Consider the following 72,089-nt stretch of genomic DNA (forward strand, 5'->3'; position numbering starts at 1 on the left):
TCCAACAATGCTCAACAGATTACACATCCTCCTTATAGTGCCACCTCTCATTTATCACATATTACACTCACCCTAATAGCGACACCTCTTAACTTTTGTTACATAATTATACTTGGGTCCCAAGTAAGAGACTATTTACATTATCCTCTCTTGATAATCATACCATAATTCCTAATTAAGTTATATTGTAGGTACACATAACTATTAAATATTATTTTGTTTCTATATTTATTTTACTATTATTACCACCACTATTACTACTGTTGTTGTTATTATTATTATTATTATTATTATTATTATTATTATTATTATTTATTTATTTATTTGTATTAACGTGGCGTTAATTAAATATTTGGGGTGTCACACTTTCTGGCAAACTAGATAGAAGAATCAAAGCCCTAACCTCATCATCAAATTCGATAGATACAGAACTTAATTATGTTATCATAATGTTGAATTTGTTTAGATGCTCAGCAACCAAAGCACCTTCTGTCATCCTCAGATTAAACAGTCTACGCATCAAATAAACTTTATTTGAGACAGAGGGTTTTTCGTACATGTTTAAGAGTGCCTCCATGATACCCGCTGTAGTCTTTTCCTTCACTATGTTAAACGTAACGTTATGAGACAACGTTAGCCGAATAACACCTAGCGCTTGGCGATCAAGAAGAGTCCACTCATTATCCTTCATCTTTTCTGGTTTCATCCCTGAAAGGGGCTTATACAGTTTTTTCTGATATAGATAGTTTTCAATCTGCATCTTCCAAAAGCTGAAACCTGTGCCATTAAATTTATCAATTCTAACCTTTTTGTTTGTAGCCATCGCTTCCATTCGAACCAATGCTCTGATACCAGTTGTTAGGAATTGACCCTTCCTAACCAAGATCAGTAAGACATGAAATAACAAGCAAGGAACAAATTAACGAATCCAACAAATCACACACACAAGAACACAAGGATTTATGTGGTTCACCCCAGAATAGGGTTACGTCCACGGCCACTACGGTTTTCACTATGATCGGAAAAATGCAACTCTCTCTTAACCTAAAAAAGGCGCTCCCTCATCTACTTATAAGTATAGAATCAGGGTTACACGGAAGCACATGGAAATTATGAAAGTACCCAATCCACCTTGAGGGGAGGCCCCCCCAAACCCCCCATTAGACCTAGTGTTTGAGTGAATAGTAGGGTTGAGTGAACAGTACTTATCAGGGTCTACTGACCCAACATGTCTATCTTATTTGTGTTGGAAGCCTTATGTTCATTTGTTTTATAGTTGGAAACAAAGAGTTAGAAGTTAGAAGAAGCGAGAGAGAGAACCGAGAGAGAGAGAGAGAGAGAGAGAGAGAGAGAGAGAGAGAGAGAGAGAGATCAAAGAATGTGTTGGAAACCCAATTCAAGAGTCCAAGAAGAAGAACTAAGGAAGGAAAAAGGTACGAAAGTGAAGGATTGAAGACAAGTTCAAGAAATTATCAAGGATTTATCAAATTGAAGATTTTAGATAAAAAAATCACTTAAAAGCAGAAATTAAGAAGTAGTTGAGTTCAATCTCATGTAATTACAAAGAAATTAGCAAGAAGATGAAGAAATTATGATTATGAAAATTAATTATTTTGGGTTTGATTTTTATAGTCTTACATGAAATTAAATTATATTGTTACATGCATGAGTGAATTCTATGAGTATTTGAGTTTATATTTACATGCATCATGGATTTTGAAGAATTTGAGCCATTCAAGTTCATATTTTGAAGAGAAAAGGGAAAAGTTTTATAAAAATCAAGTTTATGGAAATTTGGAATTAACCCTAAAGTTAGATACGGTTTTGATTTTATAATGAAGATTAGAAGTTGATTTGATTTTGATATTTAATCCATGCATGTAATATAATTTAAGAGTTTTACTCAAATTAAACATATTTTGAAACATCTACGATCATAAATTAAGTTTTTGGTTAAAAATTGAGTTAAGTTCAATTTCTAAGAGATTGGTTTTGTAATTCATCATTTAATTTTGATTTTAGTTATTTTTCATGAAATTGGATTCCATCTTTACATGCATCATAGGTTTTTAAGGGTTTTGAAGATTTAATTTAAGTTCTAAAGGAAGAAGAACAAAGTTTTGAAAATTATGAGTCTATGAACATTTTAACTTTAATTTTGAAATTAAAGGAGTTTTATTATAAATGGTTTGAAATTGATTAAATATTTAGATTTTCTAAAGTGTTTTCATGTTTATAATTAAGCCATGGAAAGACCCCAAGTTTTAAAAGTGTTTGGAAACTATTTTTGTTGATTTTCAAAACCAAGAATTTCACAGACCGCTCGAGCAGTATAGTCACCGTTCGAGCGGTATAGTCATCGCTCAAGTGCATGTAATAGGCATCTAGTATTTTTGTAGACAACACAATCCGCTCGAGCAATCAGACCTTTTCAACATGTTTTAAAAAATTACATCTTTTTCATATTTTCATTCTTGACTCTTCCTAAGCATTCTTAGGAATAAATTATGACTCGTTGAGGATTAATAAGTTAAGAACTAACCAAAATTAATTGGTTAAAGAATGAGTCATTGATTAAGTAATTGATCAAGAAAGAATAAGTAAAGTAAGCATACGTGAAATAAGAATTCGGTTTAATTAGGAAGAAAAGAATAAGAGAAGTTAAATATGATCAAGAGAATAACATTGTGTTTCGATACGTTTGGTTATGTGCTTTGTGTAGGTCGGACATCTAAGGAGTTACATTCGAGTCACGCCCATTGTGAAAAGTATCTTTGTAAAGATATGTTGAAATGTATTTTTGAATTACTGCAAGAATGTCATTTTGAAATGCTATTTTGATACAAATGAATGATTGTCACTTTTGAAATGTAATTGTGGCATCCTCAGTGTTGCCCTTATTTGGGGATACTAATACCATGGCCCTTCATTATAAGACCCTCGCCCGGGAAAAACAATACCGTGGCCCTTTGCTATGTGGCTCTCGCCTAGGGGTAACAATATCATGGCCCTTCGTTATATGTGCACAGAGATATCTGATGTTGACCCAAGTAATCCTTTTTCTTGGCCTATATGGTCCTTTCGTTAGACCCATGTGGTTCCTTTGTTATGCCTTTGGGCCCTTTGTCACACTATTGGATGTACTACATATGGATATAATTTGTGAACTTTGATACGACAAGTACTCACTTATGAATTGTTTCAAACTCATGTGATATGATTTTGTACTATGATAGATATCATTCATTTAACCTCTTTATACTAGTATTACTCACTGGGCTTTAGCTCACCCATTCCCCTTATATATATGCAGGTGAGCAATTGGAGGATCAACATTAGAGTTTGCCCCGGAGTCCACCCCTTTGTCAAGCCACCCAAGTGTGCCTCTGTGCCGAGGGTCTAGCTTTTGCTTTTGTCTAGCTCGCTAAGTTTTGTATTTTGTTAAAAGGTTTACGTGTGTGTGAGATATGTATAAGATATGTCTTTGCATATGTAATATGATTGTTTTAATTATTTCAGTCTACCATTTACACATAGCTCAATGGACATTCTTATTTTTGTTTTGTTTCCGCTTCAGGCCTCGATACAATTAATATTTTTGAAATTTTGTCTTTGAGGCCTAAGCAAGCCAGTCATGATCCTTAACCTCTAGGGGCGGGTTGGGGCCATGACACTTCAGTTCTTGAATTTTTTTTCCACTTTGACCCATATTGTTTCAACTTTTTTTCAATTTATTCCTAAAATTAATTTTGGTTCAAAATTGACATAAAATATCACGTTAGCTACCACATAACATAAAAAATATATTACTATATTGAAATTTAGATTTATGTTACATGTGTGAATTATATATAATAACGTATTTTTATTTGTTAATATGTTATTTTCTATTTGATTTTTAATATAAGTTAATTTTTTTTAAGTAAATTAAAAAAAATTTAAAATATGAAGGATCAAAATGAGAAAAAACCTTTATGAGTCAAAACGAATAAGTGGCCAAATATAAAGGACGTTATTTACTTATTTTTTATTTATATGTGGTCACTTTTGGGAAAATTAGAATACATCCCACTTTTTATTTTTGTGAGTTCTACTCTACTTGAAGTTTGCTCGCTAATTGACAACTGTGAGATTTCAAATTAGAATAATAAGGACAAAATTTGATTTAATAGTCAAAAGTAACTTAGAACCTAAAGACCCGCTGTGTTTGGTGTGGAGTTCTAATCATGACTCAACACCTATATTTGAGTGTGGTATTTGAATACAACTTTTAAAAATTAATTTTACACTCACTTTTGAAAACTTGTTCTAGGCGGGGTTTTGAATTTTGAAATTTGGCCTACCCGGTCGTCTACCCAAACGTCCGACTGATCGTCTAGAACAGTGTTTTTTTTTTTTTTTTTGTGCAATTAGCACCTGCTATTTTTTATATTTTAAATAAAAAATATTTTCAAAATTTTTAAATTTTTTTTATAAGCTTTGAATAGAATTTTGGGTTGTGTGTTTGGTTATGAGTTGTAAGTTTTTGAATCAAATATCATATGTCACATCAAAAATTCCAAATTCAATTCCAAACTCTTTTCAAAACTCATAACCAAACAAATTTTCCACACTCAAATCATAATTCCAAAACTTAGGCTCCGTTTGGTAGAGCTTTGTAACTATGATTTGAGAATATGAGTCGTATTTTGAGTTTGTGTGTTTTAGAATTATGATTTGAGTGTAGAAAATTTGTTTGGTTATGGTTTTTGAATAAAGTGTTGAATTGAGTGTGGAATTGAGTTTTGAATTGAGTGTAGAATTGAGTTTTGAAAGTTTGATTTGACATGTGAAGTAAGAAAATTTGTTTGGTTATGAGTTTTGAAAAGAATTTTCAAAACTTAATTCAAATTGCTATAACTCATAACAAAACACATTACTTTCATATTATTGAAAATTTTAATCAACACTCATAACCAAACTCTTTTTAAAATTCAATTAAAAAAATTTATTATTAACAAAAAATAACATTAATCAATTTTTTAATTGAAAATACTACAAAGGAAATAATTGTTTTTCAAAATAAATATTCAAAATATTTAAATCATAAATATTTAAATAATTTAAATAATCTAAAAAATTTAATAAGTAAAAAATTAAAATAAATATTCAAAAATTTTAAATCGTAAAAATTTAAATAATTTAAATATTCAAAAAATTAAAATAATTTAAAATTTTAATATTTTAAATTTAAAAACAACTCTACACTCAAATCGTAACCAAACACACAAAACAAAACTCAATTAAAAAATTATTTTTAAAACTCATAACCAAATACATAACTCGAAACTCCATGCTACTTTCACAACTCTACACTCAAATCGTAACCAAATACATAACAAAAAAATTAAAATATTTAAAAATATTTTTATAAAATAGAGTTTGAATTTATTTTTATAAAATATTTTAAAATTTAAAAAATTAAAATCGTAATATTTAAAAATTAAAATATTTAAAAATATTCAAAAAATTAAAAAAAATTTAAAAATTTAAAAAATCGTAACATATTTAAATATTAAAATATTTAAAATCTTAACAAAATTAAAATATTTTTAAAATATTGATTTGAATGGAGTTTTGAAAAGAGTTTTGAATTATGTGTTTGGTTATGAATTTTGAAAAGTAATGATTATGTTTTGAATTGAGTTTTGAGAAATGAGTGTAGAATTATGATTTGAAAACCCTAAACAAACACTATACTCAAAAGTGAGTGTGGAACTAGATTTTGAAAACTCCACCAAACGGAGCCTTACAAACTCAAAATACAATTCTATTCTCAAATCATAATTCTAAAACTCTACCAAACGCTACCCTTATTTCTCCACAATTCTCTTATAGGTTTTCTCTTAGTCACTTCTATTCTCTCTCTATACCATAGAACTAGATGCAATCTTTATTGTCTACTATCGCCACTATCGCTCAAGGGCGTTCAACACCGACAGTGCCATTGTTATCATTTTGTTACTGTCTCTCCTCATTGATTGTCATTTGCATCTTTATTAGGTTCATTTATTGCTTGACGTTAGTCTCGCATAGTTCCATCATTTTCTAGATCCATTATTTTGTCATTATTACCAACATCATTTTATTGCTTTTTTATCGATCTATGATCCAGATTTATCTTCTTTTTTTTCTCTTTCTCTTTCTTTGTTTTTTTATTTATTTTTCCACTATTTATCTTTACCTTTTATCTTTTGTTCCTCTCTATTAAAAAATGTGTAAATTCACAATCACACAATGAAATTTCACATTTCACATAGATAAATTTTACCGTGCTTATAAAGTGAAGTATATGGTGAAAAATTACAAATTTTACACAGAATTTTTACATAGTGAAATTCCATATAGAGAAATCTCACCATGTTTACACAATCAAATTTGACTTTCCTTTGTTGCATTCCACTCTTTGTAAAGAGGGTGATATTTCACTATGCAACCTAATGAAATTTCATCGTGGCATGGTGATAGTAAAATTTTAATTGATGGCTATAAATTGAAAAATTGTGAGTAAAATGAAAAAAATGAATACGTAATTTCAAATTTATGATTATAACTTCCAATCGAAGGCTATATAAAAAGGAAAACTTTTGAATATTTATTTGTTTTAAAACAAAATTTTACTTTTCTATAAAAGTCATTAGATAATTGCAAGAAACATTGTTGCAGAGTCTCCAAAAAAAATATTGATGCCTAGTGACCCAAAAAACCTTGGTAGTGACCGAAGATGGCTACGGCTAATATATAGGGGACAGTGCCCTTAAACTAACAAATCTTGCTTAGTTGTCCTTAAACTAGAAAAATTTAGGGAGATTGACCAATAAGTCCCGTATTTTCCCTAAATTTTCGATTTGTAATCTATATAGTCCCATATTTTTTCTTGTAATCTATTTAGTCCTTTTGGATGTGTAATGACTCATTTGCCTGTCATATTGGAGTGTTACATTTGGAAAAAGTACACTAAGGAATTTTTTAGTGTCACATCATTCCCATTACATTGGAGTGTCATATTTGGAAAAAGTACACTAAAGAGTTTTTAATTTTTTTAGAGTGTCACATCATAGCACCACGTTTGTCATGACCCAAACTCGCCCCTAAAAGTTTGGGTTATAACCGGCCAGTAATCTGTAGATTACCAAAGGCCTCAAACGATCATATAGAATATTTATGCTAATTGGACCATAAACAAAAGCATATAATAATGAGAAGTCTATTAAGCTGTGCCAATCATGAGCAAAATTATAGAATTAACCACGTAACACAATAATACATATACATGCCCATCAAAAATATAAGAGCCATAGGAAAATTATACATAGTGTTTACAACCCAAGAACATGGAAGCAAAAACAAAATAAGGTCAAGGTACGGTGTGAGTCAAGACAAAACTCCGTCTAGGAGGCATGACTTGATAGGGTCACAAAAAGGCTCTTGATGCTGACTCTAGGGATGTGCTCCATACTGCTGATCACCTACACGTGCATACATAAAATTGGGTGAGCGAAGCTCAATGAGTAATAATACAACAAAGCAGTGTAAGTAGATGATGATAAGGTTCTGACAAAATCCATAATCATATAAATCAAGCGACCTTAGGCCCAAGCATGTAACAAGCGACCTCATGCCCAAACATATAACAAGCAGCCTCGGGCCCAATCATGCATTAAGCGGCCTCGAGCCCAATCATATAACAAGCGGCCTCGGGCCCAAACACATAACAAACGACCTCGAGCCCAAACACATAACAAGCGGCCTTGAGCCCAATCATATAACAAGCGGCCTCGGGTCCAATCATATATCAAGCGGCTTCAGGCCCAATCATATATCAAGCAGCCTCGGGTCCAATCATATAGAAAGCGGCCTTGGGCCTAATCATATAGCACATGTTATATAATATTAATGAAGGTTCTCATTTCAATCAAATCGCAATGTCGGCATCAATCACCATTCATGGTTCGAGGTACACAATAAAGAATATATATGTATGATATTATCACTCACAGTGTTTGGTCGGATGATACTCCTTAATGACTCAGCTTGCAGAAACATAACCAAGCATAACATTTCAAAACACATTGCCTTCAATTCACTCAGTCGATTTATTCGTTACATATGCGTTCAATCGTTCCCCATTATTTAATTTCTCTCAAGTGTTTACATAATTCCTACCATAATTCCATATGTTTTTCATTGAAAATATCAAGTTTACATATTTAAGGTTTAAGGAAAAAGCAAGAAGTGAAAAGAAACTAAGTTAAGGTAGGGAATGGCATGCAATGATTAAAAGAAAATAAATAGCCTACACTAATTTGAGCATATCTATTTGTGTACTTAGAATTTGGATGTGAGATCACCACCATTAGAAACTAGACTTCTAGGGCTTGAATTTAGGCTTAAGAATCATTTAAAACGGAGTTCGGATGAGAGAGATATACTTATTTGAAGTTACCAGGTATAAGCTGAAATAGGGCTAGTCAGATGTACGTCCACTTTGACCGCTCATGCGGTGACTGGGCCGCTCGAGCGATGGTCTAAGCAGAATGCAATTTCTTGTTTTTGTTCATATTTCGCTTGTGCGGCCTGGGCAAAATCAGACAGTCCGAAAATTCATCAAAGATTGAGTTTTCAAACCCAATTTCAAGCCAAGATTTCATGTAATCTCCTTTAAAACATGAAATACTAACCTTATACAAGTGTAATTCCACATTAAACATATCAATCTTGCATCAAAAATAAATTCATAGACTCATCTCTTTCTCATATTCATACATTACATAAATAAGTTCAAAATACATAATCCATGAATAATCTTCTAACAAATCTTGTTTTCATAAATCATCTAGGGTTTGTTTCATGGGTCAATCATAAAAGTGAACTTAAATCAAACAAAGATGGAGAGATTAGGGTTCAATTTCATGTCTTTAGCTTAAGCCACCATACAACTCAAAACCCTAGCTCAAATTCCTAATTTCTTCTTGATTTCAAGGCAAAGATGAGTTAAAGACAAAGATTGTAAGTAGTTTAACATACCTTAACTTAATTCTAAGGTTTGTCCCTTGATTTTCTTCAAATCCCTAGCTTTCTCTTTTTCTTCTCTCTTTCTCTCTCTCTCTCTCTCTCTCTCTCTAACTCACTCTCTAGAGCTCTCAAGCAACAATAAAGAACAATAGGCTAAACATACTCTCTAGAGCTCTCAAGCAACAATAAAGAACAATAGGCTAAACATACATATATGACCCAACTCACAAAATATGATTTAATGATTACGAATCGTAATTTTTCAAAACTTCACCGTAAGATCTATAAATCATGCTAATCATAGATATGAAGTTGGTTTTTGTTTATCACGCCTCTAAGGCCTTCAATTTCAGTTCAAAGTTTCAATTGCAACAGATATTCCTACTTTCAACAGATATTTTTTCTAAATTTACATATTTCCCATACTTAAACTTGCAATTCATATTTAACGCATAATCACATGCATAATTAAGTATAGTACGGGTTGGGTTATCACAACGTTAGAGTGTCACGTGTCATATTTGGAAAAAATACACTAATGCTGTGTTTGGTTGGAGGATTTGGAGAGAGATTTGGAAAGGGAAACGAAAAGGTAGATGAAATGTGAATAAAACATGCTTATATTTTACCTAGTTTCACACACATTTTCCCTTTTCCTTTCCAAATCACTCTTCGAATCTCCCAACCAAATACAGCATAAAGAGTTTTTATTTTTTTTGGAGGGTCACATCATATCTGCCACGTTGTCACATTTGGAAAAAATACACTAAGGAGTTTTTATTTTTTTAGAGTGCCACATCATACTTTTCACGTTGTCACATTTGGGAAAAGTACACTAAGGAGTTTTTATTTTTTTAGATTGTCACATCATACCCGCCACGTTGTCACATTTGAAAAAAGTACAGAGTGTCACATTATATTCGCTACATTGTCATATTTGAGGAAAGCACACTAAGTAGTTTTTAGTGTTTTTGAAGTGTCACATCGTACTTGCCACACTGTCACATTTGGAGAAAAAAAAAATACACTTAGGAGTTTTTAGTTTTTTTGAAATAAAAGTCTTGGAGTGTCACATCATATCCGCCACGTTGTCATATTTAGAAAAAGTACACTAAGGAGTTTTTAGTTTTTTGGAGTGTCACATTAATACATGTCACATTGGAGTATCACATCATACCTGTCACATTAATAAAAGGGTATAGTTGTCTATCAAAACACTACCAAAATAAAAAAATAGGACTACATGGAAAGAAACTCTCCACTAATAGGACTTAATAGATCAATAGAAAAAAACTTGGGACTAATTGGAGTACTTGTTTGTGAGATGAGATTTATTGGTAAATATCCCTAAAATTTATTGACTAGGGATCTTCAAAAAAAAAAACCCTACTTATTTTATTTATTTTTTAAATGTTAAGACTTAATTTGATAAAAAAATTTAAAAATTACTCTCATTTTCATTTTTTTTTTGATTAAAAGTATCTTTTAATTTTAAAAAAAAATTGTATTTATTTTCTTCAAACTAATTTTTAATATTTTTTTAAAAACAAACTCTAAAAAAAATGCGTGAAATTTATTTTCCAAACCTATACACCTTATTCATTAATCATTATGCATGTTTTATGCAACTTATCTATTCTATTACATAGAGAAAATCCTTGGTGGATGTGTGGAAGGCTATCAAAAGCATTAAAGCCTTTAAAGCCCCGAGGAGTGCTGGTATCTAGTCTTTTTTTTATCATATCCATTGGGATATTGTTGGTCCCTCTGTTTGCGAGTTCATCCAAACTTGTTTTGTTAATCGATCTATTCCTTAAAATTTTAAAGACACTCTTATCACCATTATTCCTAAGATTGATAATCTTGAATCAATTAACCATTTCAGACCTATTAGTTTTTGCAATGTTCTTTATAAGACACTTATTAAAGTGTTGGTGAGTAGACTCAGGCCTTTGTTGCTCTCCATTGTTGATCCTTTCCAAAACAACTTTATCCCTAGAAGGACTACTTGTGATAATATCATCATCGTCCAAGAGATTATTCACACTATTAGAGGTAAGAAGGGTAAAACAAGGGACATGATCCTAAAAATTGATTTAGAGAAAGCTTATGATAATGTGTTTTGGAATTTTCTTCATCATACTCTAGTTGAACTTATTTTAAATGATCATCGGATTGACCTTATTATGAATTGTGTTACTAATATCAAAGCTTCTATCCTTTGGAATGGTGAAAAGTTGACTGCTTTTAACATGGAGAAGGGGTTGAGATAGGGAGATCCCCTTTCTTCCTATCTCTTTGTTCTATGTATGGAAAGATTGTCGAACATGATCATTGATAAAGTTGCTTGTAAGGGGTGGAGAGGGGTTAAGGCTTCTACTAATGACCATGTCATATCCCATCTTTCTTTCTTTTTTTTTTGCTGATGATTTTCTCTTATTTGGTAAAGTTGATGAGAGAAATCGTGAGAATACCATGGGGGTTTTGAATGAGTTCAGTTTGTAGTTTGGTCTCAAGATTAATCTTCTGAAATCTAAGCTTTTTATTTCTCCAAATGTTAAGAATTTGAAGGCCAGGTCCTTGAGCAATTTGTGTGGTATTTCCCTTACCCAAGATTTGAGGAAGTATTTAGGCATTCCATTGCTTCATAAGAAGTGTAGCAGGAGGCACTTTCAATTTATTCTTGATAAAATTCAAAACAGACTCACTGGGTCGAAAGCTAGTTTGCTTTCTCTGGCTGTGAGTGCTACTTTAATTCAGTTGGTGACCTCAGCTCTCCCTACTTATACTATGCAAACTCTTGATGTTCCTATGAATATTTGCAAAGAGATTGATAAACTAAACATGAACTTCTTATGGGGTGACATTGAGAGAAAATGGGAAGCCTTGGCCTTGAGAGGCTAAACCACATAATTTGGCTCTTATGTCTAGGATGGGGTGGAAATTGTTGTGTAAGGACAATTGTTTGTGGGTGAAAGTGTTGAAAAGAAAATATTTGAGGAATGATAATCTCCTCTCTTATTTTGGTAAGCAAAGCTCCTTTCATATCCGGAGGGGAGTTCTTAAAACTAAATATATATTGAGAAAATACATTAAATGGGGCATTGGTGATGGTACTAAAGTGAGAACATGGCATGATGATGCCACGCTCTACTTTTTATTACCCGAATAACATTACCATGTCCCTTAACATAAATTCATTTCCATTAAGAACAAGCAGAATTATACATACATTACCTCCATAAACAAATGAAAGTCCTCTCCATCGTACATATATGGAATGCAACAAAAAAACCACATTTAAACAAAATGCCTGTAGGCTTACATCTTTACATTAAATGTAAAGGTTTAACCCTTTTACACTAATGGTGTTCTGCCAACAAGTATAGGCCCCGTGGCCAACAATTAAGAAAGATCGCCGATCTTGAATCATCTTTCAACTTACACCTGAAAAAATGATTAGTAATGTGGGATGAACATAAACTCTAGTAGAGATTCAAACATGATCACAAATAATAACAATATACAGATATCTATGATCATGAATGCACCATGACGTACAATATAAATAATGTGACAGTTTAATATTCAAAATATACTCGTATATTTTCTTCAAAAACATCCATTTGAACACTACAAGGTGTAAAACCATTTGTTTTCTTTCCAATTTTCCAGTTTAATTCCAAAAATATTTCTTTAACACATACAACCTTGGTTATTTAAACCTCCACATTAATATAAAAAAAAATCGTCTCCATATTTGTTTTGAAGCATTATCACATATACAAGTCACAACCCAAACCCATAATTCAACCCATTATACACACTTATGCAACAACACATCTATTATCTTCCTTGGCCATAGGCCTAAGCGCAAGGAACACCTATAACCGAGAGACATGTATTTCTAAATATAATTAACCAAATGTAATACATACTTTCATTTCCACCGGTCCACAGCACGGATGGAAAATGATACAACTCACATAACACATAACGCTTTACCGGCCTCACCCGAAGGGCAACGACCCCAAGGTCACACTTTATCGGGCGCAAACCGGAAGGAAGAGGAGCCTATCACAAGGCGCCACACTTTATCGGCTCAATATGGAGAGAAATTGACCTCCTTTCACATTTTATCGGGCGCAAACCAAAAGGAAGAGAAACCTATCATAAGGCATTACACTTTACCGACTCAATATGGAGATTAATGAACCACTTTTCACACTTTATTGGGCATAAATCGGAAGGAACGAAAAACCTCTGTCAAGGTGCCACGCTTTACTGACCTCACCCGGAGGGAAACAGACCCCCAAACAATAACACAACAATAGCACAACATGCTAAATGACATAATAGTGTACAAGTGTAATACGTACACATCAATCTCCATCGCTAACCCCAGACAAAACCTCTAAACTGATAAATAGATACATGACTCATACAATATAAATCATTCCACTTTCTCATTTCATTTCATAAAAGAGTTACACAAGTCATTTTATTTCCAAAACCAAATCCGTTGCTGCAAAACCATCAACTACGTCCACCTTTAGCCAAAACTTCATCTTTTTCCTTAAACTAATCCAATTCATAAAATATAACTACAATACAAAGTTAATCAAAACCACTACTAAATTGTCACGACCTAAACCCGCCCCTATAGGTTTAGCGTCGTAACCGGCGAGCAATCTTGGAATTATCAAAGGCCTCTGAACAGAATAACAAAATATAAGGGGCTACGGAAGCAAATATACAAAATACAATATCCATGAAGCTGTGTAGACATACATGGGACATAAGTTTAAAACTTATATCTATATAATGTCAAACTTCCATACGTTATGTATCACCACACAGATAGTATCATAAGGGACTTAGCCCAATATACAGATGAACAAAAATAAAATGGCAAAACATCCATGGCATGGTTCACTGAACTTGACTTTCAAAAGGGAACCTCCCTGGGAGGCACGATGGCTAGCTGACCCAAAACTCTCCAAGCAACAACTTAGGCCTGGTCACGCGCCTACTCACCTACATACATAATATAAATAGTGAGTGGAAGCCCAATGACTAATAACAGAGTAAAGGTTTTACTGAATGATGTCCATAATGTCTGTACAGAATCAGAGTCTTGTACATAATTAGATGTCAAAGCAGAAATAGATTCATATACATAACCATATTCGTATCCGAAGTTCATACATTTCACATGATAGTACGTGGTACATCCATTAGCGTTAACAAATTCGATGACCCATGTTTGGGACGGCCATAAAGGCATTCCGATGACCCATAAAAGGACAGCCATAAGGCATTCTGATGACTCATATGCGCAAAGATGTTTCCGATGACCTATAAAGGGACAACCATGAAGGCATTTCGATGATCCATAAAGGAATGCATATCATATGATGCTAAGGATGCCACGAATACATTTAAGAAACTTGGACAATTATTCATTCATACAAAACAGAGCATTTCAAAAAACTAATCATTTCATATCATCAGACAATAATTAAAGTCAAACATAATTTTACGGAGTTATTACTCACAGATGGCTCCGGATGCAGACAGAGAGAGCAGACTAATCAAATGGCTTATGGCACGTGACCTACATAAATATAACGGATACATGTATTAAAACACACGCTTGGATCGTATTTAACTTATTTTATTTCGTTCTTAGTGTGTTTCTACATTTTATCCTCATTATTGTATCTTATTCGTGGCCTAAGAATGCCTAAGATGCAATAATGATGCCAAAATAAGTTTCAAAACACTTAGGCAAATATACTGAAAATAGGGGCATCGCTCAAGCGTAACTTCCTTCGGTCGAGTGGACGCCCAAATATGAGAGTGGTCGCTCGAGCGCAACTTACTTCTCTCGAGTGGTTTGCAAACTCTGTTAAAGTACTAGTTGTGTGATTTTTTCACTTGACGCACGCTCGACGGTCGCTCGAGCGTGAGACTGAGGTCTTCACTCGAGCGCAACTCTTGTCGCTCAAGCGGTTTGCAAAAACGGTAAACTTCTAGGAGCATAAATTTTACGCTCAAGCCAACTATTTGTCGCTTGAGCGGGGGGTCAAAGAAAGAGTGGTCGCTCGAGCGCGAGTACTGTTGCTCGAGCGGATAGCAGAATTTTGGAATTTCTAGATTGCACTTCCAAGTTCAAAACTCGAATTCAAAGCTATAAAACATGTTCCTTTGGGCAAAAAACTTAAGAAATCACTTGTAAACTTACAAAACATCATGAATGAAGAATTAATACTCAAAATCAAGGCTCAAAAGCAAGTGGTTTCTTCAAACTTAACTTGAATTATGTGTATACATACCATACATGTATTGACTTGGGTTCAAAGCTTTCAAAACATAATCAAATGAGGTCCAAAGGTGAGAAATGTCATGAATTCTTAAAAGCATGCTAGAATTACCACATGCATGAGAGGAAATCTTTGGAAACAACCCCAAAACTCTATGGAATGCACATGCATGCATGGGATGCTCTTCTTTACTACTTCCTTAGTTCAATTCATTCATCTTATGGCCTAATTTCTTTGAATGCAAATACTAACCAATTAAATTACAAGACTTGAGGCTTGAATGCTAGTTGGCTAATTGTGTGAGCATCCAAGTCAAATCCTCCAAATCTTTACAAGACTTAAGCTTTGAACTCAACTTCTCCTAGGTCTCTCTCTCTCTCTCCCACGTTTGGTGGGTACAAAGATAATCAAAAATGGCTTCTAGAGGCTATTTTGGCCTTATATAGGCCCACTTAGTTTAGTTTAATTAAACTTGGCTTAAGCTAATCAAATGGGCATTATTTATTCTAATTTAATCATTCTGAATCGAATTTTAATTAAACCTACCATAAAATTCTAAAAATTCCATACAACACATATACTAAGTCAATTTCATGATCAGATGCCGATAAGGCTTTCAATTCGCAAAATATAATAGAATCTCAAATAGATATTCCCATGATAAATAGATGGAAACATAAATAATGCAACACACATGCAATTAATTTAGAATTTCATCTTAATTACCCATTAGGCATAATTAATTATGGTTTATCGGCTAATCATAGGTCGAGGTTGTTACATAAACCCACTTAAGTTTCATTTTAATAACTAAACCACTATCTTTAACACATAACTCGGTTATTACACATCTTTACCCCTTTAGGATTAATTAAGACCATAATGACAAATTAGGATTTTTCCCTACTCTCAACACGAACATGCCCAGCTACCTCTCAATTAACTGAAACACTTTCAACTCATTTAATACCAACTCCCAAAATCCAAATCCCAAACCCCTATTATGCTTTTTGTAAAATTTCTTAACAAACTTGTTTTTAAATGCTATAAAAACTACCACTTGTATATCTATAGCGAGGTATTGAAAAGGAGCAAAGAAATCCCTACCACTTGAAGCGATGAGGAGACAACCCAAAAATTACCGATGATGAAACGACGATCTGCTCAGTTTATATGGAAGCCCTCGCTGAGCTTTATGTTTTACTCCAAAGCACTATGGTGGTGAAATCAATGGATTAGAGTGTATGGAAGGGTTTTAAGCAAAAACTAAAGAGAAAGAGTGAAGAAATTAGATTTAGAAATGTTTTAGAAAGAGAGAGGAGATGAAAATGTGACAAAAAAAACCCTTCACCTCGATCTGATATACGCACAGACCGCTCAAGTGACCAAAACACCCCTCGAGTGTCAGACAGAAAAAAGTGAGATTGCTTAAGCGACCAAAACACAGCTCAAATGCACAATGACCCCCTTCTACAAACTGCAAAAGACCACTCGAGCGCAGGAAAGAGCGTTTGAGCTAATCGAAAGAAAACATGCATGATTTCCTTTGAAAAACAAATTACTAATCTATTTCTAACACAACCAATAACTCCAAACTCAACAATAACAAGACAAGAAGGAGTATAGACAACGATAAAAAGTATCGGATCCCAATTCCAAGAACATAAAAGGGTTAGGTCTAACCCAAGCAATTATAATTGGTTGTGTGGGTAGGCTACTTTAGCTTCTCAATACCAGAATTAGGATTCTACTAACATGGCGATTGTTGATAATCTTATGACTGATGATGGTAAAGGGAATGTAAACTCTATCAAATCCCATCTTCTTGATGGAGCAATGGATAGTGAGCTGAAAGTTAAACTTCCCAGGTTTGTTATCTTCCTGGATACTCCTCATTGAAAGGGTTCAACAAGTGGGGAGTTCTTTACTGCTGCTGCTGCTTATAAAATTATTTCAAACCAAGGGGAAAACCTTTTTGATATGGATTGGGTTTGGAAATTGAAAATTCCACAAAAGTTCAAAAGCTTCTTGTGGTTGGTTTTCAATGGGAAACTAATGACAAATACTATGAGATTGAAAAGATGGTTTACGAGGAATTCCAATTGCCCTAGATGTGATTTTCATGTTGAAAACATTGAGCATTTATTACGTGACTACTCTAGTTCAAGAAACATTTGGACTAATTTGAAGGGTAGACACTAGTTTGATATGGAAAGTTAGTACAGCTTAAATGACTAGCTTACAAAGAACTTAAGGGTTTCAAAAAGCATGGACCCAAGCTGGAGTTTGATGTTTGCTGTAACAATTTGGCAAATCTGAAAGGAACATAATGGGAAAGACTTTGATAACATAGACCCATCTTGGCAAAATACCTTAGTTCTTATTCATAATTATGTTAATAAGATTAAACAAGCTTTTATCATGCCTTTATCTTCTCATATAAGTGTAACCATTTTAATTAAGTGGTTGCCTCCTCCTACAGGTAAGATAAAGTTGAATATTGATGGAAGCGCTAGAGGAGACCTAGGAGAAGGTGGATTTAGAGGAGTTTTCAGAGACGAAAAAGGAATGTGGCTATGCGGGTATTTTGAAAGGCTTAACTCTTGCTCAAGCTTTGAAGCTGAGATGTAAGGCTTGCATAAAGGATTGACAATTGTGTTGGAGAAAGGATTGCATGTAGTAATCATTAAAACCGATTCATCCTTGGCTTAAAATATGCTGACGGAAGGGCCATCTCAGAATTGCTTGTTTCGTAGTATTGTTGAAGATTCAGGGCATCTTATTCGGAGATGCAATTACATCATTTGCAACATCATTCGAGAAGGCAACAGGTACATCGGCATACTCGCCAAATTGGGTTTAGACCAAATGAATCAGCTTGTGGTCATAGAGGAACCTCCTGTTGAAGTCAAAAGTCAACTAGTGACTGACATGATTGGAACAACTTATCGGAGGATTTAATCCTCGATTTGCCTTCTTGCTATTTGTTGTTTTCGTTTGTTTGTTTGTTTGGTCTTTCATTTTTGATGTACCACCAAAACAAAACAAAAAAAAAAAGAGAGTAAATCCTTGGTGGTTCTTTACGCTTGAAAGTTTTAATTCAATTTCTTAAAATTTTGAATTTTAAATATATAAAAAGGTAAATGAAACTATTGGTTCTTATTATTATTTCATCAAATTTTCAACCTTTTTTTTTATTTTTTTATTTTTTTGATGAAATTGTTGAAAGATGAACAATAAAGCTAACATAATTTATCATCTAATAAACATGATATTTTTTTCATTGTATTAGTGCCATTGAACTTTTCTTAAAATATCACGGGAAATTTTATTTTCACACACCAAATTACCTCAGTCCACACACTTCCTAAAATAAAAATATCAAAATACCCTTGTTTTTCCAATAGAAACCCTAAGTCATCGTCATCACCGCCCCCTCCATAGCTCTCGTCTCCAGTCGCCGCCCCTCCACAGCTTCCCTTCCTTCTTGTCACCTCCATTAACCACCATATCCACCGTCAACAGCAATCCATACACCGTCGTCCTAACCCCAACATCACCACACACCACTATTAGTACCACCACCGCAATCAAACCATCTTCCTCTCCAATCTTGTTCCTCCTTCGGTGACCTTCTCTAGCCCTTTTCTCAAACTCCCATTGCTCATCATCGTTGTTCTTGGTTGTGATCGTGATCGGATGCCCTCACACCGACACCTCTCGCATCATCTTCTCTACCCCATCTCAACCTGCGTAGCCATTGTAACTGCCATAGCTGTCATGATCCAAACCCGCCCCTATAGGTTTAGCGTTGTAACTGGCCAGTAATCTTAGGACTACTGAAGGTCACTGAACATAATAACAAAATATAAGGGGCTGGCGAAAGCAAATATATAAAATACAATGCCTATTGAGCTGTGCTGACGTATGTGGGACATAATATTTAGAACTTAAATATATACATATGACATCAAAATTACATAAGTCATGCATCACTATACTGATATTATCAGAAGGGACTTAGCCTAGTGTACAGGTAAACAAAAACAAAATAAATCATTAACATGATCCACAAAAACTTGACTTCTTCAGACAGGAACCTCTCTAGGAGGCACAAAGGTTGGCTGACAATAGACTTTCAGGTAGCCATCGGTGAGCCTGGTCACCCTCCTAATCACCTACATACATAATATAAATAGTGAGCGAAAGCCCAGTGAATAATAGCAGAGTAAAGGGTTTAATGAATGATGTCCCATATCAGATTCAAATAGTAGAGTTCGGATTAGAAATAGATTCATATTCTTATTCAGAGTTCAGAAGTATGTACTTATTCAACTTCACAGATGATCATACGTGGCACACCCATTAGCGCTAACAGATCATATACAGAGCGTTAAGGGTCATACTTGACCAGTTCCATAAAGGAACCTTCGGTACCGGGAATAGATAACATACGTAAGTGTCACGACCCAAACCCGGCCCTATGGGTTTAGCACCGTAACCGGCCAGTAATCCGAGATTACCAAAGGCATGCTTAACAGTAATACAGTAAAACAGAGTACAGGGCCTGGCAGAAGCCAAAACAGTAAATAAATAATGTCCACTGAGCTGTGACAATCTATATGAAAAAGACTTTTCATACATTCATACATAAACGGTACAGAACAGTATGCACAATATTTACAATCATTCAGACTAGGGGCTCAACCCTATAAAGCAGTACAGTAAACAGTCAGTCTATACAGAACAGTAAGACGGTGCAGAAGGGGAATTGTAAAACACCCCTAAGCCTTAACACGATAGGCTCGGAACCTCGCAGTGAGGCACATAGGCTGGCTTGACAAAACTGGAGTTACCCTGACGCCTCTAGCCGCGGTCTGGTGCCTGCACACCTACATATATATATATATATGAGCAGTGAGCTAAAGCCCAGTGAATAACATAATGCGTAAAAAGGTTAAGAATGAATGTCCTTACAGTATGAAAACAGTTCATTTAAACAGTATTCAGTCATTCAGTCAGTACAGTCATATGTGGTACACCCATTAGCATAACAGTACAGTAAACAGTAGGTCTTAAAAGACCGAACAGTAATGATGGCCATCAGTCAGTAAACAGTAGTGGTTCCAACGAGGGAACCAACAGAGATCTCTGTAACAGTAACAGTAAACAGTAGGTGCTAAGGATGCCACAATACAGTTCAGAATATAGGACATACATTCATTCAGTTAACAGTAATCAGTTCAGAAAACAGTACAGTTCAGTTGTTCAGAAAATAATCATTTGTGAACATATCTTTACACAATCGTTACTCACAGAGTTTGGGCTACAGTATGCTAGAGCGTGTCTCCCCAGTCGCCAACCCTACACAGTTAACAGATTGAACACACTCTAAGTTTCACAGCTGGGAAAGATAATAACTTAATCCCTAATGCCTCGGTGTGTTCTACATCTATCCTCAACAAGATGTCTTAAACTAGGCCTAAGAATGCCTAGAATGGAATGAGGATGCAAAGATGTAATCAGAAGACTGTTTCAGGATTTTCAGAAAAACAGAATCCCGCTCGAGCGCAGGTTTCCCCGCTCGAGCGGTCATGCAACAAAGGCACACGCTCGAGCGTCAACTTTCCCGCTCGAGCGTACTGTAAAAGTACTAGATGGGTGAAATCTCCACTCGACGCCCGCTCGAGCTTCAGACATGACTCCGCTCGAGCGCCCAATCCTCCGCTCGAGCGTACTGTAAAACAGTACAGAGATACTGGATGCTCGGATTCCACGCTCGAGCGGCACTTCCCCCGCTCGAGCGGAAGTGCAGAATCTGGGAAGTCCAGATTGCACCTCTAAGCTCAAACTCACCTTCAAATGCATCAAAACCAATCCTCTTGGGCCCATTTTCTGGAAAACATTTATAAACACATAGAATATCGTAGTTCAAAACTCAATTTTGAGAAATCAAAGCCCAAGGGTGTTTAATCGAAACCCAATTTCAAACCATTTTTCAAGACCAATATGAACATGCAAACATGCATGAATTCAAATTACTTTAAAGTTCCAAATTGATGCTCTAAGAAGCCAATTGATCCAAAAACAAGTTGAAAACATGGACCATTACAAAATCATGAACATGCATGCACCATTTCACCATGAATTCAACTCAGAAACTCATTAATTCAAACATGCAAGCATGGAATGAGCTCTATATCAACATGTATGAACTAAAACAAGGCTTAGCTCTACAATTTAACATGGACCATGCATGAATCAACTTAAAGACAAACCAAAAGGATGAAATTCATACCTAGGTTCCTTGAATGCAAGTCTAGAGGTTCAATTAAGCAATCTACTCTTTAATTAGCAAGCAATTCTCCAAGTTCCAAGCAATTCAAGATGAAAACCAAATTCTCTCACTTTCTCCCTCTCATGGTAGGTTGAACAAGAAGAAGGGGCTAATGAAATGTTGTTCAAGTGTATACAAGGCTCACATGTATGTGAGATAGTGGCCACTAAGTGTGGCAAAATGGTAATTACGGCAACTGGTGCAATTTAACTCATTTTAATCTAATTTAATCATACCTAATCAGTTTCAGATAAATATACCATAAAATCACATAAATTATGACGATCATAAAACATCAATCAATTCCCGGTTCGGCCGCCGATAAGGCCTTCAATTAGCAGTTTAAACGTAAAACACGGACAGATCAAATAATCTTACCAAACAGATAGATGCACAATTAAACAGATAGACTCAGTCAATTAATTCCAGTCAGTCAGTTCAGTACTTTAATCAGTCCAATTATCAGTCATAATCAATTCAATTTAACGGCAATCGATGGTTATCGGTAATCAATCAGTCATTAATCGGTAAGCAGTATGAGGGTTGTTACAGTAAGCCACGGTATTGTTACTCCTGAGCGAGAGCCATAAGACCACAGTATTATTACCCCCGGGCAAAGGCCTTGTGCTCATAAACCACGGTATTGTTACCCCTGGGCAAGGGTTATGAGCTAAGGATGCCACGAATACTTTTCAATAAATGGACAATCATTTATTGATACAAAACATAACATTTCAGAAAACATATCATTTCTTGTCATATCATATAGGAAAATACTTAAATGTGAACATAGCTTTACAAAGTTACTACTCACAGATAGCTCCAATAGCAAAACAGATATAGTAGACGGATCAGGCGATTTATGGTGTGTAACCTACACAAACACAGAACGGATACATATTGAAACACACACCCGGAATTTCTTTAACTTAGTTCTTTCTTATCTTAGTGTGTTTCTAATTCTAATTCTTATCCCCATTATTATTTCTTAATTATGGCTTATGAATGCCTAGGATGCAATGAGGATGCCATGAGATGCCAAAACATGCTGTTCAACACTTAGTTAAAATTTCAAAAACTAGGTAGTCCGCTTGAGTGCAACTTCTATTGCTCGAGCGGTTTGTAAGTCTGCAAAAAAATACTGGTTATGTAAATTTTCCGCTCGACGGTCGCTCGAACGTGAGATTGAGTGAACAGGGTCTCCGCTCGAGCGTAACTCTGATTATTCTAGTGGTCTGCACAATTTTGTAAACTTCTGGGAGCATGAATTTTACGCTCGAGCTCAACTTCCCACACTCGAGCGGTGGCCTAAGGTTGTGTGTGGTCATTTGAGCGCAACTTCCTATGCTCGAGCGAACCTTCAAACTCTGCAAAAGCTTTGGGAATTAGTATTTTACGCTCGAGCATAGAGTTTACCACTCGAACGGTGTGACCAAAATCTGGGATTTCCATCTTACACTCCCAAGTTCCAAACTCATCTTTAACCTTCCAAAACACATCCTTTTGAGCCCAAAGTTGAGAAAACATATATAAACTCATAAAAACTTCATGAATTGAAAGCAATTTCGCAAAATCAAGGCAAAAAAGCATGTGAATTAAATAAAAGTAAAACATGAAAACTTTAAGAACATAATATGAACATAACATGCATGCCATTTCTTGAGTTCAACACTTCCATAACATGATCAAATGAGCTAAATTGATGTAGAATGTGAAGAATTCTCATAGCCAAGCTAAAAGAGCCACATACATGCAAGAATCCTTTGATAATTTGTTTCAAACATAATGAAATATGCATGCATGCATGATTACTCTTAAATTCTTTCGATTTTAACTAATTCAAGTGCTACTACACCTTCAATTCCTTTTGCTTTTACATGAAATTAAGCCTAATGGCATAAAATAAGTGTTGAATCCTTACCTCAACTTCTCAATTAAGCTCTAGGTGATGAATTTACTAAGATTCCAAGCCAAATCCTTGAATTTCCAAACTAATTCCTTCCAAATTCTAGCAATTCCCTTGTTGCTTCTCAATTTCTTCTTTCCTTTTCTCTTTCTCTCTTACGTTGGTCTCCAAAGATGAGAAAAATGGGAGTGTAGAGTGTATATAGAAGCCTTATATAGGCTTGATTAGGCCACTTAATTAGTCTTAGCTTAATTTTAAGTAAATTTATTCTAATTATTTGGTTCTAAATCAAATTTCAATTGAACCTACCACAAGGCTCTAAAAATCCCAAATAACACATAAACTTAAGCAATTTTGAAATCGGATGTCGATAAGGCCTTCAATTCGCAGAATAGAACAGAAATACAGACAGATATAAACACAAATAATGTAATACACATGCAATTAATTCAGAATTTCTTCTTAATTACTTATTAGGCATCCTTAATTATGGTTTAATAGTTAATCACAGGTCGTGGTTGTTACAATAGCCAACCTCCTCTCTCATCTCTTCTTTAAACCCTAAATCTAGATTTTTCAGATTTCCCTCTCTGTTAGTGGTCGAGACTGTTATCGGTCGTTAGCAATATAGATCGAGCTGCGATGGTAGAGGAGGACGACAGCCGAAAGTGGTGGTTGGGGACAATTGGAGGTAGCAGAGTTTGGTGGTAATGGTGGTGTGAAGAAGGAATAAAGAAGAAGATGATGGCATTTTTGGTATAATAAGTTGTGTATTGAGTAAAAAATGAGATTTCAAATTCATTAAATGTGTGTGCTTTGAGAAATAATGTACATGGAGAAAATTTGATGCATGGAAATAAAATTTCTCAAATACCACGCCTGTTTGTTTTGGGATATAGAGGGAGGGATGGGATTAAAATGAAAGTGGGACCCATTTAATTTTGTGTTTGTTTGCAGATTTGGGGAAGAGATTGAGATGGAGGAGGGGATTAAGTCGGGCCTTGGAAGGGGGATTGGGATGGAGGAGGTGGAGATGGAGGTGGAGGTGGTATTAGAAAAATAGTCTACCAGACTATAAATTTTTTATTTTTATTTTTTTAATTTTTTACAAGTTGGGCATTTTTTTGGAACATTAATGTTTAATTTTTTTGTATTTTTTGTTAAGTAAAAATCATTATTTTATTTGTTCTATTTTTTTCTGAAATTTTTTTACTTATTATTTATTATTTATTTTTTACATGTTGGGCATTTTTTTTGAACATTAATGTTTAATATTTTTGTATTTGTTTTATTATTTTATATTTATTTTATATAAAAATAATTTAACAATCCCTACACCAACAATTATCATCAAAACAAATATAATTTTACTTAACTTCCTCACTATTAATCCTCTCCATCCTATCTCTAAAAACAAACGGGGCCTTAGTTCTACTTTTACTAAGAATTCTCACTTTAATCCTTTTATTTTTAATTTTTGTTAACATCATCAACAATAGATAGATAAAAGGGTGATATTATAATTTAACTTAAAATATAAGAGTCAATCTTATTAACAATAAATGGACGAAAAAAAGTAATAATTATAACTTAAGTGTGGTTTGGAAAGGAATATTTTTATTTAAAATATGATACCCCCAAAAAAAAAAAAAAAAGTGTTTAGAAATATATTTTTAACTTTTTGTCAAAAAAAATTTAAAAAGTAGAGAAAAAAAATATATATTTTTAGAAAATTACGAAAAAGTATTCTAATATTTCACCCTTCAACAAAATAAACTTTAAATTTTTAATTTTGTCAATTTAAACCCTAATATTTTTATTTATTTTCAATTTAAACCATTTAATTAGAGTTTAAATTAATAAAATAAAAAATTCAGATTTTATTTTGTTATAAAGGTCAAAATGCGATATTTCTTTTGTAATTTTTTAAATTTTTTTATATAACCTTTTAACATTTTAATTAAAATAAAAATTTTCCCTCCAAACACGCCCTAAATAATTATAGCGAAGGGATAATTTTGAAATTAGATAACGGTATATAACATTCAGGGGAGCTTCTATATACACACACCCTTTCCTCTCTATACAAATCTTTCTTAATACACACACTAAAAAAATAAATCCTAATATATTTGACTCACTACACACACCTATCATTCCACATATACCCCCAAATGTAAATCATACACACGCACCCCCTCTCACACACACACACCCATCTGAGAACCCCTCTCACACACACACCCATCTCTCACACTCTCCACCGTTCCTCCCCAAAAGCTTCATCCATCCATTTGTGTCATTGAAGTTTTGGCATTGAAGGGCATTGAAGAGCATTGAAATTTTCACATTTTAGGTTAGTTTACACAGATTATAATCTTCTCATTCCTATTTTATTTGTAATGTAGGGTTAATTTTTACCATTTTCGAAATTTTCAGTCCACTGTGATTGCCGTATTTCATTCGGAACTGGTTATTCGAAATTTTTGTTTTTGTTCGGCAGTAGAGTTCCGAAATTTCTGCTTCCATTTGGCACTATAGTTCCGAAAATATTGACTTGGTTCGGCTTTCAAGTGCCGAAAATAATTTTTTTTTTCGGTTTTCAACTTCCGAATATGAGCTATAATTTCGGACAACAACTTCCGAACAAAACAGGTATTTTCGGACAACAACTTCCGAACAAAGTAGGTGTTTTCGGACAACAACTTCCAAACAGAAAATATATATATATTTTTTTTCCTTCTAACACTTAATTAAAACACTTAATTATAACACTCACTACACACACTCTCATTAATTTTACACACACTCTCATTATAATTTAAAACACTTATTATTTACACACACACTCTCATTAATTTTGCACACACACTCATTACACACACACTTATATTTTAAAACACTCTCATTAATTTTACACACACTATGTTTATTTACACACACACTCATTACACACACTTAGTATTTTTTGCAGATAATATGGATTCTGAATATCAACAACGTGTCCCACCTACTGCTTCAAATAGACGACGTCGTGAATTGGATGTAGACCATCAACGGGGACGAGGGCGTGGGCGAGGACGAGGTCAAGGTCGTGGTCGAGGTCGTGATCCAGTTTCGGTAGAATATGATATTCCCAGTGCCAGTCAAAGTGGGGGCCGAAGCCAAAGACGAGTTGAAGGTTATGATATGCCTGACATTGGTGTGGAGGATACCTCTTTGCCTAATTCTCCTCCTGTCCAGGAAGAGTACCTTACTCATGCTTTTCCAGGTGGACCGAATGATCCGTCAATACTGCGGAGTTTCAATAGTCATGTGGCTGCAGCTATTTGGCACGGGGAGGTAAACATTCCTCAGTAAAACTGAAATTCATTTGTGTATGAGTTTTTTTTTTTTTTTTTTTTTGTGTGTTGTATGGTAGTTTGTAATGAGATATCATTTGTGTTGTAGGAACGAGGGCCCCTAAAGTGTCATAATCACTCTTCCAAGATCCTTGCATGGCCATGGTGGTTAGTAGAGAACAACACCAGATTCAAAGCCATTATTGAGCAGTCTGGACTGTCACAGTTAGCTCGTTGCACTTATCGGTTCGTCAACAAGCTTCTAGTCTCATGTTTTGTTGAGAGATGGCAACCTGAGACGAACACATTTCACATGACAGTTGGTGAGATGACCTTGACCCTGGATGATGTTGGCACTATTCTTGGCCTTCCCATTGTAGGCAAATCAGTCAGCATACCAGATGTGACAGATCATCATGGAGTTACATTACTCGTTTATGGCTTGGGGATTACTGAACGTGCAGCATATGAAGAGGTTTCTTCTGCTGGTGGCAATTCAGTCAGGCTTGAATGGTTGCGAAGTCAGTTTGGTGGTGTCACAGATTCAGACCCCGAGGAGGCTATACAGTGCGCTGCAAGAGCTTATTTATTGTTTCTGTTGGGATGTACACTCTTCAGTGACAAGAGTGGTGGCAGGGTTCCCGTTGTTTACCTCGGCTTGTTGATGGATTTGGGATCCATACATACTTATGCCTGGGGTGCTGCTGCATTAGCATTTTTATATCGACAGTTGGGGTTTGCTAGCCGGTCTGGGGTTAAGCAGATGGGTGGTTATATGACTCTTTTGGAGGCGTGGATTTATGAGCACTTCCGAGCATTCCGACCTCATCAGAACATGGGCTACAATGAAGACATGCCACATGTGTACCATTGGGCATCTAGGAGAGAGGCGGGTTCCTCCATTGACCATTTGAAATCTTTTCGAGCCGAGCTTGACAGTTTAGTAGCTACTGATGTAAGTTTACTCATCCTGCGATAATTTTAAGACTTCCATTTATCTTACCCTTTATGTACTTTAATGCAAAAACACTTTTACGTTTACAGGTTATTTGGGATCCATACCACAGCTGCAGAGACCGGCATCCATGTAACCCGGTTACGTTCTACCATGGATGCTTAAAGTGCTTAGACGTTGTCGAACCCTATCATCCAGATAGAGTTTTGAGGTAGTTTGGCAGGGTTCAAACCATCCCAGATGCACCGCTAGCTCCTAGTCGTGGTGCACGAGGCAACATATCTGCACGATATACCGTCATGTACAGATACTTGGATAGGATGTGGGAGGCTTGCGATAACCACGTGTTGTCTGCGCAACGGAGGAACACACCAGTTCGTCAGCCTTGGCAATGTGTACCGGGTTACATGGATTGGTATAAGAATATCACGCACCTATATGTCGAGCACACTGATGAACCGCGTGTCCATGACCATCAGGATTTCAGCGAACATGCGGATGTAATCTATTATCCTCTCTGATGCACATGTAACTTATTTTTTTTTATTTTGATATGTTCCCTAAAATGTGATATTCTTTTCAAATGCAGCGTATTGCATATGCACTACAGATTTCACATCCTATTATTGACGCTGGTTATCAGGAGGGGATTCGCCATCCTTATCGACTTTACCAGGCTATCGAGAGTATGACACATGTTCTTGAAGGTCAGCACATTGACGAAGCTGGACCTAGTTCTGCTGGAGGTCGCTTTCCATCTTCGACATTGACATACAGTCGTAGGCCTAGGCGTAGGCATACAGCTGATTCGTGACATGTTATGTTGTTACATGTTATTTTGTTAGTTGATGAATATTGTTTGGTGTTTTTTGTAAGATGACATTGTTGTAATGGTAACAGTGGTTAATATTTTCTATTAGAATGGAATGGTAACAATGGTATTGTAATGACATTGTAATGACCTTTTATTATTAGAATAGAATGGTAACAATGGTCGTTGATTTTGTAAATGATATTTTCTTATTACAATGGAATGGTAACAATGGTCGATAACATTCAATCCACATTGCAAAACATAACACATCAACATAAAAACACATCCATTAATTTCTTCCATAATTGTAACATTGTCAAATGCATACATGTGTCATGCGACATCAACAACATCAAAAGTCTCTCGAGTAGCTACATTATCATGAATAATGTCCTTGAAATGTTGAATGCGACGCACATATGCATCATCCCAGTCCACAGCGCAAGGGTGACGGTATTTTCTCCAATTAGTGGCAATAGGAGGAACTGGATGGCCTGGCTGCAACAAAACCTGCACCAAATATCAATTGATTTAGTGGTCATACCTCATAACTTGTTGTACATGCATAAACGCAATTGATAAGTTTCTGTTATACCTGCACGAAATGATTTCTGTTGACAAACCCAATGGCAATCTCACGTCTATCAAGTTGAGGTACTGGCATGGTTCTAAGAGGTAAAAAGGTGAGACATTGCTGTAAAGACAAGTGGTATAACACAAGATTGTAGCACGATGCAACAAGATGGCCCATGTCTGGCATAGTCATCCAATGTGAGTATCCAGGATTGTCTTCAAAGTATGACAATATGCTTGTCAATTCTTCAAACCTTTCATAGGACCCATAAAGTGTAATGTATTCCTCTTTGTGTATGTGCAGCTCACCCAATAGGTCACGCCTAACCTGAGCCCAATCATCTTCTGTATGACCAATTGAAGCAGCTATAGCCCTGAAACCACAATTCCCATCTGCAGCTACATCCTTGACAAACTTAATATATGGTTTTAACCCAGTAGGGAAAGCATCAACATATGCACCAGGTTTCACTGTTCTAGTAATGTATGCCTTCCCTTTCAGGTTCACCTTCTCCTTTCCCTTAACAGGTCGCTTCGTCTTGGTTTGCAGAGTAGAAGCTAATGTAGTGATTTGAGTGTCCCTAGGTAAGAAGGAATCATGTCTAGATTGCACTAACTCAAATGCACACGGGTCACGACGGGTAGAAACATTGATCTTCTTATGATCCCGAGGACGTGTTTTGGGCTTCACCTCCGGCTCAACAAGAAAAGTGCTTTCCGGATATACAATCTCTTTCAACTTCTTCAAAAGCTCCAATCGCATGGTTCTATCACTTTCATTAAACTTGTTGACAAACAACTCTACTTCTGCATGACAAGTCACCTCTGTTTCCTCTTCTTTCTTGCATATGGAGATATGAAGTTTTCTCCACTATGACTGTATGGTAGCAAGTGGTATAGGACGATCTTGTCTGATGTAGTCAGCAATCTCATGGGCGCAAGGTAAACCATGAGTGTGGCGAAGGACGCATCCACAAGCTTCAACATCAATACCAACGGAATTGGCTCTCTTACTCTCGACAAGCAAATACTCCAATGTAGAAATAGACACATTCCCCCGTAGCTCCCTGAATTGAGAAGGTTTAAATTGATGTTGCACAACAGTTAGACTTTTCTCAAATGAAGCCTTGATATCAGTGTGTTGCAACTCAAGCAGACTGTGTATTTTCTCAAATGATGCCTGAAATGAGACTTGACATAAACCCAATTGTCTTTTAAGTTTTGCATGTGCACTCTCAGCCCTGTTCAATTCAATGTAAGTCAAGTTAAAATCAAGTACATGGCAGTTATTAATAACATATTCAACAAAAGTGATGTTACCGGTTCGTTGTAACATTGCCACAGTGCATACACGTGTCTGTCCATGCCGCCACAAATTTGTCCTTGTAAGGAACCAACCAAGTATCCATGACATATTTGACTGCATCAGGATAACTACTGAATTCCTTAAGTAATGATTTAAGACGCTCCTCGTATTGAATTTCAGAAGATGAATACACTACAGAGTTCCACTCATGGTTGAACTTCTCCCATTTTTGCTGTGTCTCAAACATTTTCTTGCATTTGGTCAACACATTCTTACTGATATGCCAACGACATAATAAATGTCTGGCACTCGGGAATATTTTCTGTATGGCATTCATCAAGGCTAGCTCTCTGTCAGTAACAATAACTGTTGGCACAACAAACCCATCCATGACATCACGTAATGTGGCTAACACCCACGCATAGTTATCGACCCTCTCATACTATAAGTATGCAAAAGCTATAGAGAATGTCATTTCAGTTGATGTCACTCCCCGATATCTGTTGGTTTTATACGTGCAATCCATGATTAATATACGTGGGAAAGACCGAAATAAGTCCAAACTGGTAGGATGTGCCCAAAACAAGTCTGTCACAGTCATCGTGGACTCTTCAGACCGATGGCGCTCAATGTAATTATACTTGGCCAATTCACCCAATAAGTGTTGCATCTGTGATCTTCCAGCTCTCTGTACCACCCTGTTTCGATGGCGTACATTGTAAATGGTTTTAAGTGTGCTTACATTGAGGGCATCTCGCTGTTTCAAGGTTACTAGGATTTCTTTTGGCCGAACCATGCTCTTTGACATATCCATTAACAATGCTTTCTCATCCTTTGATAGCCTCCCCGCATATGAATGTCCCTCGAGGTGCTCTGCAGGTGGATGATTATGCAATCCGCATACTACAGTCAATGTCCATTCATCATATGTGGTAAACCTGTGAGCCCTCATATCAAAAGGACAACCACACTTCTTCGTACCGGTTATTCTTGATGTATTGTTGCCATCATGTTTTAACTTCTTTGTTGCTCTATATTGGCCACTCCTCTCACAAGCAAGATACATCCTGGGTCTTTTTTTCCCTCCACCATAGTCTGATGTTTTGATTACAATGACCAAACCATTTCTCTTTCTAACTTTACGTACCCAGTTGAGCAATTCATCCTTACTTTTGAATACCTACAAAGTTAAATAAATATTATCAAACATTTACATTTGGTGAGCAATTCAAAACATAATCGTTATAATTTCGTAGACTGAACCTGTTCAGTTGTGAAATGAGTGGTGTAATCTAACACAAAATTCGCGCAAACCTGACTTCCTTGAGTTGACACATATTCCTGCATGTTTTGTATAACATTACAAATTTTTAATGGCATTATAAAGATTAATTTGCAATTTGAAACTGTAAATTTGGTATGCAGTTTGCAAATTTGGAATATAAAATGGAAAAAAAAAAAAATTTACTTCATTCGGAAGTAGTTGTCCGATTTTTTTTTCAAATTTCGGAAGTTGAATGTTGTATAAGTTAACATTTTTCGGACAACAACTTCCGAATTTGTACATATTTTTCGGACAACAACTTCCGAAATTTATCACTTTATTCGGACATCAACTTCCGAAAATACATAATTATTTCGGTAGTACATTTCCGAACAAAATAACAAAATTCGGCTCTGGTTATCCGAACGACGCTGCGAAAAAAAAAAAAAATTAAACTCACATTTCCTTCGCTCTGCTTCACATGAATACTTATTTGTTGATTTTCATAAGACAAATCCTCCATCACAAATAAGTAATGAAGAATGAGGAAGGAAGAATGAGGAAGACAGCTTGTGGAAGGAGTGTGGAGCTTGTGCAAGGAGTGTACACTAATGAAGAATGGAGTAACTTTGGAGCTCTGGTATGGAGTACCGTGTGTGTGGATCATTTTATTTAGAGATAAAATGATAGACAGCAGAGGCATTGCAACGTCTGTGTGTGTATTGAGAGGATGTGTGTTTATTTAAATTGTGTGAGATGTCTATAATGATAATTTTATTTAGAGATAAAATTGTAATAAAAATAAAATTCATTAAGTGTTAGCAAAGAGTGGAATTGGTGCGTGTAAATAGAGGCTCCCAACATTCAGTTGCAGATTGGACTCATAATTCAAATTGAGAGAGAGAGAGAGAGAGAGACAGTGAGTGAGAGAATGGGGCACTCTCTTGAGCATCATCTTCACAACAACCAAGCAGTAGACAATCTGGTGAACTTGTTGACCAAGGCCAGCCACGATCTCACTCTCGTCCAACACAAACTCGAAAAGGAGTTCCAACAAATCTACCCTGACAACGTAACCAAACATCCTCCAAGCTCTCTTTTAGGGTTTCTTTTTCTTTTTTAATTCTGGTGTTTTTGGATTTTGCAGGCTAATCCGATCAAGCTTGTATCTCGGATAAAGAAATTACAGCAAGATTTGTCATCTTTGAAAGAACAGTGCCGTGTACTCCTCGCTGCCAAACAGGTTTCTCTATTTATTATTGTAGTTTGACCTAAATCCCTTTGGTAAAACATTGCTTTAAAAATTGGGGAAACCCATTTGTATTCATGTAGTTAAATCTCTCATTTTACCAATGTGGTTCAAATTATGATTGTAAGAGCATCTCCAATGCTTACTTTTTTTCTTTTTCTTTTTTTTCTCGTCAAATTTGAGAAAAGATTTGGGTTAAAAGTTTCATCCGATACTAAGTGTTCCAATGCTAAATTTTCCCCAATCCAGTCGTCCATCCGGTTGACCTGCCGGTCATCTATCAGGTTGCCCACCAACGGTCACCTATGAGATTTGATGAAAAGTTAAATGCTCCCTTGATTTGATAAAAAAGTAGGACTCCCTTCATTTGATACCAATTTGGTGAAACGGTTGTAACACTGTTTTTACTAAATTTTCATCAAATTTAAATTTGATGAAAGATTTGAGTCTGGGTTGGAGATGGTCTAACATACCATGATCCACTGACATTGATGTTGCTGGCATCCCACTAAAGGCTGTTTGGTGCAATTTATGAAAATTTGTGCTAATGTTGTTGGTTTGGTGCAATGCTTGCTTACTGTTTATGAGGCAGAAATAACTTAAAAAAACTATTAAAAAAAAATGATTGTTGAGAATTGGGAGGAGAGAGGATTTTAGTTTAAGCTTTCTGATTATCTACTTTTAGCAACCAAACAGGCCTCAATATTGATTAGGGATGGACACTGATTGAGTAGGCCGGGTCGGATTTGGGCTGGCCTTAAGCTAGGAAAAAAACAAAGAAATCTCATGATTAAGCCCAACCTAGCCCGACATTGGGTTTAAAAGTTCTATCCCAAGCCCGGTTCTAAAATTACATTATGGCATCAAGCTCGCCCAATAAACTCACGTATTCAATAAAAAAATAAATTTATAAAACAAAAACAATAATTTTATAGTTAAGTTGGCATAAATATTTGGGATCTGTTGGGTAATGTTTATGTTTGCAGCTTTTTATTTATATTTACAATGGTAAACAAGAACTCGTTTGATGTCTATCTTTATTTTCAAAAACTCATAAAATAGTTTATAAAATTTACTAAATTGTTGTAACAACAAAAAAAAATTGATTTAACTTTTTTAGAAAGAGAAGAAAGAAAAAAAAAATCCACTCCTTCCTCCTCCCACCCCCCTCCAGCCACCACCCACTGCTCATCACCACCACCACCACCAACCACCACATCTAGCCACCCCCACCTTCGGTCACTGTTGTCTGTGACTTCCTCCGATCACCTTCAACCACCTCCTACTACTAGAAATCACCTTCAACCTCCACCTGTTCCGAAAAACCACCTTTGGCCACCCACTTATGTGCGTGATAATCACCATCAGCGGCCAAATTGGTCGATAGATGAAGTTCTGGACACTTGAAATTGGGAAATAGAACATGAATTGAACACTAACAGCTTCTACAATATGATATTAAGGACACTAGAATCAAGAAACATAATATTCTAGCACAACACTGCAATTAGACCCAATATTAGGGCCAAGTGATGATTCTTCTCCAAATGCAAGGGAAAATACTTGAATCTGGTAGTCTTCTAGATCTGGCCAACAAGGATAAAAGTGGCTTTAGATGCAACTTGCTAAACTCTTTGTCAATACAATAGTACCTGATGAAGTATGCACAATATGGTCTAATCCTTGAACTCTTGCCTCTAATTCTTCAATACTCTAGCTTGTAAAAGAACTTTCTTAGCTCAAATATATATTTTTTTCTCTACAAAGTAGCTCCTTTTATACAAAGTCTAGGGGCTTACTCAAGAAGGCAACTCAAAACTTGCACATAAACTCCCCAAAAGAATCTCTAACAATCTAAAAACATTACAGATACAACAAAAACATCGGATAAACTCTTGTATAGGTTTCAGCCAACCACTCTTGGCTTAAAACATAGAAATGATGAAAACACCCTTGCTAAAGACATCAATAATCTAAGAAGCACCTACACTTTTAAGAAGGTGGCTTGTTTGTGTCGACACCGATACTTGTCAGATACTTCACGACCCGTGTTGGACACACGTCCAAATGTGTCCTATTACTCTTTAAAATGTTTTAGACTTGGATACGCTTTAGACACTTGGAGAACACACTTGTTCATTGCTTAGACATACATGAAATACATTACAAATTTGAACAAAATAACCTAGTAACCAATGATAAAAGAAAAAAACAATATAGATTTATACTTATTAATCTCTCATCCTTTAAACTTTAGAACTTTGTATTATGTTGTATAATTTTATCATCTTTGAATGAAATATGCATATATATGACACTTAATAAATATATAAACAATATATCTTTCTTGTGTCCCCATGTGTTGTTTGCATTTCTTGAAAATTGTCCTGTCAGCTTGTCCATGTATGTTTTGTGCCTCTTGGTCCATAATTCTTATCCTATATACATAGTTACATGGTTTGCATCAACACCCTATCCTACCCGAAAACTATTAATTGAAGCCAAGTTGATACAATTTTTGGTTCGATTGTTTGTCATTTCAAAGCCTTTGTTCTAATGTGGATCAATTAGAACGATCCACACTTGTTTCATGCTGGATGTTTGACTCAGCATGAATCGGAGCTAGCTTGCTGTATTTTTGTGGTTTTCTACATCGATTCTTAGATGGTTGTCCAATTATCCAAGTCAGCTAAAAAAAGCATTCTGGATTATGTTTGTCCATGAGAACAAAGTTCTTGCAGTCACAAGCAATTAATGTTTACAAATAATACTTTTAATATCTATTCTGATAGACTCCATCTTTTTATAAGGAACCAAATGTTGTAATTCTGCTTACTGTTTTCAGTTAATAGTAGGAAAGTAACTTATTCAATTAATTCAATCACAGGATTTGATTGACAAGGCCAGGACGACTCTAGTTGGGAATAGATCATCACTACAGCGGTTGCAAGCATCTACTGGCATTCCTGTCACTAGTGATTCTGATGATCCTGCATACATTAACTTCAACCAGGTGATATGTTTTATGCTTCGTTATATGTCAGCAGACTTCATTAACATGAAAGTTAAGAGGGCCTTCCTACTGGTTAATGACCCAAGAAAGCCTTAAAATTTTTGTTACACAAAGAAAGCAATGCTAAAGTAATCAAGAGGAAAGCAGAACACATGGCAATACAAATAAAACGTGTCCCGCCCATTGGTCCATATCCAAAGGTTTTTGTTTTGTTCTCCTTTTTATTTATTTATTATTATTATTTTTCACTCAAGTGCAGAAACTTTTTCTTTTGTCCTTTTTGATATTTTTCCTTGTTGATATAAAAGTTGAGCCTTGTATCATTTATTCTTAACCAATAACATATTCATTTGTGAGTTTGTTATATTTAATATTCAATTTTTATTGTTCAGTTATTTTCCAAAACGATAAAAGAAAAGACTTATGGAGTCTTGCATCTTCTCAACCCAATATGTAGTTCTTAATATCAAAATAGCATGTCTTGCTAATTTTTATTGTGCTACTGTGAAAGGTTGTGTGTTTTCCAAGTGGTGTTTTAAGAATTTGCACCATTTGCCAGAAAGCAACCAAAATTAAACTATGTGAGGTTTTTCACACTTGTGATTAACACTGCAGAAGTGTTCTGTCTCTGGAGCTTTGTGTTTGCTCACCAAGTCTCCAGAGCCAAGGCTCGCTACATGTTCTTTTCTTTCTTTGTAATCTGCACATAAACTGTTTGGAAGAAAAGTTGACTGTGTTTATTATTTTTGACTTGTGATATGCAGATTATAGACGAGTGGACCACTCAAGTGAGTCTAAGAGCAGGTAAGGAATCCAATACATTGTTTCTAAAATTTCACAATTTTTTATTCACGGTGGAGGTGTTTGACAATGCACGGTGGCTTAAAATTTCATGTTTCCTCATTTATGTGAAGAGGGATTGAATATCACTGGGGGGGGGGGGGGGGGGGGGGGGGGGGCGGGGCAAGGATCAAAATTCCATTTCAGTATATTGTTTCAGTTAGTTTGGATATGGAAACTGTTATGCAAGAACATGGTTTCAATCACACAATAAACAATAACAAAAAGAACAAGCGCACACACGCACAAGATATACGTGGTTCGGCCAGATGGCTACGGCCACGGAGAAACAATCAAAATCCACTATACGCAATAAGGATTACAAAACACTCCGCAGCTCTCTCTGTTTCTATTACATTCACTAAACCCTACCCGAAATGAACTCATATTTCTTGTGTGATGGATAACCCAAAAGTATCCAACTCATGCACTGTCAATTCAAGGCATAAGCAAAATATAATAGCCATAATTGTAAAAGTGTAGCACAACCATATTCAACATATGAAGTCTATGATAAACATCAATCTCATTAACCAAGCATAAGTGAAAAGAAATGACTAAAGAGTTAACTATCCCCACCCCCTCCCCCTCCCCCAAACTAAATATGACGGTGTGCCCTCACTGGCAAAAAGGAAGAATAACAACATGTTAAATAGCAAGAAAGGAAGAAGATAGCACCAAAGCAGTCAGAGATATGGTAAGGGAAGGGAAAGAAGCACCCCCCAAAGACGAAGCAAGATGACTTGTGATAGAAGACTTGATATGCCAAGAGATAAGGGAAATGACACAAAAAAGTAAGGGACTAGGAAACCCTAAAATAAATAGATACAGACCAAATATAAAAATAAACATAAAACAAAAAGACAAGCAAACCCTAAAACAAACAAAAAGAAAAGAAAAATGACAAAATAGGTAGAAGAATAATAACACTGGGCCTAAGGAGAGAAAAGAACAATGCAGTGAATATGGAAGAATCGCGGAGGCGGAGGCGGGGGGTAGTACTACTAAAAAAGAGAACCCATATGAGACTGGGTCTCAAAGGTGTTTTAGCGGATCTGTGCATGCATATCATCAAAGGACTGCTGATAAAAACAAACAAATGTTGATAAAAGAAAAAAAGGACTGGCTTATATATGCTTGCGAAGCATCGTATTGCTGTTGGGAGAGGTCCCAATAAGCATAGAAATCAGCCTGTAAGGTGTCAACAGACTGTCGGAGGCGAGTATGCTCATGATGCAAGGCCTCATAGTCGGCACGAGTCAGATAGACTGGTGCAAGTGGGTTAGTAGGGGTCGGGGTAGTAGCACCAGGGGCATTATCGGTGATAGGGACGTTGTCGCCCATACCCTCGGCATCATCATAGGCAGCTGGAGGCTACATCTGAAGAGGGGACATCTGAGACAAACTATGATGCCAATTTTGCTAGGTGTAGTGCAAGACATCCTTAATCGACGACTCTGCATGATCAAACTAGTAGCTCGAATGGTAGCGAATGAGGTGAGTGATCAAGTTGGCGAAAGGGAGAGGCCAAGTTTGAGAAGGATGTTATGCATTTGACCCCAAATGAGCTTTGGGACATCCACCTAGAAGTCAAACTCAAAGTGATTAAGAACACGAATAAAGTCATCGCGGTGCTCTTCCTTATGCCCTGAGGTGATCACATTCCACCGCAAAATGACATCAATCAACAAAAGGCGGGGCGCTGGCATCACCCGCGCGATCCGCAAAATCAGTTTGAATGAGGTTGGTCATTGGGAGTTGTCATCATGATCTTGAAATGGATATGTTGATGTGTGTACAGCTAGAGATTAGTTGTCCTTTTTTAGTTATTTATAGTAGCTGTTAGTTAGATTAGCTGTATTAGTTAATTGTAAATCGTTTCCTTTTTTGTATTGCCTTATATAGCTATATATACCTCCATACAGGAGAAGAATAGAATAATCTGCTCTATTCTAGCATGATATCAAAGCGTTGATCCTAAAACTTTTCCTCTATTTTTCCTCTAGCGATTTTTACCCTAACATATTACCCGACCAATTCCGATTTGGTTTGAAATGTTTGCCGCTGCCACTGTCACTGGAAACTACTTTATCGCCACTGCTGTGCAATCTTTCTGCTACCGCCTTTGCTGTGCAATCTTTCTGCAGATGAAAAATCTGTTGCTGCCCCTTCTCTGGCTACTGTGGCTGTGCAGCAGGACATCATGTCTCTGCAAATCACCCTAGACAAATTGGATGGCTCAAATTACTCCATGTGGTCTCAGAGTGTGGAGATGTATATCACAGGAAGAGGAAAAGTGCAGTATTTAGTTGGAAAAAAACTTAAACCCGATGAAACAGATGCTGCTTACTCTACTTGTTTGGAAGATAATGCCATGGTTAAATCTTGGCTTCTTAATTCAATGACCTCTAACGTGAGGGCTGTGTTTCTTCGTCTCCCTACTACTCATGATGTTTGGGATGCGGTTTCCCAAACCTATTTTGTTGGCAAGGATGGCTTCACAGATGTATGAACTCCGATGTCAGGCTCATGAGACATGCCAGAATGGTAAGTCTGTGGTTGATTACTATGGTGCTCTTCAACTTATTTGGTAGGAATTGGACTACCTTTGTCCGAGTATAATAAAGTGTGCCACAGATGTCGCCACCCAGAAAAAAGAGATTGAAGAGGATCGTTTATATGATTTTTTGGCTGGTCTTGATCCTAGTTTCGATCAAGTTCAGAGTCAAGTCTTGGCTCAAGATCCTCTTCCCAGTGTCCGTAATGCTTTCGCTTTTGTATGCCGTGAAGAGCTTCGTCAGACTGTGATGGCTGGAAAATTTCATAATGGATTTGCTATATTGGCTAGTGCTTCTTGGTCTCTATTGATGTGTTCAGATATGACTTCTGGTATTTCTCAATCACCATAAGTATTTTCTGGGTCAAAAAATTCTGGCAACATGCAGTGCACCTACTGTAACGGTACCAATCATGTGCGAGAAACATGTTTTAAATTGAATGGATATTTAGAGTGGTTTGTTTAGAAGAAGGGAACTAAAAAAAAGGGAGCAATCTAGGACCTCAGGCTCATCATACCTCTACAAACTCAAGCTTCTGTCCCTTCTCTAGTAGATCAATCTACTCAACAAGTTTCTCTGGCTTATTATACTTCTACTTCCTCAGCCAACACAAGTAATTCTGGATTCACTTTGAGTACCACTCCTGTTCCTTCTATTAACCCTTGGATCATTGATTCAGGAGCTTCAGATCATATGACCAATGACTCTTAACTATTTGCTTCTTATACCATTTCTCCTAGAAATACTGTTAAGGTTGCTAACAGTCTTTCTACCCCAGTTCTCGGGGCTGGTTCTATTCCTTTATCATCTTCTTTATCTCTTTCATCAGTACTACATGTTCTTAGCCTCTCTAATAATTTATTGTCTATCAGCCAGATTACTAAGCATCTTAATTGTTGTGTAACCTTCTTTTCCACTTACTGTCTTTTTCAGGATATTCTTACAAAGAAGATGATTGTTCTTGGTAGAGAAATTGGGGGTCTATATTACTTGGACTTGAAAGAATCACCTATTTGAGAGGCTGGCCATGTGTATCAAGTGGGGACCAAAGCGTCTAAGGCTCGAGAGAAGATTTGGTTATGGCATAGGAGATTGGGACATCTGTCATTTCAGTATTTGCAACATCTATTTCTGTCTTTGTTTTCTAAAGTCAATGTTTCTAGTTTTCAGTGTGAATCTTGCATTTGTGCAAAACATCATCGTGTTTCTTTTCCTTTAAGTTTCAATAAAAGTGATGTCCCTTTCTCCTTAATTCATACTGATGTCTAGGGACCATTTCGAATTCCTACATATACTAGTGCTCAGTGGTTTGTTTGGTTTGTTGATGATTGCACGCATGTATCTTGGGTATATTTGATGAAAGCTAAGAGTGATGTCTTTCCTATTTTTCAAACTTTTCATCAAATGCTTCGTACCCAGTTTAATGCCCAAGTGCAGGTTGTTAGGTCTGATAACGGGAGCGAGTATCTAAATCATAATGCCTATTTTATCCAGCATGGCATAATTCATCAAACATCCTGTACATCTACCCCTCCACAGAATGGTATAGCCGAGTGTAAAAATCATCACCTCCTGGAAGTGGCTCGATCTTTATTCTTTGCTATGCATGTCCCAAAACGGTTTTGGGGTGATTCTGCCCTTACAGCTGCATTTCTTATAAATCGTATGCCATCCCATGTCCTCCAAATCAAAACGCCTCTCCATACTTTATCTCAGTATCATTCTCTTCCTTTTATTCTCAATATTCCACCAAAAGTTTTTGGGTGTGTTTGTTATATTCATGTTCATCACCATCAACATGGTAAGATGGATCCTCATGCCCTTAAGTGTTTTTTTGTGGGTTATTCTCCTCCTTAGAAAGGGTACAGGTGTTATCATCCCTCTTCTGGAAAAGTGTACGTCTCTATGGATGTTACCTTCCTTGAACAAGACACTTATTTTTCAGCGGGCGCTTCTAACACTTATCTTTAGGGGGAGATTGGAAGTAAGGAAGAAGAGAAGTTGTCTTGGGATGGAATGACAATACCAATTGTGTCAAGATTGGAGATCACACAACCAATCACTAAATTGCCTGAAGAATCGGAACTGAGAGTGTATGCAAGAAGGAAGAAAAATTAGGAAAGTCAGGATCAAGAAGATATTCAAGTCAGTCAAATAGACCCTACTCTTGAACAACCAAACCAATCGACTACTTCTCTTAAGAATATCTATGAGAATCCTCCTGACCTTGAGGTAATTCTTGAACTTTCTTCCCCGGTTGATACTTGAATAGAATCCATTGTTTCTATAGATTCTATTGATCGAGTTGATGATTTAGATTTACCTATTGCTTTGAGGAGACAATCTCGTACTTGTCAATCAAAGTATAAATATCCTATTCCGAACTACATATCATCTCATCGTTTGTCTGATTCCTATATAGCATTTGCAAACCATTTGTCTTCTCTATCCACTCATCATAATTTACAGGATGCTCTTGGTAATCCAAAGTGGAAAAAAGCTATGGTTGAGGAAATGGAAGCACTTCAAAAGAATTCTACTTGGAATTTGGTTGAACTACCTAAAGGTAAGAAGACTGTGGGTTGCAAATGGGTTTTCACGGTGAAACATAAAGCTGATGGATCTATGGAAAGGTATAAGGCTTGGTTGGTGGCTGAGGGTTATACACAAACCTATGGAATTGACTATCAAGAGACTTTTGCACCGGTGGCCAAGATTAATACTATCCGGGTACTTTTGTCTTTAGCTACAAATCTAGATTGGCCTTTGTAGCAATTTGATGTGAAGAATGCTTTTTTGCATGGGGAATTGGAGGAAGAATATGGCCTCCGATGTTGGGAAGGTTTGTTAGTTGAACAGATCTTTATATGGGTTGAAACAGTCCTTACGAGCATGGTTTGGCAAGTTCAATCAATTTATTAAGAATTATGGGTTTAAACAAAGTCAAGCTGATCATATTCTATTCCTCAAATATGATAGAGGTAAACTTACATCTTTGATTGTATAAGTTGATGATATGGTAGTTACAGGTAATGATGAAGAAGGAATAAGAAGGCTGCGAGATTATCTTGCAAAAGAGTTTGAGCTGAAGGACCTTGGTGCCCTAAGGTATTTTTTGGGCATTGAGGTTGCTCGATCTAGGCAAGGTGTTTTCCTATCTCAAAGAAAGTACGTTTTGGACCTATTAACCGAAACCGGAATGCTAGCCTGCCAACCTATTGATACTCCAATTGAGCAAAATCACAGATTGGGGGATGACTGTGTTGATCAGGTTCCAGCTAACAAAGAGAGGTACCAAAGCTTAGTTGGGAGATTGATTTACTTATCTCACACAACCAGATTTGGCTTATGTTGTAAGTGTGGTGAGTCAGTTTATGCATTCACCTAATGAAGCCCATATGGATGTTGTTCATCGGATCCTCAAGTATTTGAAATCCACACCTGGTAAGGGTTTAATGTTTTCTAAACATGATCATCTAGATGTTGAGAGTTATACAGATGCTGATTAGGCGGGGTCAATTACTGATCGGAAGTTTACTTCTGGATAACAGAAAGTTATGGCTAGGTCAAGTGTTGAGGCAGAATACAAGGCCATGTCACATTGTGTTTGTGAGTTGTTGTGGTTAAAGATCTTGATGGGAGAATTGGGTTTTAATCCTGATAAACCAATCAATCTTTATTGTGACAACAAGGCTGCTATTGGTATTGCACATAATCTAGTTCAACATGATCGTACTAAACATGTTGAAGTGGATAGACACTTCATCAAGGAGAAACTAACTAATGGGATTATCAGCACGCCTTTTGTGAAATCTGAAGATCAATTAGCAGATATCTTGACAAAGGCAGTATCAAGTCGGGTTTATATTCCACAATTGTCAAGTTGGGTATCCGCGATATCTACGCCCCAACTTGAGGGGGAGTGTTGATGTGTGTACAACTAGGGATTAGTTGTTCTTTTTTAGTTATTTATAGTAGCTGTTAATTAGATTAGCTGTATTAGTTAATGATAAATCTTTTCCTTTTCTATATTGCCTTGTATAGCTATATATACCTCCATATTGGAGAAGAAGAAAATAATTTGCTCTATTCTAGCAGGATAGTTGTGGGGTCGTTGGCACGGGCACCCCAGAACAGTGGCAATGGCATCCAGGGAGAAGGTTATGGTGATGCGGTCGATCATGGATCTCAAACAATCACGAAAATCCGGATCTATGAACATATTATGATAGAATAATCGGACAAGCCGTAAGTAGACAGGGCGTCAACTGAACTCAAGCCTAAAAGTTGGGGGGCAATCAAGTTGCCAACCGGCCAACTGATGGAAGCATGTGCCGTGAAGTAATTCAGATCAAAGGTGGTGTTTCTGGCAATCGTCTTTTGGGCCCACAGACTAGTGAGGATGTATCGGATGAGAGCAGCGGGTGCAATGCTGTTGTTGGGGTTTATTGGCACGGTTGTTTGATTTGATAGTGATTTTTACTTTAATTTGTAATTTAGGATATTGTTTTTATTCTTGGTATTACATCCTTTTTTCTTGACACCTACTCGTGCAGGGTCTTAGCTTGTCTACATGACAAGTAAACCCCCAACAAGCACTTAAAAATAATATTGCAAGAAGCAAACAACTCTGAGAAATTTTAATAGAATAGTATTGACATGCTTGCGTGGCCTTGTGTAAACCACCTGATAAGTAAAGCGTTGTCATTACAGCTGTGTGAGGTTTTCTTTTAACTTTTTGCAGTATATTGGGTACCTTGTGCACAAGTATCATTGCAAGTCTTCTGGGGTGTCAGTGTATATTTGGGCAATGGTCTTGTTTTCCTAATTTGATTCCACTTGACCTTGAGATTGAGCATACTTCGGACTCTCCGAAAACCTTCTAAGTCCACTAAGATAGTTGAACCTTGTTTCACCCATGGATCAATAAAGAATCTTGTTCCAACCAGACAATTAAGGGAGCACTTAGCTGCTACTACATATGCTTCACCATCTTGCATTTGGCCGTTGAACATTAAATAAGGTCCACGCATCATCGTCACTTAGTTACAAACGTCCCACCCGAAGAGGCATCCAACATTTGGCGGTTATGATTAGTTAAATCGTCGTAGAAAGCATGGACTGGTTGCCACTTAGGCACTTGGTGATGGGGACACTACTTTAGTAAGTCTCTAAACCGTTTCTAGGTGTTATAAAATTGCTCGCCATCGATTTGGGAAAAATTAGTTATGGCATGCCTGAGTTGATTAGTTTTACCTATGGGAAAATAGTTCTCTAGAAATTTCTGTTGAAGTTAGGCCCAGGTCGTGATGGAATTCGCCTCTAAAGAATTCAACCAATGTTTGGCATTGTCCTTGAGCGAAAAAGGAAATAACTTCAACCTAAGGGCATCATCTATGAAGTACTGGAGTTTCACAATGGAGCAGATCTCCAGAAACTCATCTGAATGGTGGTGAGGATCATCATGACCAAGTTTGTGAAAAGATAGGAGCATTTGAATGGTGCTGGACTTGATCTGATAGTGGGCGACTGTAATGATCGACGGCTGAATGCAAGACGATGAAGCATATGTTGTAGGAGTAAAGTGCTCCCTTAATTGTTTGGTTAGAGCAAGGTTCTCTATTTGATCTATGGGTTGAGCAAGGTCCACTATCCTAGTGGATGCAGAAGTTCTTCAGAAAGTATGAAGTGTGTGCTCAATCTCAACGTCAAGTGGAATCAAATTAGGAAGACAAGACTGACGCCCAAACATACACTAATACTAGAAGACTTGCAATGATACACAAAACAGTAACTACAACACTTTACTTATCAATTGGCTAACACAAGGCCGCGCAGTCATGTCGATACTAATGTTACAATTTTTCGAAGTTTGTTTTTTGCAATTTTATTTTTAAGCTCTTGTTGGAGGTTCACTTGTCGTGTAGACACGTGAAGACCCTAATCGAGTAGGTGTCAAGAAAAGAGTGTAACATAGAATAAAAATAAAATCTGAAATTATAAATCACCATCGAATCAAACAACCGTGCCAATAGTCCCCAGCAACAGAGTCGTACTCGCTGCTCTCATCAGGTACGTCCCCACTAGTTTGTGGGCCCAAAAGGCGATCGCCAAAAATACCGCCTTCGATCCGAATTACTTTACGGCTCATGCTTCCACCAGTTGGGCGGTTGAAAACTTGATTGCCCTCTAGCTTTTAGGCTTGTGTTTGGTTGACACCCACAGCTTGTCCAATTATTCTATCAAAATATGTTCACAAATCTAGATTTTCATGATTATCTGAGGTCCACGATTGACAGCGTCACCATAACCTTCTCCTTAGATGTCATTGCCATTGTTCTCAAGTGTCGGTGCCAATGACCTCACAACTTTCCATTTCAGGATTATGATGACAAACTCCCGGTGACCCACCTCATTTAGATTGATTTTGCGGATCGTGCAGCTGATGCTAGCTACACTTTTGTTTGTCGCTGCAATTTGTCGCCCGCCTTTTGTTGATTGATGTCATTTTGTGGCGGAATGTGATCACCTTGAGGCATAAGAAAGAGCGCCGTGGTAACTTTATTCATGTTTGCGTTTGATTTCTGGGTGGATGTCCCAAAGCTCATTTGGGATCAAATGTATAAAATCTTGACTGATGTCAAACTCAAGCAAACGAAGACCTTTCCAACTTGGCTTCTTCCCTTCGCCAATTTGATCACTCACCTCATTCGCCACCATTCGAGCTACTAGTTTGATCACGCAGAGGTATCAATTGAGGATGTCTTGTGCTACACCGAGCAGAATTGGCTTCATAGTTTGTCTTTGATGCCCCCTTTTCAAATGCAGCCTCTAGCTGCCTATGATGACGCCGAGGGTATGGGCGATGATGTCCCCATCACTGATGATGCTCCTGGTGCTACTACCTCGGCCCTTTGCTAACCCACTTGCACCAGTCTATATGACTCGTGCCGACTATGAGGCCTTGCATCATGAGCATACTTCCTTCTTAACAGTCTGTTGACACCTTACAGGCTAATTTCTATGCTTATTGGTAGGGGTGTGCACGGGTCGGTTCGGCTTGGTTTTACCCTTGGACCGTCAACTGAACTGACACATTCGGGTTAGAAAACCAGTTACCCGTCGTCGACCGAACTACAGTTCGAAATCAACTTAATCAAAAGTCACGGTTTGGCGGTTGGTTCTGTCGATTTCGAAAATCTGGTAGGAATTTGTGAAAAAATGGATTTGAGAGTTCAAAACAACAAATTGAGTTTATGTTTATACACTTGCAGATTACAGATCTGTGATAGAGAGAGTAAAGCAAAGAAAATGGGGGAGACTGCCTTCACTTATTGCTGTGGCGACCATCTTCACTCATCACAGTGCTATCGCTCATCGCCACCAACACTAACACCAACACCATTGTTAATTGACCTCATCTGTCCCTGCCACTGCCCATCACCATCAGAATAGATTTGGAAAGAAAAATAAAAAGAAGTAGAAATGAGGGAGAGGGTGAGAGATGATGAGTTTGTCTATCAAAGAGAGAGAAAGTGGGTGAGGGAGAGAGTCGAAAGGATTGAGAGAGAGAGAGAGAGAGATATGGAGATGAAAGGTTTGAGAAGTAGAAAGGATTGAGGAGAGAGAGAGAGCCACAAAAGTAAATGAAGTTGTCAGATCTGTGAGAGAGAAAAAATAGAAGAATATGTTTTCCTTGAAAAAATAGATATGGCCTTGGAAAACATACACGGAGTATTATATATCTCTCAGATTTATTTGAGATGCTATATATCTCATCTCAGACTTGAAAAATGTGAAGAATTTATTGATAAGGGGATTAGGTGAGTTGTCATACAACTCTGACGTGGAAAGGACAAGTTGTCTTGGAACTTTAACTCATTTAGCTTATCAAGGTAACTAAAAAAAGCTAAACAACGAAAATAATACTTATTTATTATATATATATCGGTCGAATCGGGTTTTACCAATTTTTTTTAATCTGACATCCGACCATAAATCAACTTTTTTTCATGAAATCTATCCACTGCGGACCGAATGGTCCTCCGAAACTATCTTTGACATGCATGGGTTGGGTGGGTCCACGAGTGGTTTGGTTTTTTGAACACCCCTACTTATTGGGACCTCTCCCAACAGCAATACGATGCTTTGTAGCCTTTTTAACTTAAGTTACTAAGCCTTGTAGCCCTTTAAGTTAGTTTTCCGTTTCCTCTTGAATCACCTCAATCCGATATCGGATGAGAGAGATATGTCCAAAATACAAAAGGTTGTCCAATATGTGCGGTTGCACGTGCGGTTAGTTAGCCCAGATTCCTGGTTCGTTTGGGATTGTGTTGCGTTTGGACGGGAGGTGTTGCGAGTTAGCGATGGGGTCTTCCATCTTCTCTAGCTTCTTCGCCTTCCCAAGCAATGCTTTGGCAACCCCTTCCTGGATAAGGAGATCCTTCGTTCGTCTTTGCTAGGGAGAAGTTATTCTTCCCGTTGAACTTTTCTATTTCATACTTTGTGTTTCGCTATTGTTACTGATCAAGAGATTGAAACCCTAAGCTCGCTTTAATCACACAATAAACAATAACAAGAGGAACAAGCACATACAGAAACACAAGATATACGTAGTTCGGCAAGATGCCTATGTCCACAGCGGAGAAACAATTAAAATCCACTATTCGCAGTAAGGATTACAAAACACTCCGGCCTATCGGCCTTGGCCCTCCGCATTCATAAAGGGCCCCTTTACAGTACTTCGAGTGTTTGTTTGATATCTTTATTCTCAATTTTTTTGACAAAAATAGGCAATTAGAAGTTTGCATTGTTCAATAATCTTAATAGGTGTCAAAACAAATTATTGTTTTGGTATGTTTCTTGGTATGTTGGTGCATTTCAGTATGTTTCAGCGGAAACCTTGGAATTTCGGTATTCCACTCATCTTTCGTTTCAGTTTCTCAAGAAATGCAAACATTTTGGCCGTTTTGTTGTAAAGAAACAAAATTTTGTTCCTTGTTTTGGTAGGGTTGGGGGGAGATATGTCTAAAAAGTCTAATACTAACAAAGGTTGGACAAACCGATGACCTTATGTTTTCTGCAATTAACAAGGAGCGAAGGGTGTTCAGCTGTGCTATACATGTATATGAGTAGCAATGAAAGATATACATCAACAAGAGACGCCATGCAATGAATCTGCTAGAAACAGGAATCGTCGTTTATGATCTGTACTGTTTCATTGATTAAAAAAAAATGTGAACTTGTCTTTGATAGGATGTCTAGGCAAGTGCGAGCTCTCTTGCGCTTTTATACTCAACACTTTACAGCTTTTATTCCTACAACCAGGATTTGATGCAAAGTGCACGGATGCAAAGTGTAATTTACCCAAATTATATTTAAAATTGAATGTGAATAATTATATTTCAACCTTCGCACTGTAAACGGGAATGCTATAAAATGGGGGATAAATTGGGTATGCATCTAGGGGATCTGTCCACTGAAATTGTTTTGATATTGTTCTGATAGGAGTTATTAAAAAATGGGGTAGAAAAGGCCATACCTCAAAATAACATAAATGATTAATTCCATAAATTACATGATGAATTTCAGATCTCATGATGACCATATTTGATATAGTGCCAGTAAAAGTTGAATGCCTCTTGTAACTTTTTTTTGAAAATACATCAATTATGCAGGGGATGAGAACCATGAGTCAAACTCTGAGGATATCAACCAGCTTCTCTTCTCGGCAATTGTTCAAGGCAACTGAAGAAAAGCATGACTTTTTTTTTTTTTTTTTGGATATGTAAAAAGCATGACAAACTTTATAAATTATAATCAGCAACACCTGTGAATTATATTTTCTTACAGATATTGACTATGGTTGTCTTCATTGCTTGCTGTTACCTTAAACAGCTGATGACATTTTGCCTATATTGTCTTCCATCTCTTTAACTAAATGAAATAGAGTTTTCCAATCTTCTTTTGTAATATTTTAAGTACATCGATTTTGGATTCAGTTTTCCAAACCCCTTAGAATTGGTGCACATATTTTAATTGTGATATATTTTAGTTGTAAATTAGCTTTGTTGGACAGATGTTTTACTCCCTGTCAAAATCCAGGATATGACCTGTGGAAGGTAGAAACTAATTGACCTGTTATATTATGTGTTTCATTCTTGACGGGGCATGAAGTACGATCTTTTTCTATTTTTCATTTTATTTATTTATTTATTTGTCTTTAATGCAGTGTATTGAGATTATGCGCTGCTGTTTCGATCTATATCGATGGTTTAGGGTTTAGATTATGGGCAGTTAGATATGTGGTATTTGGCTGAAAGGCAGCTCAATACCTATTCAAATTTGTTTGGTTTTAAATATCTTTCCTAGCTTTGATTGGGTGGTTTTTGTGTGAGCTGTCTGAGATCTGATGATTAGTATGTCATTAACTAGAGATTGAACTACTTGATGGTTTTTGTGTGGGCTGTGTGAGCTATTTGATGGTGTTGTGGATGATCTTTCTCTCCCTGTAGCTCCAGCCAAGAGGGGAGAGCTACATTACTAAGAACTACTTTTAAGCCAATTTTTATTGAAGGTTCTCTTTGCTTCAATATTGCATGCTTGAACTAATAGTCGAATATTAACATTGTCATGGTAAGTTAAGAACTCTGTTTTATTTTCAAGTAGATTAGACCATTTGGTCTAGTTTATTGGAGTAGTTTATAATTTTGTTTTGTTTTTTGTTGTTGAAAATAATTTGCATGGAGTATTTGGTGTAATTTATACGTAATTATCTATTATCTTTATATCTTAGCAGAGTCTCCTTTTTCAATAGAAAATATATTAATTCTTTGCCGAATTTTTATTTTTTATTTTTGAAAAAGAGAATATAAATGGAAAATGATTTAGAAATTGAATACATATATTTTAAAAACATCTAAAATATGTATATATATATATATAAGAGAAAATTGATGAAAAGTCCACTTCTATGGGTGCCTATGGCATTAGATCTAGTGACTGATTTGTTTTGTTGATAAGAACATGATAATACAACGTTTTGGTGAAAATGACAAATCATTGTTTTGAAAAAAATTTCATTCCATTTTCACCTTTGCGTTGTTACACCTCCCACACCATCACCATCACATAGTCGCCGAAAAAGTGGCTGGCAGTGGTGGTGATGATTTGGGAGAGGATCATCTTTGGGTGTAGACTTGTCTTCTGGAGAACTTGATAGTTTTATTGAGTGGTTTTCCAAGTGGGTAGACATGTGAAAGAGGATGAAATTATCATTCATTCCATTGTGGTTCTCTGGACCATTTGGAAACACATTGGATAGACATTGCCCAGGCCTTGCATCATATTCAAGAACTAGCTCTTAGTGTTAATAATAGAGCACACTGTTTCCAGCCTTTCAATACAAGTAAAAAATGTATGGAAGCAGAGCCAAATCTACCATCGATTATACGGCATCTAAATCTAATGCAGCAATTTCTCAGGTGTGACTTTTCTTGTTGATGGCTCTTGGAAAGATAAAGAGCATGCAGCAGGGATGGATGGCATGGGTTTGTCTCAACTCAGAACAGGTGGTGGTGGACCAGAGGACTTTCTGCTTGCATTTACCCAGCCCTTTGGCAGCAGAAACTCGAGCGTGTTTGGCAGCAGTGTAGTGGGCTGAGGATCAGGGCTTCACTAGAGTCTCCATCCTTATAGATTGCCAAGTTTTGATCAATCTTTTGCAATTGCTAGTAGTTTAGTGTTCTTTTGTATTTCTAAAGTTTCCAGAGTGTAATTCAACTAAAGCTGGCAAAGTCTGTAACCTTCTTATTTGATAAGTAATATCATATTTCTATATCTCTTAAAAAAAATCAATTTTTTGTTTCTTCTTAGATCCACTTAATTTAGATAAATTGAAAAATTACAAAATTTGTGCAATTTTTTTTCCAAAAATTCATTGAATATAAAAAATACAAAAATAAAAATAAAAATGATAATAAAAAAAATTCAGTATATTTTTTGTATTTTATTATATTCAATATATATATTTTTTAAGATTTGATATTGCAATTGTAGACTTCCATGAAATGATAACCATCAGGTCACGTTTGATTGCTAAATTATTTCTTATGAGTTTAAACCATCAAGTCATGTTTGATTGTTGAATTATTTTTTATGAGTTTAGATATAATGAGATTATTAATAAGATTTGTGTGCTGAGATTTGATGGGATGAAGGATTGGATATATGATAGCATTATGGATGTGATTGTGGGGATAAGTTACACCATGAGATAATAGTTTAGATAAATGATTGGATAGAAAGAGTGAGATATTATATTTCGTTACAATAAAATAAAAATGTAATTATTTTTTTTACTGTTGGATGAAGAAAAAAATAATTCAAAGGCCTCCACATTATCTATGGTATTATTTGATCCCTCTATTTTTTCTATTTAATTCTCAATACCAGTATTAAAATTATTCAAAATTTAGTACCATGCAAAACAAATGCCGAATTGGACTTTCTAGTGAGACCTACATGTTCCCTGCCTCTAATCCCTTTCTCCTTATCCTGCAATCAAACACCAGATTAATAATACAGTGAACCCCACATTTCCTCCACTTTCAAATATGCCCTCAAAGGTTTGTTTGATTTCTTGTTTTATGCTAAGGCCTTGTTTGGGAAGCGTCCCGTTTAGCCAAAAAATCAAAAAGTCACTAAAAAAAATCAAAAAGCCAACAACCCATATCAAAAAGTCAAAAATTCTCTTTTCTCTCTATTTTTTGCACATATTTTCGTAAAAAGCCAAAAAGTCATCCCAAATATACTAGTTTTTTTTAGCTCATATTTTAGCCAAATAGTTAAAAAATTACTAAATTAGCCTATTTCCAAACAAGGCCTTAGCCTCTTTTTAGTCTATTACCTTATTTCGGTATCCTTGAACCTTATTGCTTGTGTCCTATTTAAAACTTACTAGTTATCTTTAATGCTTGTGCTGTGGTGTTTTGCGTAGTTCAGTTATCTTTTATGCTTGTGCTGTGGTGTTTTGCGTAGTTCTGTGTTTCTAGTATCATCTCTTCTCTTGTTTATTTTCTAGTGTCATCTCTTCTTTGTTGCATTAATGTTGAAAAAATGTTTTCTCCTTAGTTCTATATCAGGTAAAAGAAGATCATCGAAGGATGATAGGGGTAATGATGCATCCCATAGTGGTGGTAGTTGGCCAGGGTCAGGAACTTGGAACAACCCTAACTTCAAAGCATCAAGAGGAAGAAGCAAGTGATTGTGGGACGCAACTTTCTACTCATTGATTCTAGGATCCGAGAGGATCTAAGAGTTGGTAGAAAATTGAGTTTTTTCATTGACCAAGCATGTCATTGGTTAAGGTTCAAGAGAAAGAGTTTAATCTAGCTGATACGCAGATTTGACCAATTGGATATTCAGTGCAATACGTGCTCGGGTAATCCTAGCGAGGACATTCACAAATCTAACTTAGAGACAAGTCCTACTTTTGCTCCCACAACCCAGCCAACATTATAGCTGAGAACATCTCCGGAATAAGCTCTCAAACTTTCAAATGATGTCTCCAAAACATTTCAACATTCCCAAAGTAACTTTGTTCAAGTTGGAGTGTCATCAAATATGGTCGGGAAACAAGTGGTGTCCCATCGTGGGGTGGTTCTAAGCAAATTCAAGCATTACCATCTAGCTTGAAGGGAAGATCACGCAAGCCTTTTTCAATAGATCACACAAAGCAGAAACTTGAGCATCCCATAAAAGATGGCTATATTGACCCAAGCCTTTTTCGAGTCCCACTGAGACAGACTCTTTTTCATTAGTAACCTGTGCATTTTTTGATATGACATCGTCCAGGTATGGTCTTCTGTTTTTACTAGTTCTTGTGCAGGTATTTTGTAGCCCTTTGCTTGTGGATGACTTGCCGCTTGACCTTCGTTCCCTTGAGTGGTTGTGTGGTTTTCTAGGCTTTGTTTATTTTGCCTTATTTTCTGTCGGAGTAAGTTATTTGTTCTAAGACTCTATTGTACTTTGTCTTGTTATTATGAATGAAGTTCTTATATTTGCCACAAAAAAAACAAAAAAATGCCCTCAAAGTATTGGAGGTATAGGATGATCATTGACTCCTCAAGGCAAGCGCATTAACGTCCGCCACTTCACAGTAGGCCAGGCCCCCAAAAATGGAAAATAGAAATGCTAGAAATCAAGAAATCAATATATATATTTTAAAAAAAAAAAAAATGTAAAGTCCAAAATCAACAGTTGTATTCTATGCTTGAAATGAATCTAGATCACATATTCTTTTTGTTGGTATGGTCAGTTTCTTGGCCTCTCTAGAACTGGAAATGGAAATTCAGTTAAGCCAAATGCAACCTAACAGAAGTAGGCATTCTTTACAAAAATGCATTCGATGAATATTTTCCACAAGTAGATTGCAGCAGAAACCAGAAAACTTCCTCTCTCTTCAACCAAATGTTAAAAACATACATGTATTTCCTAACAGGTTGTAAAACACATTCTCTTCAGTGATGACAAAAAAAAAAAAAAAAAAGAACACCTTTCCAATCACAAAGTACAATAGCCTTTCAATTGTTGTCTAGTGCATATTATTTGGCACAGCATTGCTCAGTATCATAGTTTTTAAGGTTTCAATACCTTTTGGCTTCAACAAAATCCAATAAGTTGTATGCTTGTAACTGAAATTTCATTTTACTTCACAGATGTGAAAAAAGTACAACATTAGGTCATGCATTCATGAATACATGGTGCAATTGGTAGTGTGGAATTTATAGACTTGACCACGAAACTGGACTCCATAAATGAAACAAAGAAATTCAGAATGGTAAAAGAAGACTTTTAATGGTCTCAAAAACAAAAAGCATTAGCACTACTACTTAGAAATAGGAGGCTCCCCCAACCACTTTGCACGAAAGCCCGTTCCCTTACAATCAGCACAGCATGTTGATCCCTGAGAGAAACATCACCAGAGTAGAATATGGGGATATGTCAATAATATTTGCCTTCATGATGCAAGAAAAAAAAGAAGAGAGCTTGATTTAGCTATTTTAACTTACCTTCCCAGCACAAATAACACAACTGCTGTTTCTGGATGGTACTTGGCAAAGCATGTTGTCGCCAAGAATAAAGAAACCTGTACCACCACACCATTTGCATTCAACATGCCCGTTTGAATCACAAGAAGAGCAAGCAATGGGCCTTGGTTGCTGGCATGCATCAGGGACGTGCGACATATTAGGAGGGAAAAAAGGAGACCATAAAAAGTATAAGATAACCACTACAAAATCATAAAGGTATTTCCAGTGCCATTAAGAAGATCCTGTTAAAGGAAGAGTAATATTTGAAATTCACATCTACCCAAACGGACCCTTGGTACTTTAGGATTTCCCAACTAATACTTGATGTCAAGAGAAAAAAAAAATCAGCAAAGCATCATGACAAATATTTTTGCATCAGCAACAGAGTTTGGTTGACAGTCCCTTTGTATTTCGTTTTTAATTTAATTGTGCTCCATCAAAGAAATAACTCTAGTAATTCAAAAGTCAACTTATCATCTCACTCAAATGGCCCTTTTTTGTTTTTGTCTTCCCCTAGTCTATATACACTTCGAACTAATATCATAGAGAAATCTGTAATTGGTGTGATCATTTCTCCCTATGGCATGAGATCAAATTTCTCTTCCAATTTTCTCTAATCTAGTAGTCAACCAGTGCTACGTCTTTTTTGTAACTATTGAAAAATTAAAAGAAACAGAAACTGGTGTTCACAAATGTAGTTGATTTACTTTCACCGTAGCTCATGTAGGATGCTTTGCCCTACTGGCGACCAATGCGTAAAGACAGTAGTTGACAGGAATTTATGACCACTGACCATCCGTGTCTAACACAACTTCAAGCAGTACGGTTCACCTAGCCACAAAAGTTCTGCCTTCATTATTCAATTCATTAGGTACCCATACAAAAGATTTCTCAAAAAAAAAAAAAAAAAACTATCCTCTTCATAAAACACAAAAAAATAATCAAAACCTAATGTAGAAAAATGGCGAATTCATCAATACGTGTTCTATGTTTGCTTCACTGTGGTAATTTATTATCTAGATCGAAGTGTTTGGAGAGGTTTGCCTAATTCATATTTTTGCTGTTGTTGAAATTTGCTCTCCGGTTCAACCAGGAAACTTTTATACAAGAGTTATCATTTTATTGTTGGGTTTTAAACTTCTCTCTTACATTCATGTTTAGAATCTTCGCTCAATGCTATTTTTCATATGTGTTTCAGCCAATGATGGGTACCGCTGGTATATTCAGAGCTATCAGAGAAGCACATGAATTTTGTGCTGAAAGAAGGTGATTAATTACAAAACAAATTGAAAGAAGATTATTTGTTAATATGACAATGTCATTACAAAAAATTGTGAAACATGCAATTATCACTCTTAAACATGGGTTTGCTGTGTTTTTTTGGTATTGTTCAAATTGAAACCATAAAATCATCTGATTCAATAATATTATATTAAGCTATTCATGCATTTGTTATTGTTCTTCTAATTATTTTTATTACTGCAATGAGTTCATTTCGTTGTCAAATTAGAGTTGCTTTTAAAGAATCATTTTGTTGATTTCTCATATGTATTTTGATGCGATTCCTTAAAACTATTGGTTTTTTAAAGTGAATTTAAGTGAGTGATTTTGTTGCACGTGGCTGATCCGTATTAGAAACATTGGCTTATATTGCTTCTCTTTATGTGTGTAGTCGGTTGGCTCTCATTCTAAACTGAATGATTAATTATTATTATTTTTAGTTAGATAGGATGATTACTTTTTTGTACCAAAATATTCATTCACCTTTCCTTGGAGGTATTGAAATTTGATAAAGTGAAAATGTTACTAGTTATGATATTAATTCAGTAACATCCTTTTATTGAAGGTTTGCTATACGCGTGTCATTTTGACATGGATTAAATTTTAAAATTTGCTATTTGGACTTAAATTTTAGCAAATATTTTTAGATTCTATTCTTTGTTTATGCTACATTGAAATATAAAATTCATTATTTGAACTTTAATTTTGAAGTTTGTTATTTGAAATTTATGAATGTTTTTGTCAATTTACTGTGTAGAAACAATTTCAACTTATTATTTGTGAAGTTTTAAATTAGAGCGATATTATCATTTTGAATTGATTTATTACAATTGAATTCCATAGCATGTGCGGTACCAAAAAAATTGTTGACCGTGCTTTATCCCTAGTCTTTCTATAATCTAAAATCTTTCTAACAACACTTCAAGTTTTCTAAAGTTATGATGCATCAATGGGTCATATATTTTTTTTTCTTTGTTTCTGGGTTTGGGTTTGTGTTGGCAATTCCTTACACATCTGAAATTATTGTAATAGTAGCAAATGCTGCTGATTCCACATAATGTTATAGGGATGAACCAATTTCCACTCAAAAGAACAGGAGATCAATTTATCAAAAATAAAAAATAAAATATAGAACAGGAGACCAAGCTCTTACACAATTCCTGATAAGGAAATTCGGTGAATCAAACATTATTGTTATTAACAAGTCACAATCACAAATTATCATCACTTCAAAACAACCATAAGGAACCCTTATTTGACCGATCAATTTTCTTTTAACAACTTTCAACTAATCAAGGAAGCGATTAAAACTAATTTCATAAACCGTTTAATAAATGCGACTGCTTAATCAAATCACCAATTACTTAGGCTTTTTAGTTCTTTATTTTTCTTTAGATTTTTCAACAAGAAAACAGAGTTCAAATGAAAACCCTAGAGGAGGCAATTATATTGTACCTGAGAGATTAACCAAGCTTTTTCCATACGCTTAGCGAAGTTTGAGGAGCTCTCGTAAGAGTCCACCATTGAAGCTCGAATTAGAACACCACAAACCCTAGAATTCAAGACACGACAGTGGCGAATAGGTTGGCCACCGATTAGGAGTCTTCTGGGCGATACGAAGCTGTTGTTGTTGTTGTCTATCGATTTTATCGAAATCATCGGTCTGCAACAAACACAATTCGACATTTTCAACTCAAATTCGTTAACGATCCCAATTTTTTAGAGAGAGAAAAAGAGGTTTTTTAGAGAGAGAGAGTGAGAGAAAAAGAGAGTTTGGCGGGGAATGGAACGGCGGTCGGAAGAGCCGTTGGTTTATCTTCCGTCTGGTTTTGTGAAGAAGACGACTCTGACCCGGCTATGGCCCGAATAGGGCCCACCTTTCTTTGCATCCATCAGGGATGATATCAGTGGACCATCCATTAATTAGTTCCAAATAAATAAATCATACAAACCTCAATTGAAATTTGTTTAAAATATAATTTGACTTACCTGATTTAAAAATGGATAAATTATAAATACATATTCTAATTAAAATATAAATCGCGCTTTGTGGGTCCAAAAATTATATTTTATCTCTCGAGATTTCTAATTTTATAATAAATTACTCATTTTATTAATAAATCACCAAGTCAATTAACAGTTTTTAATGATATTATAAATATGTTTTAATTAATAATTTAGGTAATTTTATTATATAGGAGAATAATTATGAATTTCTTTTTTTTTAGTTAATTCTATTGAATAATTTTTTTTAATAAGGGGGTATTTGTAATTTTTCAAACTATAGGACCAATCTGTACTTTAAGTAAATCTCAGAAGGTGTATTTGTAATTTACCTTTTAAAAAATTATAATTTTTTTATCAAAATATTTTATTTAATAAAATTAATTAAAAAAATAAATTTCTAACTGGTTTCTTATATAATAAGAAAATTACTTGAATTATTATTTGAAATAAACTTATAATATCATTAATAATTACTAATTGATTTGATGATTTATTAATAAAATAAGTTATTTATTACGAAATTAAAAAATGCGATGAGTGAAATGTAATTTCTAAAATCACATAAACTAATTTGTACTCAAAAACAAATAGACTATTCATTAGTCACTTATCTACTTAAACATTATTTTGGTTAATAAATATATCATTTTTTAAAAAAGGAAATTACACATCAGTGTATGAGCAAAAAAATATTTTCAAATTAATGACATTATTTTATTTATTGAGTGTTGCTATTAGCACCTCATGAATTATTTTAAACCTCTCAAATTTTAACTTTTTTTTATTACAATAATAATCTCAAATAAAATTATTAAAAAGAACATCATTAATCTTAGGATACCCCATCTCGCAATTAAATTCACACACCACGACATCATGAATTAAGATTTATAAGAGTATCCACCTCTATCACCACCCATCCATCTTCCTCAAATCTCACATTCAAAACTTATCTATCCTCAAAATCGTGAAAACCCTTTAGCGGCAATATTCTAACGATAACGGTAACAACCATTTTATTACCTACATTTCTTCGGCAATGATAATGAGTGGAAGTTTTTTCAGTAACCACAACTCCATAAAACGAGAGGAGTACACAATAAAAGTTCAGAGGAAGTTCATAGCTGGTGTTCTTAGCTCAGAGGAGATTGGCCTTGCAATGGTAAGTTTCTTTATAAAAAAAAATGGCAAAAATAATAAAATCAGTTCATCATTTTTTCCGGACTGAACTCCCGAACATATGACCGAAATTTGGAAAGATAGGCCGGAACATTGTTTATAGTTTGGGAACCGGTAACCGAATATTAATCACCGAAGAAAAGGATGAGGCGACAGGGAGAGAAAGAGAGAGAGAGCAGAGACAATAATCACACTTGGTTCTTTTTTTTCTTCTTCGTGGGTTTTGTTAGGGTTTTTGGAAAAAATGTTTTTTAGGGTGTGAGGGGTGTGCATTCAATTGAATGAGTGGAATGTTTTCATAAGGATAATTTTGGTATTATTTGAGGGGAGAAAAAAAATTTTAAGGGTTTCAAAATTTATAAGTTGGGTACAAAGAAATTAGGGGTCCAAAATAATAGATAGGATGCTAATAGCACCACTCTATTTATTCTGTCATTTTTTAAAAACGAAATTACATATCAGTGTATGAGTAAAAAAAATATTTTCAAATTAGTGACATTATTTATTCCGTCATTTTTGTTCGGTAATGTTCAGCAAGCAATTCGAACAAAAATGACAGAACTTCGGGTATTGGATAAGGTGCCATTTTATTCACAACGCCAGATTTTGAACGATTACATGGGCTTCGTCGTGAGGTTGATGAGCTTCTTGAGAAGGATGAAATTTTATGGTTTTAGCGAGCACATGCAAACTGGATTAGAGATGGAGATCAGAACACTCCCTTATTTTATGTGAAAGCTACCCAATGACATCAAAAGAAAAGAATTGAAGGTCTGATGCATGCCAATGGCAGTTGGTTCACTTCGGAAGATGACAAGGCCAATATTGCGGTGGACTATTTTGTGGAGTTATTTACTTCTTCTTGTCCATGGGTATGGAAGCGATTCTTGACTCAGTTAGGTCACGGGTTGTTGGGGAGTTACAAGTCATGTTATCCAACCATTTTTTTTGTACACAAGGTCTTCATGGCTTTACATCAGATGCATTCAACTAAAGCACTTGGCTCAAATAAGAAGCACGCTTTATTTTCCAACGCTTTTGTCATGTGGTTGGCTATCAAGTTACACAAGTTGTTTTGGGCATTTTGAATCACTTGTAGAGTGTTGATGCAATTAATGATACATACATTGTTTTGATCCCGAATCAAAAAAATCGAAAGCAATGGCGGAATTTTGGCCTATTAGTGTGGGTGTTGATTTCTGATCACATAACCAAACAGGGAACTCAGCTAGAGAGCACCGACATAATATATTAAGCCTGAACAACCTGTCACAGAAATATAAGAATCCGGCGGGGGTTTATCCACCCGGGGGCACTCCGACGATCAAGTCAGTAATCAATATCTCTCAAAGATAGCAAATTGTGCTTAAACTCACAAGAAAGAACTGATGATTCTCAATATCTCACACATACCTCAGACCCACAGGGGTGCCTTGTTTTTATAGCCAACACTGACCTGATCCTTGTAGAAGTCTTACTTCAGTGGACCCGGGCTCAATGCTCATCCTGGATTCTCAGATAGATAGGGATAAACTCCTTATGAGCTTTATCTTTATCTAGACTGAGATCCTTCTTTGTTCTAGGACTCTTGTCCTTTATCTGCTCATATCAGATTCCGGTATCTCCACAGATAACCTCGGCCTAGCCGAGATCACCTCGGTATCAGGACCAAGCCACGTGGCACCTCGGCTGACACTTCGGCATCACCTTGGCCACGTGCTGTCATTCACAAAATATGTCCCCACAACTGCCCCCTAGGTTCTATTTCCTTGGCAACCTGAGGTGATGGAACCTATATCGTTTCTTCCTATAGAATGTCGGCTAAAATTCATTCTCTCCTTCAACCGAGATCATGACTCGTCAGTTTCGAGTACTCAGGACTCAACTGTCCATCTCTATCAATGCCCAAGAACCAAGTTCCTTGAGTTCTTTAACCGAGATCGTTCTCCTAGCCGAGGTTTTCGATTCAATAAATCAAGAACTCCAAGAGTTTTATCTGCACATGAGCTGTCACGTACGGTTTTCTCAACCGTTTCCACTACGTATCCCTTTCTCATTGGTTCGTACTTGACACGCGCTATCATGTTGCGTTGTTTCTACACATACCACTTGATAAACACGTCATCCAAAGCATTTCATTATGGTTTACCGCTTTTTCGCGTTTTTGACAAAACTTTTCCTTCTCTCTCTGTCTTTTCACTTTTACAATTCACAATTTTCCCTTGCCTCTCAAACTCTCGCTCTCTAATATTTCCAAATCTTCCATTGTTGCATTCATAAGCTCTCTAGAATTGCATTTTTCGTTACCGCCGGCACACCACTCATCATTTGATTTTGATTGTTCAACTTGTTTAACTCCGGCGTATCTCACTCCGGCTTCAATCGATAAGTCCTCCGATTCCATTTTATTTTAACTTTAATTCTCTACTGTTGTTTATTCTTCTTGGCCATGCTCATACGACTTCCTTTTGAATTTTGCTATATGTTTCACTTCACACCTGTTTTTGTGGAATCTGCATATGCATTTGTAGTTGTTCTCTGTTTCTATCTTCGCGCTTTGGTCATCATTTCTTGTTTCTTGAATCTGTTTGATGTAACATAATTTGTTCCTGAATTCGAGAGTGTGAGTATTGCTTCTAGTTTTTGCACACTGCCTTGCATACCCTCACTCATTGTTCTGAGAATTTATGATTTTCTTTATTCTTGAATCTCGGTTGCTTTCTTGATTTCTGAATCATACTATTTTTTTGCTTTTCTTGGTGCATTTCCAGATTTTTGCTTTCAATTCCTGTTTCTGTATTTCCTAGATTTGGGATTTGCTTTAGAACCTTGTTCCTTAGGAAAATTGAAACGAATTCCCTTAGATCTTCAAAAACCCTTGCACCAATACCTGTTTAAGTTTTAGCCAAGGTTTTTAAACCTATATCAATCATTCTGCTGCCCAACCTCTTTTTCCCAAGATAATGGATATATTTAGGTGGAGGGTAGACACCCCAGAAAAACTAGAGCATTTTAGGCGGGAGTTCTTTATCCCAGCCGACGTTTGAGGTTAGCTAGGGAGGAGGACTCTATCATGCCTGATGGAGACTCCATGCCCTTCCATGTGGTTGCATTCATTGAATGCGGACTTCGGTTTCCCTTAGATACTTTCTTCCGAGAAATCCTTCACTACTACAAACTCAACCCCATGCAGCTTGCGAGAAACTCATATAGGGTTATCAATGGTATAATCGAACTAGCACAGTGAGAAAAGGCTAGGATCACATTAGCCGATATCCAATTCTACTATATCATGTGTGGCCTTAAGTCTGAAAAAGGCTACATACACTACCTTAAGCCGAGATCCACTGCCTTCAAACTAATAGCCGATCTCCCAGACTCCAACAAAGGTGTTGGAGATGATTACTTCATCGTCTCGTGCAACTGGGAGTTTGCTCCTGATGACGATCTCCATCTCTGTCCTCTGCGCCAAGCAGTTTTTAAAGAGGGTGGTGGTAAGACTTATCATCCTACTGTAATTCCATTTTGGTTAAGGCTTGCCAACCTATTCATCTTTACTAATGTTTGCTCTTTGTTCTTTGCAGTTCTCTTTCAGCCAGCTAAGGGATTTTAGCAATCATACGTCCCCAGCTGAGATCTAAAGAAGCTCTTGGATCTCCCTGTGCAAAGACACAAGGCCCCTTTTTTGTTGAATTACATACCAATATACAAATCGGCTTTGCTCGACGTCCCTCGGAGAAGTCAAACTCCACCGTCTGCCTCAACCCCTTCAGTCACTTCTTCACCAAGAGCTTATCAGGCTTCCTCTTCTGATCCAGTTGAGTTGCCGTCAACCTCTGCCCCCCAATTTATCTCAATATCCCAGCGTCGACGCCATCATCGTGCCCCAGCAAATGTATCAACAGGCAGAACTTGTAGCCACAAACGTCAAGACTTTGAGGTGTCAGCTTACGATCTAGTAAACCCACTCATTGTACTTCCAGCAATTCACTTTGCACCAAAGTTACCTTTGCTGCAACCGCCGACGATATGGGTCGAAAAGTTGTTGTGGAAGACCTCCTAGCCGACTTGCCATGAGTGGTTATTGTCTCATCTTCTCCATCAGAGTCCAAGCCCAAGCCTAAGGCAAAAAGGGTGAAGCGTGCCAAGGCAAAAACTACTGTGACTCAAATTGACACCGAAGACATCGTGCCGATCTCGAGATTGGCAAAGGTTGAGAAAAGTGCCTCCAACGCCGAAAAGAGGCCTACTGAGGCCGAACCATCTGATGCTGCTCGGTCGAAGAAGTTGAGGCCAAAAACCATCGCAAGCCCAAGTGCTTTCAAAGCCGATGAGCCTTGGGCCCCTGCAATCATGATTGGTGATAAGCCAATGAAGGCCGGTGATAGCACCATCAACAGTATCAAGGTCGGCACCGCTCTCTCCATAGTCGTGCTCCTTCCAACTGATCTCAATCATATGGTCGAGATTAATGAATATGAAAATTTTGCTTTGATGATGCAGCATTCCATCTTGGTAAGTTCCTAACACTTGGTACTTTGGCATACAGTTTATTTTCTCTCAAAATTTGTAAAGCAGTTCGTAAATGGTTCTCATGTTCTTCCTTGCTTTTAGAGTAAATTAGTATATCATCAATAAAGACAACAATGAATTCATCCAGAAATTGTTTGAACACCCTATTCATTAAATCCATAAACGCTGCAGGTACATTAGTTACCCCGAATGGCATTACCAAAAACTCATAGTGCCCAAATCTAGTTTTGAATGCTGTTTTCTCTACATCTTTTGCTTTAACTTTTAACTAATGATAGCCCGATCGGAGATCAATTTTAGAAAACACTTGGGCTCCTTGTAGTTGGTCAAATAAATCATCTATCTGAGGCAATGGATATTTATTCTTAATAGTTACTCTATTCAGTTCTCGGTAATCGATATATAATCTGAAGGACCCATCATTCTTCTTAACAAACAAAATTGGAGCACCCCAAGGGGAAGTGCTCAGATGGATGAATTTCTTGTCTAACAGTTCTTGGAGCTGGGCTTTTAATTTCAGTTCAGAAGTTGACATTCTGTATGGGGTCTTGGAAATAGGTTGTGTTCCAAGTACTACATCAATAGTGAACTCAATTTCCTTATCAACTAAGTTTCCAGGCAAGTCATTCGGAAACACGTTGGGAAATTCACAAGCAACAGGAATAGTTTCCACATTAGAATTATCATAAATCTCAGTAAAAACACAACACATGTAACCCCTACATCCCTTTCTAAGCAGTTTCACAACTTTCATGGCAGAAATCATTTATGGGAGAAGAATTACCCCATTCCCAGTAAACACAAACTCAGGTAAGCCAGGTGGACAAAATACAACAGATTTATTCACACAATCAATGGTGGCACAGTACTTAGTCAACCAGTCCATACTCAGAATACAATCAAAATATTCAATGTTCAAGGGCAATAAATCAACATATAATGTCATTTCGCTAATCATAAGATCACATGCCGGATAAACATAAGCACATATCATAGAACCCCCAGACAGTGTAGATACAGATAACAAACAATTCATAGATTCTAACAGTCTAGTTAATTTTTGAGAAAAAACATGCGATACAAATGAATGCGTGGAACCAGAATCAATCAGCCCATATGCATTTTGAGCACAGATAGAAATTATACCTGACACTAATTATTCAGTGTTTTATACATCCTTAGGTACCAAGGCGAATACTCTCCCTTGTCTTAACGTTTCATTCTCATTGTTGCCCCTGGCATTAGTTCTGGTATTCGATCTGGCCACTGAAGCAGACCCAGCTGAACTTGTTGCAGGGTGACTAGTATTCCTGGATCCCAGTGGACAATCTTTTATCATATGGCCAACTTTATCACACTGGTAACAGGCACCAGATACACGATAACATACTTCCCTATGTTTCCTTCCACAATCTAGACGGTTGGGTACAGATCCATTACTTTGACCAGAACTACTGAAGGATCTTGTGTTTTGCTTCTTCAAAAATGATTGGCCCTTCTTGAAATTAAACCTAGCCCTCTTGCCTTTCCATTCAGTCGATGGAATTGTAGCTTGTTTGTTTGCCGCCAGAATGGCTTTTGCCATCAGTGCTCTATCAAGGACGTCAACATATGTAGGTAATTTCAACACACCTACTCGGTTATACACTTCCAAGTCTAATCCCTCTTCAAATTTTTGAACCTTTTTGTAATCCATGTCGACCATATGAGGAGCAAATCTGGCCAACTCAGTGAATTTAGCTTCGTACTCGGCTACAAACATCTTCCCTTGCTTAAGTTCTTGAAATTCAGACACTTTCCGATCTTTGAAGCATTGGGGAAAGTATTTGTCATAAAAGATCTCATTGAAACGGGTCCATGTCATATTCCCTTTACTACCTCAAATTAACAACCACCATCTACGGGCTTCATCTTTTAAGGTGTAGGTGGCCAAAAGAACTTTTTGCATCTCAGTGCAAGGAAAGACCTTGAATAATTTTTCCATTTCAAGCAGCCATGATTCTGCCTTCAACGGCTCAATGCCACCCAAGAAAGTTGGTGGTTTCATATTCATGAATTTCTACGTTAGGTTGATGATGTCATTATTATCCGGTTCAACTTGGACTAGAGGGGGTGGAGGAGGCATCAATTGTTGTCTTTACTGCTGTGCTATTGCTTCAGTTAGAGCGGTAATCATCTGTTCTATTCAGCTCATGCGAGCCTCTAAGGATTCACTTGTATCATTACTTCTTGCATTCTTCATTAGCCATAGGTAAACACAACAATTATAAATATACGGATAATTTTGCTCATTTCCTTCAATTCAAATTCAGTTTTCACATTTATGAATGAAGATTACCACACACCCACACATGCTGACGAAATGTCTCTAATCCTTTCTAGGACATCCTATAGCTTTTATGGACTCGTGTGTGCGGTTTAACACGTGCTCTGATACCACTCTGTCACGACCCAAACCCGCCCCTATAGGTTTAGTGTCGTAACCGGCCAGTAATCCTTGGATTACCGAAAGCCTCTTAATAGAATAACATTTAATTGGGGACTGTGAAATCAAATATACCAAATATGAATAGTCCATAGAGCCGTGCAAATATACATGGGACAGAAATTTGAAACCTTCTATAATATATTCATATATGTGACATCATGATGCGTTGGTCTTCATCACATTTGATATAGTTGTAGCCCAAAAAGGAAAATAGCTTTTATACACAAAACATAAGACTTGTTCGTATTACAAACAAAACTATAAGGTCTTTACTATTGCCACTTGGACTTAACTTGATCACACTAGGGAACCTCCTCGGACGCACAATGGTTGGTTGACGAAACAGAGGTGTCATATCCTCAACTTTGGGTTTGGTCACCTACATAAATAATATAAATAGTGAGCAGAAGCCTAGTGAATAATAACAAAGTAAAGATTTTAATGAATGATACCCAGAACAGATTTCAAATCTCGTAGCAAATCAGAATCATAATCAGGTTTATAACAGAAACAGAGTCATAGTCTTATTCATATTCAAGTCATGTGTGGTACATCCATTAGCATAAACACGTCTCTTTGGTCAAGCATATCAAGCTCCAAAAAGAACCTCCGGTACCGGGTAACATATCTCTTATATGAGCTGCAGTATTGTTTCCCCCGGGCAAGGACCTATGCCACGGTATTATCTCCCCCGGGCGAGGGCCTCATGACCATAAGCCACCGTATTATGTCCCCTGGGCGAGGGCCTCTACTAAGGGTACCATAATTACTTTTCAAGAAACTTGACAATCATTCATTCATACAAAACATAGCATTTCAAAAAATTGATCATTTCATATCATCAGAAAATAATTAAAGTCAAACATAACTTTACAGAGTTATTACTCGCAAATAACCAGTGGCTCCAAATAGACGAGTAGAGTAGGTAATTCACTTAACTTGAGGCTTGTGACTTACATAACATGACAGATACATACATTGAAACACATGCTCGAATTGTACATAACTTATTTCATTTGTCCTTAGTGTGTTTCTAACCTTTATCCTCATTAGAGTGTTTTAATCTTGGCCTAGGAATGCCTAGGATGGAATGAGGATGCAAAAAAATATACTTGAAAACATTTTTTGAAACTTGCTGAAAATAGGGTCCACGCTCGAGCGTGGCTTTCCTCGGTCAAACAGACATGCAAAATGGGAGGGTCCACTTGAGCATAACTTTCTTCACTCGAGCGGTCTGCAAACTTTGACAAAAGTACTGGTTGCTTGATTTTCATGCTCGACGAACGTTCGATCCCTGCTCGAGCGTGAGACTCAGACCTTCGCTTGAGCGTGACTTTTGTCGCTCGAGCGATCTGCAAAACATATGAACTTCTGGGAGCATGCATTTCACGCTCGAGCGGACATCTGGTCGCTCGAGCTGAAATGCAAGATCATAGGGTCGCAGTTCGAGCGTAGAATCCGTCGCTCGAGCGGAGAGGCAAAATCTGGCAATTCCAGATTGCTCTCCTTGGGTTCAAACTCGAATTCAACCTAATCAAAACACAACTCTTGGCCTCAAAACTTGAAAAACACTTACAAACTTACAAAACATGAAGAATTAAGGATTATTTCGCAAAATCAAGGCCCAAAAGTAAGTAAATTAGTTAAAATTCAACTTGAAACTTCAAGGATATGATATGAACTTGTCATGCATATATTGACTTGAGTTCTTAGTTTCCAAAACATTATCAAATGAGGTCTAATGGTGAGAAATGTTATGAATTCTTCAAACCATGCTAGAATTACAGCATGCATGTGAGAAAAGCTTTAACAACAACTTTAAAATGTTATGAAACATGCATGCATGTATGGAATGACTTAGTTTTCTTCAATTCTAGTTCAATTCCCTTATGAATTCACCTATTTCATTTGTATTCATGTACTAAATGACTCAATCCCAAGGGTGTAAGGTTGAGCTCTTACCTAGGCTACTCAATTGAGCTTCACTTAATCAAAATCTTGAGTAATTCTCCAATCTCCTAGCAATGGCCTATCCCAAGTTCTTTTAGTCTCTCACTCTCTCCCACGTTGAGCTCAAAGATGGGGGAATGAGGATGTCAAAAATGTGTAGAAAGAGATAAGAGTGGCCTTATATAGGCTTGGGCATAAGTGTAATTATTTATTGATCAAGTTAATCAAGTAGACATTAAATTATTTTAATTTAATCGTTTCGAACCAAATTTCAATTAAACCTACCATAAAATTCTAAAAATTCTAATTAACACATAAATCAAGTCAATTTCTGAATCAGATGCCAATAAGGCCTTCAATTCGTAATCCGAAACGGAAACATGAACAGATTTTTCTACGTTAAACAGATATAAACACATATAATGCAATGTATGATGCAAAATTTCACTTTAATTTCTTTTTAGATACAATTAAACATGGATTAACGTTAACTATGGGTGGGGGTTGTTACAATAAGTCTAAGTTATTCGTTATGTTTCAATCAGAAACGTCGCCATAGAACTAGTCAGTCCTATCACACAAATTTCGAATTCATAAAAATCAGACTAGAGTTTTATTATTACTTCGGCTAATGAAAGTATGACAAACTTTGAAAAACAAAAAACTAATAATAAAAAAACTTCAAGTTGCAAGTGTTCCAAGGTCTTGGCAACTTTTTGCCATCAGTGTCTTCAAGCCGATATGCCCTATTACCGGCAACCGAGATGATTCTATAAGGCTCCTCCCAATTTGGGCTAAGTTTTCCCTCCTTAGGATCTTTCTTGTTGCCGATGACTTTTCTCTGGACAAGGTCCCCAACCTTGAACTCTCTTGGGTTGACCTTCGTGTTGTAAGCCTTAGCAAGTTGTTGCTGGTATGTCCTTAGAAGAATTGCTACTCTCTATCTTTTCTCCTCTAGTAGGTCCAGATCTCGGGCCAAGAATGCCTCATTAGTCCCATTCTCTACTCCTTAGGTACTGATCCTAGGGATGCCGACTTCTAGTGGGATAACTACTTCAGTGTCATAAGCCATGACAAAAGGAGATTCCCCAGTTGATCTTCTCGGCGTAGTCCGATATGCCCAAAGTACATTGGGCAACTCTTCTTCCCACTTTCCTTTCGCTGCTTCCAGCCTCTTCTTGATCCCATCCAAAATGGTCTTATTGGATGCTTCCGCTTGACTATTGCTCTGAGGGAAACTTAGAGTGAAGTAGTAGTTCTTGATTTGTACTTTGCACAGAAGCTTTTGATTAGCTTACTGTCAAACTGTGTACCATTATTTGTCATTATTGCCCTTGGGATCCCAAATCTGGTGATGATGTTCTTCCATATGAAGTTCTTCAAATTAATATCTCGAATTTTCGCAAGGAGTTCAGCTTCTACCCACTTCGTGAAGTAATCAATTGCTACTAGCAAAAACTTCCTTTGCCTAGTTGCTTGGGGCAGTTGTCTAACAAGATTCATGCCCCACTGGGCAAATGGCCAATGGCTGGATACTGGGTTTAAATCCGCTGCTGGCTGATGTATCAAAGGTGCAAACTTTGACACTTCTCGCACTTTCTAACATAGGCTTCAGCATCCTTCTGTATGTAGGGCCACCAGTACCCTTGAGTAATGGCCCTATGAGCTAGTGATTTACCCCCAACATGGCTTCTACTTACCCCTTCGTGTATTTCATACAAGAAGTCTTCAACTTGGGAGGGATGCACACATCTCAAAAGGGGACCAGTGAAGGATCTCCTGTAGAGGTGGACATCTGCTATTAGGCTGAACTTGGTCGACTTTAATCTGGTCTTTTGTGCCTCTTTTCGATCGTCGGGCAGCTTGCTATCCCTAAGGAACATCACTATTGCATCAATCCAACTTGGACCCATCTCCACACACATTGCTTCGTACTCTATGATCAATGGTTCCATACTTGGGCTGGACAAATAATCAACCAGTATTATCCTTGCCTCCCCTGATTTCATTACACTAGCCAGGTTAGCCAAGTCATCGACGTGATTGTTATCATCTTGGCTAACCTACTATAGCTGACAATCCTGGAACAATGTTAGCAGTCTAATAACTTCTTTGATATAAGCTATCATCCTTTAATCTCGAGTTGTATACTTGCCTGTTGCCTGATTCACAATAAGTTAGGAGTCACAGAAGACTACCACCTCATCGGCTTCCATTGTTGCTGTTAACTTCAACCCTACGATCAGTGACTCATACTCTGCTTCATTATTGGAGGCCTTGAACATCAAACGAACCTCAAACGAATAGACTGCTCTAACATTCGCCCATTTGGCGATACAGATACTACTCCTGCCCCTACTCCTTGACGATTTGAACTTCCATCAACAAACAGGTGGAAGGAGTTGCTGATGTAGATGTCGCACGACTTTGGTTTCTTTTCTTTTTTCTGTTTTGCTTGAGTGGGGTTCTTTGGCCCTAACTGGGTTTCTTCTTGCTCTCCTGGACACCCCAAGTCGCGGTTCATCGAAGTCCGACGTGGGATGGCACCAGGTGTGAACTCGGCCACAAAGTCGGCCAAAACCTGGCCCTTAATTACTGTTCTGGGCCCAAATTCCAGGTCATATTGGCCCAACACTACTGCATATCTGGCTACCCTGCCTGTTAGATCTCCTTGCTGCAACGGGGAATTCAAAAGATGCTCAGTCAGTATCATTTTCTTGTGGGCTTGGAAGTGTGACAACCCTTACTTCTGATTAGCGTTAAATTGTGATTAAGCATGTTAAGTAATTGATTAAGATGAAGTCCTAAATTGTTGTGTAAGTGTGTTGTTTAGAATGCATTTCTATTTGTTTGTTACTGAATGATCTGTTCATGTTTTATTTTCGAATTGCAAATTGAAAGCCTTATCGACGACCGATTCAGAAATTGATTGGTGTTATATGCTAATTAGGATTTGTAGAATTTTATGGTAGGTTTAATTAAATTTTGATTTGACATGATTAACTTAGAATAAACAATGCTAAATTAATTGAATCTAGGTTAATTACATGTTTGCCATTAGTGGGCCTTAAAAGACCATTTATTTTAGTCTTGATTCATATATGTTGGCACACCTCTTTTCATCCATCTTCTTGACAAATACGTGAGAGAGAGAGAGAGAGAGAGAGAGAGAGAGAATTGGAAGAGAAATTGATTTAATCTAGAGTTTGGCTTGAAAAATTAGAGGAATTGAAGGAGAATTGCACATTTGAGCTACCACACTTGGAACTCAAGACTTAAGGTAGGAAGTTCACTCCCTTAATTATGAATTTAAGTTGTTTCTTGCTTGGTTCATGGAAAAATTGGTGATTAGAGTCAAGAATTAGCTTAATGTGTTAATTTGAGAGTCCATTCGTACATGCATGTCCATATTATGGAGTTTTGAAGTTGTTTTGCATGAAATTCTTCCATGCATGTCTAAATCATAGTTGTAATCTTAGAATTCATCATGTTTTTGGGATGAATGGCTCATTTGATCATGCGTTAGAAGCTTTGAATTCAAATAAATACATGCATGACATATTTACATCATGTTCTTAAATTTTGGGTTGAATTTGTGTTCAATTGACATACTTTTGGGTTTTGATTTTATAAAATGATCTCTAAAACATGTTGTATTATGGGTTTCTAAGTGTTTCTAGAAAATTGGCCCAAAAGGATGAGTTTTGGTATGTTTGATTCTTGGTTTGAGCTTTGGAAGCAAATCTGGAAAACCCAAATTTTGGCTTCCACGCTCGAGCGAAGGATTCCACGCTCAAGCGACCACCTTTGTTCTCAGACTCTCGCTCGAGCGACAGAATGCTGGCTCAACCGTAGATTGCAAGCTCTCAGGTTTTTGTGTGTGCAGACGCACACTCGAGCAACGAGACCTACGCTCGAGCGAGGAACTGTGTCTCACGGTCGAGCGAGCATCGAGCAGAGAATTTCAGCAACCAGTACTTTTTGCATTTTTACAGAACGCTCGAGCGAGGGAGTCTACCCCGA

General features: G+C 36.6%; 4 protein-coding genes across 5 annotated transcripts; 1 reads left to right on the forward strand and 3 right to left on the reverse strand.

Annotated features, from left to right (window-relative positions):
* Nucleotides 1–29,066: 29,066 nt before the first annotated feature.
* Nucleotides 29,067–30,069, reverse strand: LOC145800689 (uncharacterized). The gene is made up of 2 exons (XM_082890414.1): nt 29,329–30,069; nt 29,067–29,243 (listed from the first exon to the last, which is right to left on the reverse strand). The coding sequence occupies exons 1-2, from the start codon at nt 30,067–30,069 to the stop codon at nt 29,067–29,069; spliced, it is 918 nt and encodes a 305-aa protein (XP_082746540.1).
* Nucleotides 30,070–30,177: 108 nt separating this feature from the next.
* LOC145800690 (PKS-NRPS hybrid synthetase cheA-like) lies at nt 30,178–31,959 on the reverse strand. Its single transcript, XM_082890415.1, has 4 exons — nt 31,927–31,959; nt 31,208–31,792; nt 30,627–31,054; nt 30,178–30,547 (listed from the first exon to the last, which is right to left on the reverse strand). Exons 1-4 carry the CDS (start codon nt 31,957–31,959, stop codon nt 30,178–30,180), a joined length of 1,416 nt encoding a protein of 471 aa, XP_082746541.1.
* A 779-nt stretch (nt 31,960–32,738) lies between these two features.
* Nucleotides 32,739–49,495, forward strand: LOC114322089 (spindle/kinetochore-associated protein). Of its 2 annotated transcripts, none has more exons than XM_082892339.1 (5): nt 32,739–32,948; nt 33,024–33,119; nt 36,013–36,138; nt 36,903–36,942; nt 40,470–40,865. In XM_082892339.1, exons 1-5 carry the CDS (start codon nt 32,808–32,810, stop codon nt 40,502–40,504), a joined length of 438 nt encoding a protein of 145 aa, XP_082748465.1. In that variant the 5' UTR covers nt 32,739–32,807; the 3' UTR covers nt 40,505–40,865. The 2 variants fall into 2 exon arrangements, with proteins under 2 accessions (XP_082748465.1, XP_028125153.2); XM_028269352.2 differs by lacking the exon at nt 40,470–40,865 and adding an exon at nt 49,214–49,495 and having other exon boundaries at nt 32,740–32,948.
* A 4,725-nt stretch (nt 49,496–54,220) lies between these two features.
* On the reverse strand, nt 54,221–57,875 carry LOC114322088 (DnaJ/Hsp40 cysteine-rich domain superfamily protein). The gene is made up of 3 exons (XM_082892340.1): nt 57,365–57,875; nt 54,608–54,757; nt 54,221–54,501 (listed from the first exon to the last, which is right to left on the reverse strand). Exons 1-3 carry the CDS (start codon nt 57,593–57,595, stop codon nt 54,424–54,426), a joined length of 459 nt encoding a protein of 152 aa, XP_082748466.1. The 5' UTR covers nt 57,596–57,875; the 3' UTR covers nt 54,221–54,423.
* Between the last annotated feature and the right edge of the window lie 14,214 nt (nt 57,876–72,089).

This window comes from Camellia sinensis, chromosome 10 (assembly GCF_055761805.1).
Source record: "Camellia sinensis isolate YWXY chromosome 10, ASM5576180v1, whole genome shotgun sequence".
Classification (NCBI taxonomy): Eukaryota; Viridiplantae; Streptophyta; class Magnoliopsida; order Ericales; family Theaceae; genus Camellia; species Camellia sinensis.

What these genes read in the sequence shown, in the direction of transcription:
- LOC145800689 (XM_082890414.1), bottom strand. Translation starts at nt 30,069, where the DNA reads ATGCGATTGGAGCTTTTGAAGAAGTTGAAAGAGATTGTATATCCGGAA. An exon ending in ACAGAAATCATTTCGTGCAG is followed by an intron (nt 29,244 to 29,328) that starts GTATAACAGAAA and finishes TATTTGGTGCAG; the next exon opens with GTTTTGTTGCAGCCAGGCCA.
- LOC114322089 (XM_028269352.2), top strand. Translation starts at nt 32,808, where the DNA reads ATGGGGCACTCTCTTGAGCATCATCTTCACAACAACCAAGCAGTAGAC. An exon ending in AACAAATCTACCCTGACAAC is followed by an intron (nt 32,949 to 33,023) that starts GTAACCAAACAT and finishes TGGATTTTGCAG; the next exon opens with GCTAATCCGATCAAGCTTGT. An exon ending in TACTCCTCGCTGCCAAACAG is followed by an intron (nt 33,120 to 36,012) that starts GTTTCTCTATTT and finishes ATTCAATCACAG; the next exon opens with GATTTGATTGACAAGGCCAG.
- LOC114322088 (XM_082892340.1), bottom strand. Translation starts at nt 57,595, where the DNA reads ATGTCGAATTGTGTTTGTTGCAGACCGATGATTTCGATAAAATCGATA. An exon ending in AAGCTTGGTTAATCTCTCAG is followed by an intron (nt 54,758 to 57,364) that starts GTACAATATAAT and finishes GATGCATGCCAG; the next exon opens with CAACCAAGGCCCATTGCTTG. An exon ending in GTGTTATTTGTGCTGGGAAG is followed by an intron (nt 54,502 to 54,607) that starts GTAAGTTAAAAT and finishes TGTTTCTCTCAG; the next exon opens with GGATCAACATGCTGTGCTGA.
- LOC145800690 (XM_082890415.1), bottom strand. Translation starts at nt 31,959, where the DNA reads ATGCAGGAATATGTGTCAACTCAAGGAAGTCAG. An exon ending in CTGAAGAGTCCACGATGACT is followed by an intron (nt 31,055 to 31,207) that starts GTGACAGACTTG and finishes GCATACTTATAG; the next exon opens with TATGAGAGGGTCGATAACTA. An exon ending in GGCAATGTTACAACGAACCG is followed by an intron (nt 30,548 to 30,626) that starts GTAACATCACTT and finishes TGAATTGAACAG; the next exon opens with GGCTGAGAGTGCACATGCAA.